This window comes from Schistocerca gregaria, chromosome 7 (genome assembly GCF_023897955.1).
Source record: "Schistocerca gregaria isolate iqSchGreg1 chromosome 7, iqSchGreg1.2, whole genome shotgun sequence".
Classification (NCBI taxonomy): domain Eukaryota; kingdom Metazoa; phylum Arthropoda; class Insecta; order Orthoptera; family Acrididae; genus Schistocerca; species Schistocerca gregaria.
The window spans coordinates 79443148-79515236 of record NC_064926.1 but is presented as its reverse complement, the minus strand read 5'-3'; the positions used below and the strand labels follow the sequence as shown (position 1 = coordinate 79515236).

Sequence of the window (72089 nt, the reverse complement as noted above, 5' to 3'; positions counted from 1 at the left end):
TTTCACACACATTTCCTCCTCAACCAAGAAGGAAGTATCCCGGATGGGACGGGAATCGGTAGACGTTAATGTATATCTACAGGCAAACAAGCGAATACATTTTCAGAAACACTGGATGACTTATTCAAGAGAAAGAGCTTCAGAATCTGAGCAAGTCAAAAACACGTTGGTCCACATCTGGCCTTTATGGAAGCAATTATTCGGCTTGGTACTGATCGCCAGAGTTGTTCGGATGCCGTCATAAGGGATACCGTGGCAAATTCTGTCCAACTGGCGCGTTAGATGGTCAAAATCTCGAGCTGATAGGAGCGCCCTGTCCATAATGCTCCAAACGTTCTCAACTGGGAAGAGATCCTCCAACCTTGCTGGCGAAGGTAGGGTTTGGCAAGCATGAAGGGAAGCAACAGATCTCTCGCAGTGTGCGGGCGGGTATTACCGTGCTGAAATGTAAGGCTAGGATGGCTTGCCACGAAAGGTAACAAAATGGTGCGAAGAATACAGTTGACGCACCGCTGTGCTGTGAGGATGCTACGGATAATAACGAGGAGGGGGGAGTGACGGGGGGGGGTGGGAGGGGGGGGGGGGTCACGCCAAACTATCACTCGTGGTTGTCGTGCCGCATGGCGGGCAACAGCCAGGTTGGTATCTCAGAGCTAGACTGGGCGTCTCCAGAAACATCTTCGCTAGTCATTGATGTGTGACTCATCAATGAAGACTCCACTCGATAAAATTCCTGGCCGAAGGCGTGTCGAGACGCCCCAGGCGGCGGTGGGATATCGACCTGAGTGTCACCCACCATACGGCCCGACAACCAGGGTGCCACTTCCTTTAATGGCAGACCCCCTTGGCTGTCATCCGCGGCTCTCTTACAGTACATCAGTATGCCAACAATATTCTACGGCTTATTTTATTGCCCTTGATGACGAACCATATTGGGTTAACATGTCAGCAAGAGAAATCCCGCTTGCTGGATGTCTTCGTGATTGTCAGATAATGCTTTGGCCAGCCAGATCTCTCCCCAGTCGAGAACGTGTAGCTGTAAAACGCGCCAGTTATACAGAAGAAAAATTCGGAGTAGGTATTAAAATCCATGGAGAAGAAATAAAAACGTTGAGGTTCGCCGATGACATTGTAATTCTGTCAGAGACAGCAAGGGACTTGGAAGAGCAGTTGAACGGAATGGGTAGTGTCTTGAAAGGAGGATATAAGATGAACATAAACAAAAGCAAAACGAGAATAATGGAATGTAGTCGAATTAAGTCAGGTGATGCTGAGGGAATTAGATTAGGAAATGAGACACTTACAGCAATAAAGGAGTTTTGCTATTTGGGTAGCAAAATAACTGATGATGGTCGAAGTACAGAAGATATAAAATGTACACTGGCAATGGCAAGGAAAGCGTTTCTGAAGAAGAGAAATTTGTTAACATCGAGTATAGATTTAAGTGTCAGGAAGTCGTTTCTGATAGTATTTGTATGGAGTGTAGCCATGTATGGAAGTGAAACATGGACAATAAATAGTTTGGACAGGAAGAGAATAGAAGCTTTCGAAATGTGGTGCTACAGAAGAATGCTGAAGATTAGATGGGTAGATCACATAACTAATGAGGAGGTATTGAATAGACTTGGGGAGAAGAGGAGTTTGTGGCACAACTTGACAAGAAGAAGGGACCGGTTGGTAGGGCATGTTCTGAGGCATCAAGGGATCACAAATTTAGCGTTGGAGGGCAGAGTGAAGGGTAAAAATCGTAGAGGGAGACCAAGATATGAATACAGTAAGCAGATTCAGAAGGATGTAGGTTGCAGTAGGTTCTGGGAGATGAAGAAACTTGCACAGGATAGGGTAGCATGGAGAGCTGCATCAAACCAGTCTCAGAACTGAAGACCATAACAGCGACAATGACACATACAGATTTTGGCACTATATCCCTCTGAAGGATATCCAACAGCTCTGTTGGTCAATGCTAACCAGAATAATTGCTTACCCAGGACCCACAGATGGGCCATCGCTTTATTGACTTGCACAATTTACAGAAAAGAAGCGAGGGCAAATTTTGATACTGAGGTATCAACAATCACGAGACAGATGTGTGCTGATCTCTTTTCTCCTCCTGTATTGTTCGCCAAGACAGACTACGAAGCAGCAGTCGCTCCACATGACAGTGATTCCACGGTGTTTTATATTTAAGCATTGGACGAAGAATGATGGGAAGGAGAACGACGACCTGCTTTATCTTCAAACTTTGAAACAGCCGTTAGTGGAAGATGTGGAAGAATTCTCGTGTATAGGAAGTTAGATTCCCACAGGGTGGCCGAAGTCGCGTACTTGCAAGAGGTGGTGTAATCAGCACCTGAAAGAATTTGAAAGGAGTCTCATTGTGGGTGTTCATTTGACTGGCTGGTCAAATCAAGCAATATCCAGGTTTGTGGGGCATTCAGAATTACTCTCCCACTCACAGGCTGCCATTAGACACCAAACAGTTGCGTTCGGTGTGGTGCCATGACTGGGAAGCTGATGATTGGCATTGAATTGTGTTGAGCGATGAATTGTGCTTCTGCACCGCCCTGAATGGTGAGGTGGTGACTTGGAGAGAGAAGGCCTATTTTTCCAGCGTCAGTGGAGAAGGCACGGCGGTGTTACTTCTGGTATCACGGTATGGGGAAACATTGGATATGGCTTCTGTCAAGGCTGGTATTAATTGCGGGAATTCTGACGTCACAGTGTTACATCACGGACTTCCTCCATCCTCACGTGTCACCTATCATATTGCAAAGTTGAGGTAATATTTTTCAACAAGACAATGGTTGTCCGTACATAGCACTTGCCTCTTGGCAGGTCTGCATGATGTTGAGGTACTTCGTTAATCTGCAAGATCACCAGGTCTGTCCTCAATAGAACATGTATAAGACTATCTTAGACGTTAACTCTGTCGCAGTGGCAGTTTTGATGATATCAAGGACCAGTTAACCAAATCATTGCATGAGTCCAGTCCAGAGGTGTGCAACGTCATATTGAAAGGTAGGCCCATATAGCCAAGTGATTTATAAATATGATACCACTTTTTGTTATCATCCTGTGAAGTTTCGTTTTCTTTCAACGTCCACTTCTGGGTGTTTCACTTTTTTGGCAGGCAAGATGGAAGTATTTGAAAAATAAGTCGGCGGCCAAAGCGCGAAATAAAGACATAGTAAAGAGAATAGGTGGGGAAAAAGTCTATGGAAGTCCCTTACCAGAAGATGGGATAGGTTATTACGCTATCTACTACGATATCCAGCAGTAAGTTAACTTGGAGTTGGAAGGAGTACAACACGGGAAAAATAGTAGCCGGAGGCAGAGAGTTGTGTATACAGAACGTACTGTGGAGGTAATATGTAGAGATTAGAAAATGGAGCACAGCATCAAACTAGACGAACAGCTGGAGACTTAATAATTGCTTTAAGTCAAAGAGGTTGTTAGTAAAATACAAATTAGGGGAACGATTCCAACAGAAATGAGATTTATCTTATTCTCAGGCATCTTGTAAATAAATTGCATAAAACATTGACTGACAGGGAGAGGGGAGAAATCAGTCACAACCTTATCTCGGAAACCATACTGATATCCATCTCAACTGAATTATGGAAAATACGAAACGCTTGGATCAGGATTTTCCCAGAGCGGGTTTTGAACCAAGTCCCTTCTGAATACTAGTTTAATGTCTTAAAACTGTGTCATGTTTTCGGTCTGCAGGCTCAGATACAGTGCTGACAATGACAAAACCTGCAGAGACACTGACGCATGAAGACGTTCATCGTTGTGAAAACCGCATATGTTTTCTTACTTGCTGCGTTAAGGCAGCCACGTTTTTTGCGCAGTATTCTCTGCGATACGCTATCTACGGCGGCTTCAGAAGTCTAGACCATTCCACTATCATACAGTGCTCGTAGGTGGGAAGTCTTATCTCAGCACTGCAGAGACAAAGGTTCTCACGAGCATTGTTTCGTGCATGACTACACAGTTTGCATAGAATTCTATGGAAGACGGGGAAGGCAGGTTCAGACTTTGCCGTCTAATGTTCGAGACGGATGCCGTTGCATCACGTGGCGTTGAGAACTCTGACTCAGAGCCTGTTTTCTCAGTGCCTCGTTTCAGCTATCGCTCCCAGCTGCTCACGCCGCCGCTGAATCAGACAAATAACCAGCGAGCAGAGGGGCTCCGAGCGAACTGTCCATTGCTGACAAGCACGCGCGTGGCAGGAATGAGGTAGCGTGTGGATTGAGTGGTCTAGACGGGGTAGTACGCCCTGCTCTAAAAACGTTTTCATTAATGCAACTACTTGCAAATTGTAATCATGACTGACTTGAAAAGGTTCGAGCTACGTAAATATATCAAATCGTCTTTCGTACTCATTGCACTGATACCATCGAATTAATGTCGGCCTGATTCCCCGTTCGTGCACATGGTATCAGGTACTGCTCTATCAATAATTTATTACTACTGGCACTGTATATGCAACTAACGAAATGTGTTTTTCTTTACGATAGACTTTTCGTTTTATCCGGATAAAACATCGCCAACGGTAGGATTTTCTCGCATTTCTTGTCTTTAATGTGGATGAGATATCTGTGTCCAAGTTTCGGTGGAATTTTCCCCTTTGGCAATGGAGATGTAAATTACAGAATGGCAGTGTGAGACCATAACCGGTGAACAATGATACACAACGAGGTCAACAGCCTACAGGTAACGCTATATTTTTCGGAGAGCCAATAATGCAGTTCACGGGCTAGTATGGGGCGAAAGGGAACAAGGAGAACTGTTTTGCTGCTCCCCGCTCACCTCTCGCAAGCATTCGTCTCAGCAGCTCACTTTTCTCTCAAGTGCGTACGCAGAACCTGTGACAGAAGGGTAGAGGGGGGTTGGGGGAGGGGGAAAACTCACTCACTTTCGTCAAGGGGGGAGGGATGGACTGAAGGGAGCACAATTTCTGACAAAATAAAACAAAAAGCTATTGAATAATACCATTTATTAACTACAAAATAGGGCCTGCAAATGTTGAAAATACTGTTTTTTTAGTCGTTTCCTCCTAAATTCTCCAAAGTCAGATTTTCTTGTGGTGTTTCCCCTTTTGTCTTTCCTCACTCAACTAACTGTGGTTCGGCGGTTCTGCCAGTGGGCTCACGAACCGAATCGGATTTGTTACTGGTAACACGTACGGTCAGTCTGTGAATCGATGCCTTTATGTGACTGGAAATGCCTCTGCAGCCGCTCAGGTGGTAAAGTTATCCACGCGATGTAGCATCTGAAAATTATCCTGTGTTCAAGGTGGTTATGTTGTGGTTTTCAATCCGAAAAAATATTTTGATGCAGCCCTCCGCGCTAGTTTATCCTGAGCAAGCGTATTCTTTTCAAATGGCTCTGAGCACTATGGGACTTAACTGCTGTGGTCATCAGTCCCCTAGAACTTAGAACTACTTGAATCTAACTAACCTAAGGACATCACACACATCTATGCCCGAGGCAGGATTCGAACCTGCGACGTAGCGGTCGCGCGGCTCCAGACTGGAGCTCCTAGAACCGCTCGGTCACTAAGTGTGGCGCAAGTCTCTTCATCTCTATATAGCTACTGCAACCTACAACCATTTGAACCTGCTTACTATAGTAAACCATCGACTCCGTCAATACACACACACACACACACACACACACACACACACACACACACACACACGTACTTCCTTCCATTACCAAAATGAAGTTTCGTTAGGTATTTTTTTTATTGGTTATTCGCTGTAGTCAACTAATCTTCTACGTACGTCTGTAACACCACATCTCAAAAGCTTTTCCTCTTGTCAGAAATTTTTGTTGTGTACGTTTCACTTCCGTGAAATACTACGCTTTAGGCAAATGCCGATTGAAAAGGCATTCTATAATTTAAATTTGTATTGGATGTCAGTAAATTTCTCATTTCCAAAAACACTTTTCTTGCCATTGTCATTCCACATTTTATGTCCGCTGTATTTCGACAATCATCAACTGTAGCCAAATAACAAAAGGAAATTTATTGACATAGTATACAAAATAAGTTTTAGAAAGCTTTTTCTGGAGGCATTTGTCTGAAAACCGTCTCGGACAGGATCACAATATCGTAGGCAAACCTGATACTTTTTACTTCCCCTTCCTGAACTTTAATTTTCTTTTCAAATTTCTCCTTGGTTTTCTTTCTTGCTGGCCCAGCATACCGATTGAATAACGTCGAAGATAGGTGGTAAATACCTCTCTCTCTCTCTCTCTCTCTCTCTCTCTCCCATTCTCAACTACTGCTAGCTTTTCATGTCTTCGGTCCTTATTACTGCACTCTGGCTTTGTACAAGGTTTAAACAACCTTGCACCCCCTGCCTGTACTTTATCCCTGCTACCTTTAGCATTTCAAAGTGTGTATTCCAGTCAAAATTGTCAGAAGCTTTCTCTAAAACTGAAAACACTCTAAATATATCTTCTAAGATAAGTTGAAGAATCACTGTCGCCTCTAATGACATATAGTTATGTTTGTTATTCTTGCCGGAATGTTTTGGTTAATATTTTAAGCAGTTTTATTTTATAACTTTTAGTAACACGAAACCTCTTTCTGGTTTCACAGTAGTATTTTCAGTTAGGAGTTAAAAAGTCGATTAAAACATATGCATTACAAAACTACTTTTTAAGTGTAGATCGCATGGGCGAACGTCCAAAAATGTGAACTCGTGCACTGACCTTCGCCAAGGGCACAGGCTTCGGCGGCAACAGCTGGTTATCTCGCCTTTGTTCACCTTGTGCCAGCCCCCTGGCAACCGCTCCAGGGACACGTAGCGCTGTGAGCCGAGAAACCACGCCGACATACATAAACTATACTTGTCAAAAGCATTTGCTTGTACAGGATTAAAATTATTATTGCTCGCTATGCAGATTTGTTGTCTTTCTTCTGTGCCATCACCTTAACGCTTGCTAACTGGACGTTATTGCCTTTAGTTTGTCGGTGAAGTGGCCTACCAGTTAATCAGTTATTCAGCAGATTACATACATGGTAAACGTTGTGAGATGGAACGTGTTGTTTGTGCACACATTTCACGAGAAATAAGGAACAGACACATTACGTGGATATTCCCTGCATATGAAACTGTTAAGAAGTTAGATCAAATGTAATTTAGAAATATTATAATTACATAAAATATTAAATGTAGAAGATGGGACTATACAACGCTACTACAGAAAAAACGCGATTCGAGTAAGATCAACGAAGAAGTCACATCAAAGAAAACTTCAATCATAGGAAGAAGGAAGAGCGCAACATGGGCATAGTTAACGTGACACAGACCTGTCTTTAAATGCCCAAGGTGCAGTAGCTGGTGGCGATAAGTTAGCGGGAAACTAGTTTCTCTAGAACCTTGCCAAGTACGGCTGTGTGGAGGCCCCTACTTATTTCCGCTGCGTTCCGAAGCTTATTAGATGATTCAAGAGACTGAAGTATTTGAGCTTTCTAATTCAAAGTCTATAAGAAAATCGACGCTGTACGTGATTTTCCTTTCCTTTGTTTTGATTTCAGTGTACGTATAAAAAAGTGACACAACAATTAGATTTTACCTCTGTGAATCGTGTCCAGAGGTGAATCATTGAGCAAAGGATCTCACTGACTGGAAATCTCAGATCCTGCAATATATATTCCTTACATAAATAAAATAAAAATAAAAATGCAAACCACATTACGTCGTAGAACGGAGATCGTAAATACTCGTGCCTTTGTTATGTATAGAAACTAATCGGACACATATTAAAACAGGCAGCGGCAAACTGAAGAGTGGAAATGTAAAAAACCTTCTATGTGCCACATCTGACATCTACATCTACTATACTCGGCTATCACTGTGAAATGCATGGCAGAGGTTACGTCCCACTGTACCAGTTATTAGGGCTTTCTCGTTACATTCGCGTATGGAGCCCGTTAAAAATGATTGTTTAAATGCGCCTGTGCGTGCTGTAATTAATCTAATATCATCCTGGTGATCCCTGTGGGAACGATAAGGGGAAGGGGGGGGGGGGGGGGGGGCGGCTGTGGCATATCCCAACAGTCATCCTGTTCTTAATGTCGGTAGACGTTATCGGGACTGTTTCCGTGTACTTTCAAGAAACTGGCAGTTCCGTTCTTTCAACATCTCAATCACACGCAAGTCAAACCAAACTGTGATCATTCCCGCTGCCTTCTCTGTTTACGTTCACTATCCCCTCCGAGTCCATTCCAACGTTGACTCACTGATGTTATATTCATAGGATGCTATGTTATTCGTTTTGTGATGCGCAAAATTTTACATTTCTGAACATTTAAATAAGTTGCCAATCATTTTACCACTTTGAAATCTTATCAAGGTCTGACTGAATATTTGTATAGCTTCGTTCAGACTGCACTTCGCTGTAGGAAACTGCATCATCTGCGAAAAGCCAAAGGTTACTATTAATATTGTCAGCAGGATCTTTACAATGCAGCTTGAACAGCAAGGGACCCGATACACTTTCCTGCAGTACTCCCGAAGTTATTTCTGCATCTTTCGATGACTTTCCATCCAAGATAACATGTTGCGCCCTCACTACCAAGAAATTATCAGTCCAGTCACATATTTCTTCTGATACCCCATACGACCATACTTTTGTCAGAAGAATGTACATTACGATTTGTATCCTAAAATTCAGGAGATATTCTGATACCATGGAATTGTGCTGCTCACTGCAAAACCAAAAAACTAATAAGACAAATTGGAAAATAAATACTTTATTATGAACGTTCTAAGTGCCATGCCAGGATACTAACTAGTTCTAGGTGCCAAAAAGCAAATTTTTGCAAGTTAGTACTTGCAAAGAACAAAACAGCCACTGTTAATATGCTATTTACACCTAAAGTAGTAGAGAAGTTTGTTATTTGGGCAATAAGATAACTGATGATGGCCGAAGCAGAGAGGATACAAAATGTAGACTGGCAATGGCAAGAGAAATATTTCTGAAGAAGAGAGATTTGTTAATATAGAATACGTCGGAAAGTGTACCCACGTATGGAAGTGAAACATCGACGATAAACGGTTTAGACAGTAAGACAATAGAAGCTTTTGAGATGTGGTGCCACAGAAGATTGCTGAAGATTAGGTGGGTATATTATGTATCTAATTGGGGGTGGGGGGTGGGGTATGGAGAAAAGAAATTTGAGGCACAGTCTGAGTAGAAGAAGAGAATCACCAATTTAGAACAAAAGGAGATGGGGGGCGGGGGGGGGGGGGGGGAGAGGAGCAAACGCAGAGGGAGACCAATAGATGAATACAATAAGCTGATTGGATGGATGTAGGTTGTAGTAGTTATCTTAAAATAAGAGTTACTTAAACTGCAATTTCTGGTTCGCAACGAATGATCCCAAGCTAGAAGAAAATTCGAGAAACAGACAAATTTAGACACAATGCATAGCTGTAAGGACTACTGTAGATGTTTAGACGCTTATTATGATGCATTTGCCACGCTCCTATAGAGATGCCTGTTTTAAGTATACAAAGTTGTCTTGTGCTACATTTTAAAGTGGTATGTACATTTTGGGGTAGCTAAAAACAAAACAGGCTGTAGATACACCTTAGCTTACCTAGAATTTTGAAAAAAAGTGAGTTAATGTAGTGATTAAGGTAATTAACTCGAATTCGAAAACAACGTGGTACAAATCTACATCTAGATTTCTGCTTTCCTTGATTTTCCTAGGCGAATGGCGGTTCATTAATTCGTAATTTTCCTTTTCTTCGAGTTTTACTTCATATCATTATACTACTGAAAAATTAAAATTTGTTACTAAGACTATTTTTTCTGGGCTTTATGCACGACTGCCTTCAGCATGCGAATGATCTTCGTGTCTAAACGTTAAAGGATTTTTCCGATTGAGCCCACCAAGTACTGAGAAACTTCCTCAACTTACTAATGGGTTTCAATGTTTAGACAGTAACTCCGTACTTTTTGCGTCGTAAGATGCATGAATAATAAATCTTCATTAGTGGCTAAAAATTACGAAATTTTAGACGTGATTTTACTATCCATCTCACTAAGAAACGCCTAGTTACATATTCATTGTAATGTTCAGATCTACGTGCTTTCCTCGTTGTAAATAGTGGGAAAGTAAATAATAGGGTCAGTAGGTCAATAAATATTTTTGCAACACTAATCTTTCGATCCTATTTTTGAAGCACGGAGTTTACAGTTTAGCACTATCCGTGAGGAAATGCAGTCGTCCATTCACACGTAATTTTTTTTATTTATTTGTGAATCTCTAAGTAAAATGTTGCTTTCTGTGGCTTCACTTCTATTGATCTTAGTGTGTAATGAAGTCTAATAGTGATATTGTTGCACCTTATGACCTCCTATAAGTACCTGCGTGATGCTTGCCGTACAACACCCAGCAACAGGAAAAAAGCAAGTTTTCCCGAGTAATGCATGTGTGACTTGAGATGAATAGTAGGTGTAGCCTTTGGGCGTTGATTTGGTACAATAATTGCTTGGTTTCAGTTAGTTTTTTACTTGACAGTTAAATAAAACAAACACAGTTTTTATAACACAACCTTTGCTTTCATATTAGCTCAAAAACTTTGAAAAGTCAAAACGTGTGTTCTTTATAACATTATTTTTGCGGAAGCAGTTGCGTTTCCGAAAAAATTTCGTACGCAAGAAATGATCGAGTATGTATGATTTAGCTTATTTGAGTCGATATGAGTTGTGGTTGCGATTTTCGGTTTTTCACTTGAGAAATAGAACTCACAGCATTCAAAACTTCCACTTAGCGCAGTTGATAACACATGATGATCTCCCGCCGAGCTCCGGACCACTATTTACAATGATAGTAGACGCTTTGACACCTAACGTGGCACACGTAGAGCAGTTTCATACCATGTATTCATTGCGGCTTTGTCTGGAATAGTGAGGCCTGCTGAGAGAAGCACTGCTTTGTTGCCGTTACAAGAGGAAGTGGCAGGCTAACAGGATGTTGGTCAATCGGGGCCGCCGAGGATGGCGTATGCTGTGACCTGCTAAACAAGTTACGGTCTGTAGAGGGGAAAGCTCGCCACGCGCCTGCTCAGAGTTCTGTGCAGCTTGTCGGATCTTCTCTTATTTGATGCCCCGCACACCTTATCAGAACGACGAAGAAGCCAAAAAGCTGATATAAGGCTACGTGAGTTACGAGATCATATCATGTATCAGCACTCGTAATAATAATTTATCACAGCTTTTTTCAACAAAAAACTGATTCCAGTTATTGAAAAAAAAAACAAAGACCAAATTTCACAAAAGCTGTAAAAGAATCTGTATCACCCTGCATCTCGTAAAATAAGAATAGCTTTAATTCAAAATGAAGATTAATGCTTACATGTATTCTAATCTACAAGACAAACAGCGTTGAACTACCAACTTTTTTTATTGTTCATTTCGTTCTCCACACTGCTGAGAGGCGTACTGGTAGCTGCCGTTTTGCTGCTGTTCAGCCTAATGGTATTTAAAAAAAGTCACACTGTTATGTGGAGTGGAGAAGAATAAAGTAGTGGGTTCAAAATACATCTAGTGGACACCTTTAGATGTTTCGTTTTTTATACAGGGTGTTACAAAAAGGTACGGCCAAACTTTCTGGAAACATTCCTCACACACAAATAAAGAAAAGATGTTATGTGGACATGTGTCCGGAAACGTTTAGTTTCCATGTTAGAGCTCCTTTTAGTTTCGTCAGTATGTACTGTACTTCCTCGATTCACCGCCAATTGGCCCAATTGAAGGAAGGTAAAGTTGACTTAGGTGCTTGTGTTGACATGCGACTCATTGCTCTACAGTGCTAGCATCAAGCACATCAGGACGTAGCATCAACAGGTTAGTGTTCATCACGAACGTGGTTTTGCAGTCAGTGCAATGTTTACAAATGCGGAGTTGGCAGATGCCCATTTGATGTATGGATTAGCGCGGTACGTTTTTATCGAGACAATTTCCAGAACGAAGGTGTCCCGACAGGAAAACGTTCGAAGCAATTGATCGGCGTCTTAGGGAGCACGGAACATTCCAGCCTATGACTTGCGACTGGGGAAGACCTAGAACGACGAGGACATCTGCAGTGGAGGAGGCAATTCTTCGTGCAGTTGACGATAACCCTAATGCCAGAGTCAGAGAAGTTGCTGCTGTACAAGGTAACATTGACCACATCACTGTATGGAGAGCGCAAGGGAGAACCAGTTTCCATGTACAGCGTGCGCAGGCGCTATCAGCAGCTGATTCGCCTCCACGGGTACACTTCTGGGAATGGTTCATCCAACAATGTGTCAATCCTCATTTCAGTGCAAATGTTCTCTTTACGGATGAGGCTTCATTCCAACGTGATCAAATTGTAAATTTTCACAATCAACATGTGTGGGCTGACGAGAATCCGCACACAATTGTGCAATCACGTTATCAACGCAGATTTTCTGTGAACGTTTGGGCAGGCATTGTTGGTGATGTCTTGTGATTGGGCCCCATGTTCTTCCATCTACGCTCAATGGAGCATCATAATTTCATACGGGATACTCTACCTGTGCTGCTAGAACATGTGCCTTTACAAGTACGACACAACGTGTGGTTTATGCACGATGGAGCTCCTGACATTTCAGTCGAAATGTTCGTACGCTTCTCAACAACAGATTCGGTGACCGATGGATTGGTAGAGGCGGATCAATTCCATGGCCTCCACGCTCTCGTGACCTCAACCCTCTTGACTTTCATTTATGGGGGCATTTGAAAGCTCTTGTCTACGCAACCCCGGTACCAAATGTAGAGACTCTTCGTGCTCTAATTGTGGAAGGCTGTGATACAATACGCCATTCTCCAGGGCTGCATCATCGCATCAGGTATCCCATCCGAGGGTGGATGCATGTATCCTCGCTAACGGAGGACATTTTGAACATTTTCTGTAACAGAGTGTTTGAAGTCACGTTGGTACGTTCTGTTGCTGTGTGTTTCCATTCCATGATTAATGTGATTTGAAGAGAAGTAATAAAATGAGCTCTAACATGGAAAGTAAGCGTTTCCGGACACGTGTCCGCATAACATATTTTCTTTCTTTGTGTGTGAGGAATGTTTCCTGAACGTTTGGCCGTTCCTTTTTGTAATACCCTGTATGCGATGTATGTTCGTTATATTGATTAAGGAAAGCAGTGGTTGGGAAGGGAGTGAGACAGGGCTGTAGTCTCCCCCCGATGTTATTCAATCTGTATATTGAGCAAGCAGTAAAGGAAACAAAAGAAAAATTCGGAGTAGGTATTAAAATCCATGGAGAAGAAATAAAAACTTTGAGGTTCGACGATGACTTTGTAAATCTGTCAGAGACAGCAAAGAACTTGGAAGAGCAGTTGAATGGAATGGACAGTGTCTTGAAAGGAGGATATAAGACGAACATCAACAAAAGCAAAACAAGGATAATGGAATGTAGTCGAATTAAGTCGGGTGATGCTGAGGGAATTAGATTAGGAAATGAGACACTTAAAGTAGTAAAGGAGTTTTGCTATTTGGGGAGCAAAATAACTGATGATGGTCGAAGTAGAGAGGATATAAAATGTAGACTGGCTATGGGAAGGAAAGTGTTTCTGAAGAAGAGAAATTTGTTAACATCGAGTATAGATTTAAGTGTCAGGAAATCATTTCTGAAAGTATTTGTATGGATTGTAGCCATGTATGGAAGTGAAACATTGACGATAAATAGTTTGGACAAGAAGAGAATAGAAGCTTTCGCAATGTGGTGCTACAGAAGAATGCTGAAGATTAGATGGGTAGATCACATAACTAATGAGGAAGTATTGAATAAGATTCTGGAGAAGAGAAGTTTGTGGCACAACTTGACCAGAAGAAGGGATCGGTTGGTAGGACATGTTCTGAGGCATCAAGGGATCACCAATTTAGTAATGGAGGGCAGCGTGGAGGGTAAAAATCGTAGAGGGAGACCAAGAGATGAATACACTAAACAAATTCAGACGGATGTAGGTTGCAGTAGGTACTGGAAGGTGAAGAAGCTTGCACAGGATAGAGTAGCATAGAGAGCTGCATCAAACCAGTCTCAGTACTGAAGACCACAACAACAACAACATTCATTAAAATACTAGTCGGAGGATTGTCCATTATCTAATGTAGGTAATCGGAAAATATCTTGCCGTTTTACCTTTCATAACGAAAAGTGCTTAAATATGGCATGAACACAGACATTAGGCTACGCTACAAATGTCTGTTACCATAACCTTTATTTCGCATTTACATTCGTTGGCTACGCCAACTTACAACCTTCCAACCTACTCTAATGTCGGCCTACGCTAGAGACCAATCTGTAATCGCAGCCAAGAGATCGGGGGGGGGGGGGGGGGGGCGGTGGGGGATTACCACGCACTGGCCAATTATGGTGTGGCTGGCGCTATGGCGTTCTGACGATGCTGCCTGTTGGAAGTCCGTGGAGTTCAAGTAGTACAGGAATGGTAAGAAGGGTGGATTGAGGGATGAGGGGCAATGCAGCTGAATAGCTATGTCTGGGAGCGGCGGGGATCATGCTGGGCAGGATCACAAGGGCGAGGGAGAGAGTAACGGAAACGCAAATTGTGCTCGTCTAGCAGGCTTCCCAAGAAAGACGTCAAGTATCTCTCGGGGACCTGTTTGAATATTTTGTTTTCAGGGTGGAATCTAAGAACATTTTCAGCCCTGTTACACGTACCACTCCTGCAGGGAGTGTACAGTTACATTACGGTAAGAACGGGTGGCAAACACGTATATATATCTTACGCTGCCCTCATCCACCCATTTGTGGGAGGAAACTTAATATATCGTTTTTACTATTTGTCAACGTAAATCCTTAAATTATTTAATGGCCATTCACTAAAATTAAATCGGAAATGAGACGATAACATGGAAGTGAAGGGACTAGCCCATTTTAATATAGATTAATTTAAGCAGAGTGAATTGATTAAGTGCAGTTTGTTTGTCCTTCTGAAGATGACGGGTTTAAATCCGTCCAAACCGTGGTCAAGATCACCGCTTATTTGCAACTGGTAGGCTGCCTTTTACTCATGCTGATTTAAGTAGAATAAATAAAATGTTTCTTTGATTTAATCGAACAGTGAGAGCAAGGACAACTAAAGACAATGACATATTTGGGTGTCCAAATACACGTCATTTCAGGAGGACACAGTCTTAGGTTGAGGTGTGAGAGTACAGGCCACCAAAGTAGTGACTTGTAAAAAATATAAAAAGTATAAGGTACTGTACTAAATATTAGCGAAAACAAATTTAGAGCAACATTTAAAAATGAACGGGTCCAATTCTGAAACACACTAAATTTAGAATGTTAGAGAACGAAACAAAATCGTGATGATGGCGACAACACAAAAAAATGTGTTTGCATAAAGGTTGACCCACAACTCCCACAAAAGACATACTTAATTGATACCAAAGCCGTTCATTTGTCACCCCGAGAAATTTCACTGTGCCGTCATATCCTCAAAGGTTTTCCTAATAACGTATGTCTAAGTTATAGGAACTAAAATTTTCTTTTATTTGTCTGTTTGTGCACCTGCAATTTTGTCTTCAGTGTCACCGGTAGAAACGGTTTACAGAAAGAAGGTAACAGTGAGACCCAGTAAACCATTTTCATTATGAACACATATCGATTGCATGCGCCGAAAGCTCATTAATGTTTGGTCAGAAACCACGGCTCTGTACCATTGCTTTCATGGATCACTTGCGTATTGCAATCCGTCTCTGAATCTTCTTATCAGATCTGTCATTTGTGTAAGAACACTATTTGGGCTGCATGGCCCGCTTTTGCTATTATTTTAACTGACGTGTAAATAGCGGGATATTCTATCGTTGACGTCGGAACTTCGTCTTTCTGATGGTTTAGCCAAAACCACAAAAATAATTGTTGGCAAAAACAGAATCTAGTCGCTCTCAGATTTATAGTTCAGTTTGACATTTCTGTCGTAGTTTAATAATCTTTTACTCAATGTCGTGAAAGTCTGTTATAGAAAATATGTTATCAGATTTAACAATTAGCAGTTGATACTGATACTTAAAAAACTCAAAATACAAATGCGGCAGCTTTCAGTTAACGAGTGAGTTTTGTGCGGCGATGACAACCACGACGCGTATTCTGAAAACTCACACTGCTGGAGCAGAAAGGAATCGGCCAAGATTATTAGATGCCTCATAGTTCGGAGCTCAAAACAACGCACCAAGGTGGTGGCATTTTATAGTGCACTATAGAAGCAACGAAGTTAGACTAGTGAACTTCTTATAGCATTCCAATGTAAGCGCAAAGTTATCGTTCGTATTCGCTGTGCCAATCATTATTACCTCGGTGAACACAACTGTTTGAGACAAGCTAAGGAAAAATATCCAGGAAGGGATTTTAAACTGTAAATTCTTTTATCTGATAAATCCTTCACCATTTCTTATCACACACATTAAAAACTACTAGTTAAAGTATGAAATATCAGTTTCCTCTCTCGTACGCATGTTCCAGTTTCAGGATGATAATGACTTTTTTCTACAGACGACATAAATTACAGACTCAGTTCCTGCAAACATAATACAGTATAAGAATGACCATTCTACCTCAGTGACCGAAGACAGGCACGCTCTTGTTTAGACAAGTACAAGAGTCCGAGTAAGACAAGAATTACTGTTTTACGTCTAGTGATTTCCCTATTGACATATACGTTAATGCTTAATCTTCTCAACTTGAAAAGAATGAGACCAGCCTGTTTTGTTGAAAACAGAAAGGTCGGCGGAAAAGTGCTAACCCTTAAAATAGCAAGGTTTAGTTTTATGACACTATCCGTTGTATATACAAACAAGAACTTTTTCCATATGTACTACCAGAAAGACCTCTCTGCTATGTACACGAAAAAACCCGCATTATCAGGAAGGAGTTGTGCGAGATAAACGAAAGTTGTAGGCATGTTTCTACATTTGAAAGATTACGTCTATGCAAACTTCGCGCAAGAGAGGCGCTAGTAAGTTTGCTTTGAATACAAGCCGCAACGGTTGTGAGCGTTAGTTACTTTTGAGACTGGACATTGTGAGATGATGTAAGTCAAGAATGCCTTTAAGACGAAAAAGACGCCATTATCAACACCTTACTAAGACTGAACGAGGTCGTGTAAATCAAATGGCTCTAAGCACTATGGGACTTAACATATGAGATCATCAGTCCCCTAGACTTGGAACTACTTAAACCTAACTAACGTAAGGACATCACACACATCCATGCTCGAGGCAGGATTCGAACCTCCGACCGTAGTAGCAGCGCGGTTCCGGACTGAAGCCCCTAGAACCGCTCGGTCACAGCGGCCGGCCGAGTTCGTATAATAGGGCTATATGAAGCTAGATGTTCCTTATGCGATACTGCAGAAAGACCTGGCAAGAATGTAGCGAATGTACTTGACTGTTGTCAGGTGTGGTTACAAGAATGTACGGTCGCAAGAACGCCGAAATCCGGACGGCCACATGACACTGTAGAGAGGCAGGACCATCGTGTTTGCCGTATGGCTCTTGCGCATCGTACTGCATTTGCTGCATTTGAAGGAGCACTTTCAGCAGCAGCTGGCACCACTGTGACACAACGAACTGCTGCAAATCGGTTACTTCGAGGACAGCATCGAGAAAGACGCCATGCAACGTGCACGCCACTGACCCCAAATCGCTGCCATTTGCGACTTCAGTGATGTCAGGCGACAGCTGTTGGAGGCCATGGTGGAGGTCTGTTGTGTTTTCTGATGAAAGCTGGTTGTACCTCGGTGCCTGTGATGGCTGTGTTTTGGTTAGAAGGAGGGCCTTTGAGGGCCTGTAACCAGCCTGTGTGTGTGCTTCACACACTGGACCTATACCTGGAGCTATGGTATGGGTGCAATTTCGTTTGACAGTAGGAACACTCTCATGGTATCCCACGCACCATGACTGCAAATTTGTGCATCAGTCGACTTGTTGTGGTGCACTTCCTCAACAGCCATCCAGGGGTGTTTTCCAACAAGATAACGCTCGCACACATACCGCTGTTGCATCCCATCATGCACTGCAGGGTGTCAACACGTTGCCTTGGCCTGCTCGATCATCAAATCTGTCTCCAGTCGAGCTCATATGGGATATCATCGGACGACAACTCCAGCGTCATCCACAAACGGCATTAACCGCCTCAATAATGACCTACCAAGATCAACAAACATGGAACTCCATTGTACAAACTGACAGCCAGCATCTGTGCAACGCAATGCATGCTCGTTTCTGCGCTTGCATTCGACATTTTGGCGGTTACACCGGTTATTAACGCACCAGCATTTCACCTTTGCAGTGGCTTATTTCTTTGCTTACGTGAACCTGTGAACTTGCAACGTTAATCGCTTAAATATGTTACCTAGACAAATGTATTCCCGAAATTTCATTTCATTAATTATTATTTGTTGTCGCTGGTTTTTTTTCGTCAGTGTATTTTGTTCCGTCTTTGTTCTTGTCTTTGAATTTAACCAGACATACAACACGCAACAAATCAAAACACACTTTTGTGAGATAGCACTTTCGTCAAGCGTCTCACTTCTTTTTTACAATACCAATGATAGAATCAAAACACACGCTTGTGAGATAGCACTTTCTTCAGTAGCCTCACTTTTTTTAAAAAATACCAATGACATAATGCGTTGGGAGGCACAATATAGTTTCTTTTTTGGGTTAAAAACTGAATGTAGATGTAGACGCGCATCGCCATTTCAGCGAATCAGACCACACGGAATGATTTATTCATACATACAGTTTAGATGTGTTTCATCATCAGAATAATCACTGTTCAAAGTGCCGTCAATGTGAACAAGAGGTGACCGAGACGTGTAACCAATGGCACCCCATACCGTCACTCCGGGTGATACGCCAGTATGGCGATGACAAATACACGCTTCCAATGTGCGTTCACCGCGATGTCGGCAAACACGGATACGACCATCATGATGCTGTAAACAAAACCTGGATTCTTCCGAAAAAATGACGTTTTGCCATTCGTGCACCCAGGTTCGTCGTTGAGTACACCATGGCAGGCGCTCCTGTCTGTGATGCAGCGTCAAGGGTAATCGCAGCCATGGTCTCCGAGCCGATAGTCCATGCTGCTGCAAACGTCGTCGAACTGTTCGTGAAGATGGTTGTTGTCTTGCAAACGTGTCCCCATCTGTTGACTCAGGGATCGAGACGTGGCTGCACGATCCGTTACAGCCGTGCGGATAAGATGCCTGTCATCTCGGCTGCTAGTGGTACGAGGCCGTTGGGATCCAGCACGGCGTTCCGTATTACCCTCCTAAACTCACCGATTCCATATTCTGCTATCAGTCATTGGATCTTGACCAACGCGAGCAGCAATGTCGCGATTCGATAAACCGCAATCGCGATAGGCTACAATCCGGCCTTTATTAAAGTCGGAAACGTTATGGTACGCATTTCTCCTCCTTACACAAAACATCACAACAACGTTCCACCAGGCAACCCCGGTCAACTGCTGTTTGTGTATGAGAAATCGATTGGAAACTTTCCTCATGTCAGCACGTTGTAGGTGTCGCCATCAGCGCCAACCTTGTGTGAATGCTCTGAAAAGCTAATCATTTGCATATCACAGCATCTTCTTCCTGTTGGTTAAATTTCGCGTCTATAGCACGTCATCATCGTGGTGTAGCAATTTTAATGGGCAGTTGTGTATTTACGATCTAAATGTGTCGCTATTTGTATCTTATCTACTGCACGACTGCTTTCTGGATAAATTACACAAACAAAATCGTGACTGGAAACAGCAAATGTTCTGACGTTGTTCTGAAACGACTGCTCTTTTTTTTTTTATTTCGCTGAGAAATTTGGTCTGCAGCGAGTCCATTGGCTTATGCAAACCAACTATGCTGACTGCTATATCTATACAGACAGCGACATGTCCGAGTATTCAGCAACATTAAAATAATAATCGTCTTTGGGATGTTGAAGCTTTTTGTGCTTCAGAAACTAATCAATAGTGTATTGCACAAGACGAAATTGCCATTTAATTTCTCAAGGGGAAAACTGTCAAACTTACTACTTAAACATCTACAAGATAACCAGGTTATCGTACGACGCGAATGACATTTAAGAGTTGGTTGCATTTCTAACTTCATGGCGTTAGCGCGAGAAGAAAAACTGTATAATTTGCAGTATTATTCAGTTCCAAGTGTGAAATGCTAAGCCACATATGTTAATTATATTTATATCTCAGTAATGTACGCACACTACCACTAGGTGTGTCATCAAACTCTTCTTGAAGTACAGACTTCGATGGAGTTGTTATTTCTCACGCTAGTAGGGATACCAGCTGTCACGAACGTAGCCAGCATTACGGTGGCTTCGAGAAGCCTCATTTCCCCTTTGCTTGGCTGCGACTAGGTCTGTTGTTGCATAATACGGAGTGAATTCCGAGCCAGCTTGTGCAAGAATTCCAATGTGCGCTTCAGGATGGACGTAACAGTCCGCTGACGTGATCAACCCCAGCTGCGTAGTGTCGCGTCAACTTGTATCTGTGTGCGATTCGCTGACCATTGGAGCACCAGGTCAAAGTAGAAAAATCACGTCCCGTCGTCGAGATGGCATTCATATCAATTTCATATTGTTTTGTAATATTAGTTAATGTTGGTTAATGGCTTACTTCTTGTATCTAGTGGCCTACATCTGGTATCTCGTTACAGGTGAAAGCATTTGTTCGAATCGGCTTTTTCGAAGTGGTCATCTATATGTCTTTTGTTAGAATACATACATCAGAATACAGTGCTGACATAAAATTCTGACGGCTTATCGCTCATGAGCATTCATTCAAAGCTGTAGTAGGTTTCAAATACTCATGTTATTCACTTTCAACTATAGCAAAAGGCCAACCGAATCCCTCACTGTTAAGAACTGTGGTCTCCTGCCGCGCCTCAGCATCACGTCCCTCCTTCTTTACTTCTCCATACGTTCCATGTCCTTTCCCAGGATAATTTCTACCGCTTCCCCTTTGCAGGCCATAGAATCATTCCTGAGCTCTACCCACTCAACCAGCTACGAGGGGAATTCAAAATGTAAGTTAGACATTACTATTATAGGCCAAGTGACTTTACTGACTGCTGCACTGCATTTCAAAGTGACACAGCTATATGACACCTTTCCTCAACAGTCACCAAGCCTCTATGAATAACGATCGGAAGGCTTCAGCAATCGTTCAGTTCTTCGATGATGGAAATCCGCCCCTTGGTCACAGATTCATTCGAGAACGGCTGGTTGAACGTCCTCATTGCTGGAATATCTCTTTCCCCCATATGTTTTTTTCAGTCCGCCGAAAAGACCCAGGCTTGGACTTGCCGCTCAGCATCGCACATGTGTATCCGACCTCGATCAACTTGTTGGCATATTTTTCACGGACCTTGCTTGATACAAATTCAGTACAGCAGGATGCAACATCGCTTTTGGACCAGATACCAGAATTTCAAAGTAAATCAGTGAGTCATTTAGACGTTTTACGCACAGAATCGTTCCGTCTCGAGTACGGCCGTAAGGGCGAGCCCACTTGTTCCCAAGGATGTTTGCATAGGCTGCAAAAGTTTTGCTGGGAAGCCCTTACATATCCTCCGTGCATTTCAGATCCCTCCCCATTCGATTTCCATACTTTTGGAGCCCTGAAGAAACAAACTGATGGCCGTCGATTTGCTTTGGACCAAGAGGTGCATGTCTGGGCAGAACAGTCACGGTTCCGAAGGCAATCGAAGACATTTGACCGTGATGGCATTGACCATCTTGTCTCACTAAAGGATAATGTATTAACAGTTATGACGACTACTTTTGAAATAAACAGTCTACTTAATTTGTATCCATCTGTCTCGGGAAGACGACGTTTCAATCCCGCGTCCGGCCATCTTGATTTAGGTTTTCCGTGATTTTCCTAAATCGCTCCAGGCAAATGCCGCGATGGTTCCTCTGAAAGAGCACGGCCGACTTCCTTCCTCGTCCTTCCCTAATCCGATGAGACCGATGACCTCGCTGTTTGGTCTCTTCCCCCAAATAACCCAACCCAATCATCTGTCTCGCTTCCATTTCACTGGTTCTTACATTTTATCTCTTCAGGGGTCACATTTCTGTTCCTATTTTCTTATTAGTTTCAGGGACGATTTATTGGTGTTACTTTTACTCGCTTTCGACTTCAGAGCTACATACATTCACTTACGGGCGCCTTGAATGGAGGACAAGAGTATAAAATCCGCAAACTATAATGATGCCTCACACACAGAGATACAATCCCGGGCTGCATATACTAACTTTCCTTGGAAAACACTCTAACTACAAAACGATGGACTACTCTCAGACAAATGGTCTATACCGGGAAATATTGAACCACCTCAGCTTTAATGTATTTTTTTCTGTCATATAAACCCGGTATGTTTGGCGGTTCGCCATCAGTTTTATAGTACATTTTGAATAGTACTATATATAGTGCACTGAGTATGTATGACACAGCACAGATTTACGGATGTCGATTTATTGTTGTCTTCCGTCAAAGGGCCTGAATATGGAGTTGTCTTGTTACGAAAATAATTGAGTTTGAAACGAAGTTGAAACGCTTGGGAAAACAAATTGTCTTTCAGCTGTTCTTTTTTCTATCTTGTTTTGGGTAGAGTTCACAGTTCAGAAACTGAAATGATCTAACATTATAGCCTGTTTTAAGTTCAGAACCGTGCGGCCTTAGCAGTACATGTGTTAATGTTCTCTCTTACCAATACGCTCCTGGTACTGATCCATGACACTAGAACAATACTTTAAATTTGTACGTAAAATGCTTCGAACTCCATCCGTCTGGGGCTCCATCATGCATAAAAACCACATGTTTCTTGTTCGTCTTAACCGTCTGCTATTACATCACAACACTTTTAAACCTACTACTGTACACCTATAAGGGGTGCTAACCACCTCGACATGGGCGCATCTGGAGAAATCTTCTGCACTTGGATGGGTGAGGACTCGGCAAGCTCCACTGATTCACGAGACGGGGAAGGCAGCGGTCTACTTCTGGTCGGTTGCAGATTAAATCAGTAACAGTGCGGCAGGGTGGGTTGGTCAGTGACAATGTGAGGGGGTCTTTCAGTGTCTAATTTTACCCTAAGACTGCGAGAAGGTTCTGTGAGCCCTATCATCATAGAGATAGATTGTAAATTAAGCACTATGCTCGAGGTGTTAAAAACATGTAGAGCGCTGTCTGGTATAATTTGATGATATATGTGTTCGAGAATTAACAATGAATGGACGCACTGCACAGTCATCTATCTACATTCACAATGATACTCGCAAACTGGAGAAGGGTGGTTTAGCTATGATACTGAAATTGGGAAACATGCTGTCGCATCATTGGTCAGTGTTGAAATTACTCTAAAATTGCTAAAATTGCTAGCGCTATCAACTGTGATACTTATGATTATTTCAGTACATCATTGGTGTCTTTTCCACCCGATTCGTCCACTGGAACGCCGTTGGTTAGCACATAATGATTGACAGACAACGCTTGTTTGAGTTGTAGAAAGAGATTTGTGGAGGGGCAGCACCTTTTGGGGATGGCTAGCACGGAAACAGTGATCATGTAAATGAGTACAATATGAGGAAATGGAAGGTATGAATTTGATGTGAAATACTGTGATAGCAAAGGGAAAAGTATGTCAAGTCATAACAATGGATCAGATATTTCTGTTTCCAGGGTCAGAGTCATCAGCAGGGTGTATTACTGATACTTCACTCATTGCATTGTCAGATGTCGTCCAATTGAGACAACAATCGTAATATTTAATTGTAAGTATAGTGATCAAATATGTATGTGGCCGGTTTCCTAGGACGATTCTGTGTAGGGGTGCATGGCATGCAGCTGCGGTATCCTATGGCAGCAATAATTCACGTTTTCCGCTAACAGCAGGTGCTGTCTGAATGGAAAGGCCTGTTGGGATGCAGGAATGTGGCTGACTTAACCATGTCATCCTCTAGACGGCCGAATAGCAAACAAATACTTAGTATGTATTGGACAGTCTTCGTGATTGCATGGAAAAACTTGAGAAGATTGAATATGGACATGTGTTTGCGCTGGAGCATTATTCCCTCCCATGTAAATTGTCTGGTTGACTGCTTCTGCACATTTAATTTGGTTGAGAGAACATAGATTAGGGTGTGCACTTCTAGCAGGTGAAAGACAGGTGGAACACATGTTTGTTGGTTCTCTAGACGTGAGAAACACCTTAGTTGACTTTGTAAATTATAAGTATGGTTTGGAATCTGTTATATCACTGACATCAGTATTCACGAATGGAAATATCAGTTTCCTCTATTTTATCCGAGTTTTCACGTAAAGATGTTTACAGATGGGATAAGTTTAGTCAGTGGTTTACAGCATGCTGAACCTCGCAAAAGTTTTTGGTTTCTAGAGAAATAATTTCCAGTCTATATCTTTGGAATTATACCGTGCGAGCGATACTACTGCTGTGCTTGATATCGAGAAGTATCGCGTAAATGGTATAATATTCAGGCAAACAATGTGATAATACTCGTGTTCTTGGAATCCCAGCGTCTGGAGATTGGTGTAGAAAGCAAGCAAACAAACAGGTTGGGGCCATTGTGCTGAGGCGGAACGATCCAGCCTTTGTACAACAGTCTTCGCAGTATATGTAGCAGTGTCTTGTGCTCGCTAGCTATATGCAGGATGCACAAGTGATGATTTTGTATGGCGCAGGACACGAATTGCGTGTTTACTACATTGATACAATATGTGGTGATATATAGCTGGGTTGGAGATCGGTTTCACTCTGAAATATTCAAGCTTCCATCGTCAGTGACAGAGCAGTGTAATTGAGCAAGTGTCTTCCCATATTTAACGATCTGTAGACCACTTTTCCAAGGTCTAATTGTCACTGCAATATGGCGACTTGTACAAAATAGCTTTGCTACTAAAAGTCTCGTCTGCAGGGAAAAAAAGGTAGGCAGTGCTCCCATGCCAGCAGCATCAATAATTTGATGGGATTAAGAGCCGATCAGAATGCTCTATTCATTCACAAGACATCCTTTGTGCTGGCACATAGGAGCCTCTATGGACAGGTTCTAGCAAGATGGGGGCGAAGTATCTGCGGTGGGATGCTATCCCTCATTCGCCATTGGCATTGGGACATCTGCAAGAGCTGTAGGACACCAAAAATTCCAGCCATTTTGCTCTTCTGCAGGACAGTGTTTCGATTTCTGTTTGCGTAATTGTTCTGATTTTCCCGTCTATGCTTAGACAGTGTTTTCTTTCCAAACAACAAGAATGCTTTTATGATTAACGGTGTTTTCCAAAGCGCGCACATGCATGATGGGGGCTTTTAGTGGCGAGAACGCTTACCATTTTTGAGGTGTATGTTGAAAGCAGGACGTCACAGTTTCCAGGAAGGATAGCACGGGATGGACGGAGTGCCACGTTGGGACCATCAGGTGGAATTCATTTGGCGTTATTCTGGGCTGTTTTCGTAAACAGATCCTGTTAGGACAATAATTTCCATGCAGACAAGCTGAGACATCATGAAAGCTCCTACAAAAGCGACCGTTACCTACTTCTGTGACACTTTACTATTTCCGAGAGGTGGGCTTGGCTGTTATTTACAAAGACATGTGACATCAGTATAACACTGAGAACCTTTTAGCTGTGCCTGCGAGGCTGAGCTGCTATGCAAACATCTCTCTTGGCTCTAGACCCACAGCTATACGTCAGCCACGGTGGTTAGGTGAACACGTGCGCATCCTGAGGGAGACTTGACTCTTATTTACATGGACATGTGACATTAGTATAAAACTCGAGGAATTCTAACTGTATACCTGAAAATAGAGGCGACTTTCACCTGCTGACTGAGGGCGGCAGTGACGTGAGAGCAATGGCTTGTGCCCGAGCATTAATCTCTCCAGTGTTGGCTTGCATCTAGCTGGCCCTGCAAAGTGCATGTGCGGTGTTGGGGTCATCAGTATGTGTGTTCGTTGGAACCACTGTAGGGAACAAATTGCTGATACATCTTGATCTAATTTCTTAATGATAGTACGAAAACGTTTTTAACATGCAATGAGTGTTTGTGCTGTGCATTATTTTCGGCTGTTTAATCGTTGTGAGGTGGTGGCAGAGCATTATACATCATTATTTTTTTACAATTTCACGAGTAGTGGACGTGTCTGTTGCATTATTTTGTGAACTGGTCTGTGCAATGCATTATTTCGACACTGTACAGATAGTGAGCGTTTCTACAGAGCGTTTTCCATGCATTATTACGGTGATCTACGAGTAGTTTGTAGGCCTGTAGGCTGTACTATGCATTATTTCGGTAATTTACGAGTTGTTTGCGTGCTTGTACATTAGTGTACTGCATTATTTCGATAATTTATGAGCAGTTTGCATGTCTGTAGGCTGTGTATTGTGACCCCAAGCGTGTCAGAGTGAGTGTTTTGTGTCCTTGTAATAAATAAACTATGTGAAATCCACCCCTACATAAATTGTTCAAAAAAAAAAATACACTCCTTCCTCCATCCTTTTCCTGCCAATTCCAAGGAAGAGGTGGCGGTTGGATGACAGGTTAGTGGAGGTAGCTCAAGTGACCTTTTTTCCTGCCATTTTCTTAGGTTAGTAGAGGTAGCCCAAGTGTCCTTCTTTCTCTGCCAAAATTGGAACTTCCAGCCATTTTATTGGGGAGGGGAGGGGACGGTTTTAGGTTAGTGGAGGTAGCCCAATTGACATTTTTACCGCCAAAATCTGAACTTTCCGCCATGACGTCATTGCGATGCTGCCATATCTATCGCCGCAATCTTGAATAAATTTGGCAACAATTCAACGTGTGGTGGTGCTCTCTTTTCCCCACTTACCATGAATATCAAGAATCCGGTAAAACATCAGATCTCCAACGCCGGTATGGCCGAAAAAAGATCCTGCAAGAATGGGACCAATGACAACTGAAGACAATCATTCAACTTTACAGAAGAGCAACCTTCCACAAACTGCTGCAGATGTCAATGCTGGGCTATCAACAGGTGTCAGCAGGCGACCACTCAATGAAACATCATCGATATGGGCTTTTGGAGCCGAAGGGCCACTTGTGTACCCTTGATGACTCTATGACACTAAGCCTCACACCTCGCCTGGGCCCATCAATACCAACATTGACAGGAAACATGTTGCCTGGTTCGACTAGTCTCATTTCAAATTGTATTGAGCAGATGGATGTGTATGGAGAGAACCTCGTGAATCCATGGACTCTGCATGCCAGCAGGGGACTGTTCAAAGTGGTGGAGGCTCCGTAATGGTATGTGGCTTGTGCAGGTGGAGTGATATGGAACGCCTGATATGTCTAGACACAATCCTTTCAGGTGACATGTACGTAAGCATCCTGTCTGATCACCTGCATCCCTTCATGTCCACTATGCATTCCTACAGACTTGGGCAACAACGCGATACTCCACATGTCCAGAATTGCTACAGAGTGACTCCAGGAACACTTGTCTGAGTGTAAACATTTCCGCTGGCCACCAAACTCCTCAGAAATGAACATTATTGAGCTGTCTGGGATGCCTTGCAACCTACTCTTCAGAAGAGATCTCCATCCCCTCGTACTCTTTACAGAATTATGGACAGCTCTGCAGAACTGATGGTGTCAATTCCCTCCAACACTACTTCAGTCATCAGTCGAGTCCATGCCATGCCGTGTTGCGGCACTTCTACCTACTCACGGAGGCCCTACACGATATTAGGCAGGTGTACAAGTTTCTTTGGCTCTTCAGTGCATAACTATCCTGGCTTCCTTAGTATAAACTGTACACCATTTATACAAACAATGGAGTAAACGTTAAATGCAGAGCTTTTGGGGAGGGTCATGTTATAACAATATGTGATACATTTTTAAATGTTGACATGTGATAAAGAACGAAATTGCTTCGCTTAAAATTGGCCAAGAGCCGACTTTTTAATTATAGAGTTTGTAAATAAAGTAACTTTAACAGTGAAAGCCGACAGCTATAATTTGAAATAAATTTTCTGTTATTACTGTTTCTCAGCCCTCACTTTAGGGCTACAGTGTACTTTCTGGCTCAATATTATGTAAAAATCAACATCTATTTCTTTCAGGCACTGTTTATAATGTATATGTTTTACAGATTTTTTGTTGATATCAGGTAATACAAAACACATTCTAAACAAATTAGAAGTATTTTGAATATTTTTGAACCTGCTTAGGGTTATTAAAAAATTACGAAGAAATTGATGCAATTTTTTCCAAAATGGTTCCTCATATTGAGGTACCATTTAATCTAATGTTATACATTTAAAGGAGACCAAATTTTTACCAAATATGCATGACATGACGGCTAAGATACTAGACAAACTGTGCCTCAGAACATACGTGAAGCATAGTTTTCATTCTGCAGCATTTCTTCATCTTCAAGCTTCCTTTTGGCATTCCTTTTAGCCCTTCTTGCTTCTTTGGGAACTTGAAGAGTGAATCTTTCAGCTTCATGCACCCATTGTCTGTCACACACAAGCAATTGATCTTCCATATTAGCGCCACATTTTGTGCCTAAAATTCTCAGGACATCCAACCTTCCTGTCACTCCATTTTTGAAACATATCACTGCATCTACTACACCAACGTTTATTGTATTTAGTCCTACAAAAACATTCTTGAGTCAACTTTTTCATATGTAATGGTTGAAACTTCCATTTATATTTTGAGTGCTCCCATAAAGACATTTACTAAGCAAAACAGGGTCACCCAGGTCTTTAAAAATTGGTTTTATTTAATTCATAACTGGCTCAGGAAGAGAATACGTATGATGGTATATTTGACCACTTTCCTTTGATTTTTGGTAACCACACCAAGAATCTGCTCCTTTAGGGCAAAGTTCGTGAACAGGGTGGTCATCTGTGGACAACTTATGAAAGTAGGTGCCTGTTTTAAATTGCAACTATCTGGGCCACTCATCAAAAGTGTGACAAACATGTTTACACTGTGGTTCTGAAGGACAACAAGCATTCAGTAACACGTGAACAAGCTGCTTCAGTGAAACAAAAGTAGATACTAGCAAAGATAATCATTTACAGACACTAGAAACATGGACTGTTACCAACCTATACAATGTATCATACGTATAATAGCTGGAAACAAAAAGTTCACAGTTATTTTCGAAATAATACTGGTTTCTGTAACAGAAATAAAGGGGGAATGGTGGCATACATGACCACAACTTTAAAATTTGGTATATATAGGTCATTTTTCATTTGAAACCCTGTAATGTATATATCAATGTAACCAGGAAAGACTATAGAATTTAATAAAGTCATTAAAAATTCCGATTTTTCTACATTTTGTAAGTACACTGCATTCTTAATACAAAAATACCTGCTCACTTTAAAAACTTCACCTTTGAAATACTAGTAAGAATTTGATTGTATCGAGGTCACTACATCCGTGCCGACAGCGTAAACAAAACACATAAAAAAAAGTATGACTTTCGTCATAGTGGAGATACAAACAGTGACGACAGGTTTTTTTAAAAGGTTTTACTTATCGACACAACATGTTCATCTTCAAATCATGATGAAAAGCAACGGAATACTCCAATATTACATGTAAGTAACCATATTGTCAATTTTTAACACTGAAGTATACCCTTCTTCTCGTCAAGACCTGGAAATGAGCAGTGTCGACTGAAACCGTTTATTTCTAGGAGACATCTTGTGTTTTTTCGAGTACATAAATATCTTGTGCAAAGGGACATCTATGGCGTGTCCAGTAACAATGCTTTCATTACTAGTAGAGATGGCTGAGTCTGGGAGAGAGATAACACAGGCGACACGTTTTGTGAGGCCGTAACAGCGCTGATTGCGACGTGCGAGGGACGTCTACAGTCTCCTGAACCGTGCTTTGTTCCGATATATGGTAACGGCCGCTGCGTCGTTTATGTACTGTGTTACAAGGGAGATTACGCTCCTTCGCAAATAATGCTATCCCCAAAAAGATAAGGAATAGTTAGTGTTAACTTCTTGTGCGTTACGGTCGTCAGAGACGAACATAAGCTCGAACTGAGTGAGGAAAACTGGCGTGGTCGCCTTTGAGCAGCTAGCTAGTCATCTGATTCAAGACATTTAGGGATGCCGCAGTATCTTAGAACACTGCATCATCTGCATGAAAAATTGTCTTATTTGGTGTGATATGTTGGAGCACCATTGAATCCAAGCCCGAACTGACAATCTCATTATACGAGGAGCGTTCAATAAGTAATGCAACACATTTTTTCTGAAAGGAGGTTAGTTTTATTCTCCAGCAGGTGTGGCCGAGCGGTTCTAGGCGCTTCAGTCTGGAACCGCGCGACCGCCACGGTCGCAGGTTCGAATCCTGCCTCGGACATGGACGTGTGTGACGTCGTTAGGTTTAAGTAGTTCTAAGTTCTAGGGGACTGACGACTTCAGATGTTAAGTCCCATAGTGCTCAGAGTCATTTGAACCATTTATTTTATTCAGAATTCCAATACACTATATTATTCCCCACTTTCCTGGCTAAAAGCCCTATTTTTCAACATGATCTCCGTTCAACGTGCCCTCCTTACGCCACTTTACTGGGGAAAGCAATTTCACACACACGGGTCTTTCGTTGCTCTTTATGGGCTTCTGTTAGACGGCGGGAAATCCAGTGGCCGTACACCTCCGAATAACGTAACTGGTGGACGAGAGTGTCAGCACTACGAACAGAGACGTCCAGTTGTGCAGCGAGGTGTCTGATTGTAATCAGTCGATCACCTCGAATGAGAGTGTCCGCACGTTCCAACATTGTAGGAGTCACAGCTGTGCGCGGCTGGACAGCACGCTGGAGATCGGACAGGTTTGCGCGCCGTGGTTGCGACGTCACATATGCCTCGAACAACGACTCACCGTCCTTTTGATCACTGCCAGGTCTCCATAGTCATTTTGCAAGCGCCTATGAACACCTGCGCTGCTCTGGTTATCTGCCAAAAGAAACACAGTGACAGCTCTCCGCTTGGAAAGCACCACTGTTATGGACGTCGTTTTGAAGGCTACGATAGTGCCGCCACCTATCTGAGCTTCATGAAATGAGCTGAAGCGGGAATATTCACGATGTCCCATAACAAATTCTACATTTTTTCAACTGAAATGGCGGACAACAAAGAGTGTTGCATTACTTGTTGAAACCCCTCGTACATATAGACACAGATTTTGCATTAAGGTCAATTTGCTCAATAATTCGTGACAGTTAACATAATTTCATTTTTGTATAAATTTTCAGTTTTATAACTGTGTATATTCTCCCCACACACTAAGTGTCCAAATAAGAATTTTGCGTACATAAATGCATATCAAATGCACATACAAATATGTTGTTGTTGTGGTCTTCAGTCCTGAGACTGGTTTGATGCAGCTCTCCATGCTACTCTATCCTGTACAAGCTTCTTCATCTCCCAGTACCTACTGCAGCCTACATCCTTCTGAATCTGCTTAGTGTATTCATCTCTTGGTCTCCCTCTACGATTTTTACCCTCCACGCTGCCCTCCAGTACTACATTGGTGATCCCTTGATGCCTCAGAACATGTCCTACCAACCGATCCCTTCTTACAGTCCAGTTGTGCCACATACTCCTCTTCTCCCCAATTCAATTCAATACCTCCTCATTAGTTATGTGATCTACCCATCTAATGTTCAGCATTCTTCTGTAGCACCACATCTCAAAAGCTCCTATTCCCTTCTTGTCTAAACTATTTATTGTCCATGTTTCACTTCCATACCTGACTACACTCCATACAAATACTTTCAGAAACGACTTCCTGACACTTAAATCTATACTTAAATCTATACTCGATGTTAACAAATTTCTCTTTTTCAGAAACGCTTTCCTTGCCATTGCCAGTCTACATTTTATATCCTCTCTACTTCGTCATCAGTTATTTTGCTCCCCAAATAGCAAAACTCCTTTACTACTTTAAGTGTCTCATTTCCTAATCTGATTCCCTCAGCGTCACCCGACTTAATTCGACTACATTCCGTTACCCTTGTTTCGCTTTTGTTGATGTTCATCTTATATCCTCCTTTCAAGACACTGTCCATTCAGTTCAACTGCTCTTCCAAGTCCTTCGCTATCTCTGACAGAATTACAATGTCATCGGTGAACCTCAAAGTTTTTTTCTCCATGGATTTTAATACCTACTCCGAAATTTTCTTTTGTTTTCTTTACTGATTGCTCAATATACAGATTGAATAGCATCGGGGAGAGGCTACAACCCTGTCTCTCTCCCTTCCCAACCACTGCTTCCCTTTCATGTCCCTCGATTCTTGTAATTGCGATCTGCTTTCTGTACAAATTCTAAATAGCCTTTAGCTCCCTGTATTTTACCCCTGCCACCTTTAGAATTTGAAAGAGAGTATTCCAGTCAACAATGTCAAAATCTTTCTCTAAGTCTACACTGCTAGAAACGTAGGTTTACCATTCTTTAATCTTTCTTCTAAGATAAGTCGCCGGCTCCGTATTGCCTCATGTTTTCCAACATTTCTACGGAATGCAAACTGATCTTCCCTGAGGTCCGCTTCTACCAGTTTTTCCATTCGTCTGTAAAGAATTCGCATTAGTATTTTGCAGCTGTGACTTATTAAACTGATAGTTCGGTAATTTTCACATCTGTCAACCCTTGCTTTCTTTGGGATTGGAATTATTATATTCTTCTTGAAGTCTGCGGGAATTTCGCCTGTCTCATAAATCTTGCTCACCAGATGGTGGAGTTTTGTCATGACTGGCTCTCCCAAGGCCGTCAGTAGTTCTAATGGAATGTTGTCTACTCCGGGGGCCTTGTTTCGGCTAAGGTCTTTCAGTGCTCTCTCAAACTCTTCACGCAGTATCGTATCTCCCATTTCATCTTCATCGACCTCCTCTTCCGTTTCCATAATATTGTCCTCAAGAACATCGCCCCTGTATAGACACTCTATATACTCCTTCCACCTTCCTGCTTTCCCTTCTTTGCTTAGAACTGGGTTTTCATCTGAGCTTTTGATATTCATGCAAGTGGTTCTCCTTTCTCCAAAAGTCTCTTTAATTTTCCTGTAGTCAGTATCTGTCTTACCCCTTGTGAGATAAGCCTCTACATCCTTACATTTGTCCTCTAGCCATCCCTGCATAGCCGTTTTGCACTTCCTGTCGATCTCATTTTTGAGACGTTTGTATTCCTTTTTGCCTCACTTACTGCATTTTTGTATTTTCTCCTTTCATCAATTAAATTCAGTATCTCTTCTGTTACCCAAGGATTTCTACTAGCCCTCGTCTTTTTACCTACTTGATCCTCTGCTGCCTTCACTATTTCATTCCTCAAAGCTACCATTTCACCTTCTACTGTATTTCTTTCCCCCATTCCTGTCAATTGTTCCCTTACGCTCTCCCCGAAACTCTGTACAACCTCTGGTTTAGTCAGTTTATCCAGGTCTCATCTCCTTAAATTCCCACCTTTTTGCAGTTTCTTCAGTTCTAATCTACAGTTCATAACCAATAGATTGTGGTCAGAGTCCACATCTGCCGCTGGAAATGTCTTACAATTTAACAGCTGGTTCCTAAATCTCTGTGTTACCATTATAAAATCGATCTGAAACCTTCTAGTATCTCCAGGGTTCTTCCATGTATACAACCTTCTTTTAAGATTCTTGAACCAAGTGTTAGCTATGGTTAAGTTATGCTCGGTACAAAATTCTACCAGGCGGCTTCCTCTTGCATTTCTTAGCCCCCATTCCATATTCACCTACTACGTTTCCTTCTCTTCCTTTTCATGCTGTCGAATTCCAGTCACCCATGACTATTAAATTTTCGTCTCCCTTCACTATCTGAATAATTTCTTTTATCTCATCATACATTTCATCACTTTCATCATCATTTGCAGAGCTAGTTGGCATACAAACTTTTACTACTGTGGTGAGCGTGGGCTTCGTGTCTATCTTGGCCACAATACTGCGTTGACAATGCTGTTTGTAGTAGCTTACCCGCACTCCTATTTTTTTGTTCATTATTAAACCTACCCCTGCATTACCCCCAATTGATTTTGTAAGGATGTAGGTTGCAGTAGGTACTGGGAGATGAAGAAGCTTGCACAGGATAGATTAGCATGGAGAGCTGCATCAAACCAGTCTCAGGACTGAAGACCACAACAACAACAACAACAACAACCCTGTATTCACCTGACCAAAAGTCTTGTTCCTCCTGCCACCGAACTTCACTAATTCGCACTATATCTAACTTTAACCTATCCATTTCCCTTTTTAAATTTTCTAACCTGCCTGCCCGATTAAGGGATCTGACATTCAACGTTCCAATCCGCAGAACGCCAGTTTTCTTTCTCATACAAATATGATATCACAAATAACGAAAAAAGAAATATAATAAAGATTCTTTCGCCTATATGTCTGTTGCATTTTTCTATTATATGACAGTTATGTCAAATGTGACCAAGGAATGTCACTGCCTAAGAACTGATAGCGGTAACATACACCTGTGTACCGTGTGGTAGGACGGATTTCATTTCCTAACATGTTGACATGGACATGGTTGTAATTGCGTTCTAGATATCCACATGGTTGTTTGCTTTCTAAATGAACATCAGGTTTAATATCACAAAGAATTTATAACGGATACATATGTTATCGATATAGAGATACATAACATAAGTAGACCTACAGTTTGTTGAGTAAGCGCATTGTCTGCCTAAGAACTGATAGCGGTGACATACACCTGTGTACCGTGTGGTAGGACGGATTTCATTTCCTAACATGTTGACATGGACATGGTTGTAATTGCGTTCTAGATATCCACATGGTTGTTTGCTTTCTAATTGAACATCAGGTTTAATATCACAAAGAATTTATAACGGATACATATGTTATCGATATAGAGATACATAACATAAGTAGACCTACAGTTTGTTGAGTAAGCGCATTGTCGGCATTACACACAGCTGGTAAAATATATCGCCTGAGTTCTTTCGCACCCCAATAATGGGAACCTTTATCCTTCATGCAATGTCCGTCAAGTATTAGTTTACTTTGAATTCTTGACCCAGATACACAAGAAGAGATATGAGTGCAGCTTATGCGTCGCGTTTTGAGGCTGTTTTTCTCTATTTCCACTCTAAAGGTCCGAAAACGAGTCACGCCATGACGTCTAAATATATGTGGAAATAAAAATCATTTGTGTAAAAGTGGGTAACACGCTGTGTATTGGTTAATGACGTGGATGACTTTGAAGAACTTGGCTTAACCGGGAAAGTGACTGGGAAGAATGATTCTTAATCATTTTTCGGGAAAGCCATTCTTAACATTGCGGCAAGAGCAAGCATAATTCACTTTGAAACAGCTGTCAACGCAAATTGGACGCATTTGGAGGTCTCTTCCAAGTGAATATGCGGAGAACTTGGTTTCAAGCATGTTTTGAAGATGCCAAGCAATTATCGACGGTGCAGGTGACATTACGTATCATTAATTGTAACTGCATTTTTTTTGTTAAATTATGATGTATGTCATATTTATGTTTGTTGTCATATACATTTTTCTACTGATGAATCCGACCATGATCTTACTTAGCAGACTGTATTTCTACTGTTATGTATACAATTGTCATGTTGTAGATATCGATGTACATACAATTGTTCGAATCCTCTGTATCAGATGCCACTGCCGATAAGTTATACCTCAATACCATTTAAGTTGTAAGTGCAGGTCATGGTGTTTAGAAGTTGTCCAAAAACAAAGAATTTATGCTCGTTATTCCCGAATAAGAATGAGCGACCTCACTATGTTATTGTCTCTATGCTTTTATGTTGATATCAGTCAGCCAGTAATGCAGCGACAACAAGGTACCGCTGCGTCTCCTTTTCGAAGAGATGTTTAAAAATAGTTGATATGTCTTCTCTTTTTAAAACGCTGCTGAAGGTTGCTGCTGACAAATTTGGTCAATGTCCTTCTGTCGACATATGTCACAACCACATCTACTTCGCATCGCATTTGGAAGTGGATGATAGAGACTACATGTTTGTCGTACCAAACATTGAGATCCCTTCTGTTTACAGCTGGAGATTGGGGAAAATGACTAATTTTATGCTTTTCTGGGATCTGTTATTCCTTTAATATTATTCCATTGTGAGTGGGGGCAATACGTAGTGGGCTCAAGGACACTAGTAGATTCCAGGCCGTAAACGAGTTCCTAGATTTTTTTGAGCGCCTTTCCACTAGATCTTCGACACGTGGTTTGTGGCAAGAGACTTCTCGAAACTGGCCAATTCTTTTGCATAAAAATTGGCAATTTTAGAGTCCTGTCGCCTCTGTATAAATTTCTGCGGACGCCCTTGTTCATAACCGATTGTTGAATGTCACAAAGCTGTTTTTATCTGTGTTAGTATATTCTGTCTGGAGGTCAGTGGCTGCGTTTGCGAGTGGGACATCGGTCAGAAGAAGAGTAAGCATGAGGAGAATTTTATTTAGTTAGTTAACTGTTGACGTAAAAGTTTTCTAACTATCGTGTCTCATCATAATGTAAAAAACTGAGAAAATTTTTACATCATGGAGCTGTACGATACTGAGAAGAAGACTGGCTCTGGACGCGGTAGCCTACGCAGTTATACACTACTGGCCACTAAAATTGCTACGCCAAAATGATAAACGGGTATTCGTTGGACAAATATATTATACCAGAACTGACATGTGATTACATTTTCACGCAGTTTGGGTGCATAGATCCTGAGAAATCGGTACCTAGAACAATCACCTCTGGCCGTAATAACGGCCTTGATACGCCTGGGCATTGAGCCAGAGCTTGGGTGGCGTGTACAGGTACAGCTGCCCATGCAGCTTCAACACGATACCACAGTTCATCAAGAGTAGTAACTAGCGTATTGTGACGAGCCAGTTGCTCGGCCACCATTGACCAGAGGTTTTCAATTGGTGAGAGATCTGGAGAATGTGCTGGCAGGACAGCGGTCTAACATGTTCTGTATCCAGAAAGGCCCGTATAGGACCTGCAACATATGGTCGTGCATTATCCTGCTTAAATGTAAGGTTTCGCAGGGATCGAATGAAGGGTAGAGCCACGGGTCGTAACACATCCGAAATGTAACGTCCACTGTTCAAAGTGCCGTCAATGCGAACAAGAGATGACCGAGACGTGTAACCAATGGCACCGCATACCATCACGTCGGGTGATACGTCAGTATGGCGATGACGAATACATGCTTCCAATGTGCGTTCACCGCGATGTCGCCAAACAAGGATGCGACCATCATGATGCTGTACACAGAACCTGGATTCATCCGAAAAAATGAAGTTTTTCCATTCGTGCCCCCAGGTTCGTCGTTGAGTAAACCATCGCAGGCGCACCTGTCTGTGATGCAGCGTCAAGGGTAACCGGAGCCATGGTCTCCGAGCTGATAGTCCACGCTGCTGCAAACGTCGTCGAATTGTTCGTGCTGTTGACTCAGGGATCGAGACGTAGCTGCACGATCCGTTACAGCCATGCGGATAAGATGTCTGTCATCTCGACTGCTAGTGATACGAGGCCGTTGGGATCCAGCACGGCTTTCCGTATTACCCTCCTGAACTCACCGATTCCATATTCTGCTAACAGTCATTGGATCACGCCCAACGCGAGCAACAATGTCGCGTTACGATAAACCGCAATCGCGATAGGCTACAATCCGACCTTTAACAAAGTCGGAAACGTGATGGTACGCATTTCTCCTCCTTACACGAGGCATTACAGCAACGTTTCACCGGGCAACGCCGGTCAACTGCTGTTTGTGTATGAGAAATCGGTTGGAAACTGTCCGCAAGTCAGCACGTTGAAGGTGTCGTCACCGGCGCCAACCTTGTGTGAATGCTCTGCAAAGCTAATCATTTGCATATCACAACATCTTCTTGCTGTCGGTTAAATTTCGCGTCTGTAGCACGTCATCTTCGTGGTGTAGCAATTTTAATGGCCAGTAGTGTAGTTACTCGTTTACATTCTCCCCCAAACGGGGTGCGATCTGGCAACGGTAAAATTTTCGCTCTTCAGTCGTTGATTAAGATAATTAAAAATACATTCACATGAATAAAAAAGATACTCTTTAACATGATGATACGTTGAAGTGTATGACCTTGAATCTGAATGGGTAATTATGATGTTATGGGATACCAACAACGTTTCCTATAGGAAGGATTCTGATATCGGTGGAATTGGAGAGTAACTGATGTATGAGAGCATGTGGGATGTGTATTGGAAAGGTTTAGAGAGGGTATGTAGGCGTAGGAGGGGGATAAGCTTGCGATTCTGCAGCGAAAGCGTACGCTGAAGCCTTCATATAGAGAAGGAACAGGCACGGAACGTTATAATTGGTAGGATGGGTAAATCTCAGGAATGAGTTCATTGTCTGAGAGGGGGGGTGGTTAAAATTAGCCTGGGAGAGGACATGGGGTGTGCTGAGATGTAAGGAATGTGGAACATGGCAGAGGCGCGGCAGTAGGGAAGGGATCTCAAGGACAAGGAGTACAATGGGATGTTGGGATTCAGTTTCGCGAGAGAGAAAGGATTGGTGGGGGAATTTCATGTGTTTGAGGAGGTCGAAAGCAGTTTTATCAGACAGCGACATGTAGGATTTCTTCTAGGCATTTTGGCTGGGAAGCCGTGACTTGCAATGACGGTACACCTGTGTGCCGCTGAAAACCACTGAAAAATAAAGGATACATCAACCAGTGTACTGTTTTGGTGTTCCTACACTGCTAGAGAAATTATCGTCAGTGCCACGGCCAAGAATAAGCTTCTCTTCTTACCCATCATTCTCTTCAAGATATCGTCTACTTCCCAGGTACCGGCAAAAAAGGGCTATGAGTAAGCGACAATTCGAACATATAACAAGGAAAAATGAGACAGTATCTTGTACACAGCTGCTATGTTACCAAGACAATCTGATTCATTCGCAAAGCTACTCCCGTGTGCCTATTGCACTAGCCGGCACGAAAAACGCATACGTGATAAATGATGTGTAATTATCTGTTTAATCAAGGTGTAACATTTTATCGTATATTTTTGGACGGAGCATGTTTTGCGAGCAAACAATTAAGCGTTGATTGTTTAGTTCACTAACTTCAATTTTTTTCTGCGCAACCTGAAAAACACTTCACTGGGTCTGATGCAATAAGGGTTTCCAGCCCTTGTAGCACGTTTTCTGTACGTTGTATTGTTCCCCATTCAATCACACGTGTTAAGCCCTGAAGATGCTGCAAAACCTTTGTTTTAATGTCTTCATTTTTTCAATTCTCAATACAGAAGTAATTTTAAGTAATGAATTTTTCATTTTAGTAGTAATTCTTCTTTTTTGATTCATCTGCCTAGTTGATTAAGGTCCAAAACAATCTCTGAAAAGGAAATGTAATTTTTTATTAAAAAAATTTCAATTTCTAAAATATTGATGTTCGGAATAAAGTTACTCTTTGTTGCATTGTACACATAATGTCTTCAGCTGAGAGTGGTTTTTGCAGACATAGTTGTTGTATCCTAAACAAGTGACTGACACTTTTTTGTCATGATGTCTTGAGCAAAAGTTACATATTTGGCTCCTTTTAGGCCCACATGAGCTTGATGGTTGGAACTGCCTGTCCAAACGAAATGCTGAATTAATTAATATTTCAAACTTGTTGGTGGAGCTGGTGCAGTAGCACGTTGTTTCATCTGCTTTTCAGTTAAGAGTTGGAGACAGTTCTTTCATAAATGACTTCGTGACATCTTTGTATTAGGATTGGAGTACTGCCATATACGTAACTGTTAAAAATAGCAATATTCATTACAGCCCAGATCAAGAGCATCCACGCCCCTGTTTGTAGAATTGTAAATTAGAATAATATCAGAGTTACCTCTCTGCTGATCAATGCGCTTATCACGGTGCATCGATGATAGCATGACTATTGATTTACTTTTGTTCGTGACAGTAGAGCATATTGTTAAGCCCTTTGTGAAACCAAATTTTGTATGTCCCACTTCATATGATTTATTGGTCAAGAATTCTGCCAGAATTTCACGTTTCTGTTTCCGAAGTGTACTAACTTATGTCTGGCAAATTATTTGTAATTCTTTAGCCAGTTCTACAGAGGTAAACCAGTTATCTCCACTACGTTTCTGTTTGTCTTAGCAATAGGTTGAACCAGCTTCAGAACAGATTGTGCTAGGATGCTTAGTTTTGATGGGTTTGGCGTTGTCGCCTTCCTTGAATAAATAAAAGCATTTAGCAGATAGTGGGATTTTGCACAAAACACACAATTTTCAGCCCATATTTTTGGGGTTTGTTTTGCTTTGCAGATACACTCTAAAAGAACAGCGTCCACGAAAACCTACTAGCATTTCATCAACTGTTGCAAATTGTGAACAGCTATAATTTGCTGCGGTGTTGGATATAAACTTGTTAAACAATTCAAAAGTAGCTGCCAACTTGTCATCTGATTGTTTTCTCTGTTCCCTTGTTGCTCGGTTATCAAATCTGATAACAGACAGAAGAAAAATAAACCGTTCCTTGGACATTGTTGCTCTAAATATTGGTCTTACTGTTAGCTCCGTAGCAAAAAGCTAGTCTGCATTCTCATGATTAGATTTACAATCACCTGCGAGATAAATCAATCAGAAAAAAGATCGTATTTCTTCTAGAGGCACATGATCAACATAAGAAGCAGTCACGCCATAATTTGCACTTACTTCAAAAATTTGTGCGCTCGTTTAATCTACTGTAGTGTTAAGCATATCATCTGTAATAAGCAGAGACCATGCTTCAAATGGCGTAGAAGGCTTACACTGCCAGTGCAGGGCCAATCAATCCCGGTAATTGAACAATAATATTAGATTTTCTTGTTTTAGAAGTACTGGGCAGGTTTAGTGACTATTTGAAACTGTTTTTCCCATAGTAGTAACTACCAGGATCCTTTTCAGAGATTTCGTCTCCTGAGACATCCAAATCAGAAATTGTTGTCACTATATTGTGAGCACTGTGTACACTTTCACAACCACTTACATCGGAATCATGTTGCTGGCTTCGTTCTTCTTCTGCAGATTCATTTTCTACATTGTCTAAATAGTCCATAACCTCTTCCGCCGTCATAGCATGTCCGTCGATGCGAATAGATTCACTACTCATTGTTAGATCACACACGCAACTCAGAAAAAACAATGCAATATTCAGAAATAATGTGCACGTAAGTACTATCGTGGGGTCTTCAGTGGCCCCAAAATCCAATTACTCTGTAACAATGTCACGACTAGTACTAACTTTTCCATGAAAACGATTGACTTCTAAAAGGATACGTACAAACTTTGGCGCAAGACCGGCGTCATTCCAGAGATAAATAGGATAATTTTTATGCTGGGGTCAAAAATGACTCCACGATAGTAACTGGGGGTTAATATGGTGCACCATTTAGCTGCATCTAGGTAGCATTATAAAAGTCGGTTAATTTAAAACTAGGACTCCAACCTGGACACCTGCCTTTCACAAGCAGTGCGCTACACGAAAACACTCCAAGCGCCAGCATGGAGGTTGCGGAGAGAGATTTCTGCTTGAGACACTATAGGTAAGTGCTAGACTACAAATACAAAGGTCTGGGGGGGGGGGAGGTCGATCGAATCACTTATTTCATTCCTGGCGGTATTTGTTATTGTGAAAAGTGCCAAGTTGCACTGTGGTTCGGAGTTCACGTTAAATTTTATGTCCGCAGATAACTGGCTGGTTTGTCATGGTCGGAGATAGGCAAGGGCATGCTCCTACCGAAAGAGCCATGCTTAGTATTGTTATAACCAACTTCGTATTAGAGTAGCATCTGTTACATTTAAATCAAACATTTAAGTATGTACCACACTCGCACGAAATATTAGTAAAATCAGTGACCATTAGGTGCGACGTAGCCCATTGGTATGACACTGGACTCGTATTCAGGAGTACAGTGGTTTCAATCCCCGTCCCACTATTCAGATTTCTAGTAGAGTCGACAAAAGATGATCCCCGACAGCGCTGTTGCCAGACCTCAAATGTGAAGTGCAAACAGCTGCAAAGCTGCAACGACACTGAGGTGTTGCCGCAGTGATACTACAGAATCGCGTTATGTAATTGTTTGAGGTGTCCGCACGAAGCAATCGCGCCAAGCCCATTGCATCTGTCAGGGATTTTCTTTCGTCGGCTCTACTATAGATTTCCATTATTTTCCGAAATCGCTTAAAGCGAATGCAGGGATGTTCCTTTGAAGGGCCATTTATTCTCCCCTTCTACCTCGTATGCTTTCTCTAATGACCTCATCGTCCACGAAATGCTAATCTCTACTCTACCTGTTTTCGACTTCATCAGAGCAGAGGTAAATTTTAGAACCGAAGGAGGAGTTGGACAAGGAGAGTCTATACCCCCAATCTCAGCAATCCAGGATGAAGTTTTCTGACGCTTCAGTTGGGAAAACAATAAGGTATTAGGGTTAATGGAGCACATCTGAACCACCTTCGTTTTCAGAACGAACCTTTCACTCTAAAAGTGGAGTATGCGCTGCTTTGAAATATCCTGACAGGTTAAACCTGAGTGCTCAACCAGGATACGAACCCGGGTCCTTGAGTTCTGCGTGCAAAACTCTTGCCGAATGAGCTATTCGGAAATGATTCAAGATTCGCCTCACATCTTAACATCTCTCTCTACATTCCAACCTTCACAGGAGGTTCTCCTTGCGAGAATAACACTTCTGGAAGTAGGGACATTGCGGAGAAATGGCTTAGCCACAGCCTAGTGGATTGCATCCATATTCACTCTGGATAACTGAGTTGGTAAAAACGCTGCCCAAGAAAGGCAAGGTTCTGGGTTCGAGCCCCAGTCCGTCACACAGTTTTAATCTAAGAAGTTGTCTCAACCGTTGTTTCTTCTCTAGCACAAAAAAACTTCAACAACTAAGAGCTTGTGTGAATGAGAGCCTGAAAATCAATTATAACAAGACTAAATAATCAACACATCGAGAAGAAAATAGTACAAATTCATAATAAAATCATAGACTCGTTGACGAGATTTTGTACTTAGGTAGTTGAGACATTGAAATTTAATGCAGGAACCAGTAAAAAGCTGAAGGTTTGTCGGCGAGCAGTAGACTCATGCATATTGGGAATTACTAAGCTAAGCAGGAAACAAAGTGGAGTGAACGGCGTAAGTATGACACTGAAGAAAATGAAATGGAGGTAACAAGGAAAATACCGGGCGAACAGAGGAGTTCCAGTGGTGGAGTCCAAGAAAAGTCTAGAAGGAGATCTAGCGGAAAATAGGTAGCTGACAATAGAACACACGCAAGAGCAACGTCGATGCATATCGCTTATACTATATTGCATGGAAAAGCCTAGAGAAAGCCGTGTCCAATACGTTCAACAGATCGTATATTCCCCAAAGAGTAGGGGAAGTCAGTCTCGTGCAGGGGTGTTACAAGAGACGGGGGTTCCAAGAGACGAGCTTGATTTGTAAGACGTGAACGCAGAAGTTCTTCTAGGAAGCCTGCGACTCCTATTTACTCGCTACTTTCGTGGTAAGATAAAGTGACAGTTCCGTGTCTTTCTACGTCGTTACTCGGCGTGTCTCTCAAGAAATTTTGTCGCGTTGACGGTAAAGCTCACAAGCGCACCTAACCTCCAGATTTTCGTCAGAAGCGCTGCTTGACTTGTGCACAGCAAGCAATTGTAGTCAGCTGCGAAGATTGGCAGAGCTGCAGGGGTTACATCTGGGAGCCCAAAGCAGCTCTGAAATTATTTTTATTCGGCGGGTATTTGCCAGCACTCGCTGTAATGGCATCTCTACTAATATGGCACGTTTTGTAAACAATGGTTTCGGATTGGAGGTAGAACGGTAAAGATGAATTAAGCAATTCCTTACACTGTATTCCGACCATATTGTAAACCGATTTTACTCCTTTAAGAAGAAGTGCATGGGGTTGATCTTTTAGAAAGATACGTCCAGACAACTTGAATGTAAGTCAATCAAGTTTCCACCCCCTTGTCACTAACTTTAAAAAATATATATACACGGTACGTAGACAATAACGAAACTCTCAAAAAAAATTTGAAAAGCAATTCACTTTAATATAAGTTTTCGTATTGATTACTACCTTACTTGCAAGACAAGAAAGAACTAGAAAAAGGGGATATTATCTTAGGGAAAGTACACGATTGTCAGTAAGAAACTCACTGTCTTTGGTCAGGAAGAAACAGTAAATTTCTCAAACTGAATGATTCTTCAAGGTTAGTTAATTATTCTGTAAATCGTATTCACGATAGAAAACACTATGTGGACCGTGTCAACAGAACACAACTAAACATAATACATCTAAAGAATATTTATATGGCTGCTTGCTGGACATTTACAGGTCTTTGCTTTTAAAAATGACTCATTATTTCTGTTTCAAGAATTCCTTTATGATAAAGGAGTTTTTGAGGAGAAACATTTTTAATTTGATTTGAAAACACATCTGTTACCCGACACATTTTATTTCCGTGGAGCTTCATAGCTTCGTATTTCACCCCTTTCTATGCAAAAACTATGATTATTTGTTAAAAACTAATGCAGATAATTTTTACTTTCAGTGTTCTACTTGTGAATATCTCTGTTACTCTCAAACTCATGGGCATCCGCAGAAACTTATGCAGGGGGGAATGGGGAGGGAGGGGGAACAATACTCAAAATTTCAATTTTTGATATAAATGAGTTGGCAGTTGCTAGACATGTTATGCCGCCGGAACTAAATGTTATAAGTAATACAAAAACTTATTGTATCCTAGGGAAATGAAGATTACCCACTCCATAATTTGTTGCAGGTATTATTACTTTGATACTTAAATGGTAAGTATCATTGAAATGATTATGGATGTGACATATTTTTGAAGTTATCGATTTGAAATTATATCCTTATAATTATGTATGAATGATTAGTAGGTAACTTAAAAGATAAAGCACTAAACTCTACACTGCAGATTAAGTGGGGGAAGATCTTCGTTGGTGCTGTGCCCAAAGCAGTCAAACAACTAGAAAACCTGGACATTGCTCTTTAATTTTTTGTTGCATTTGCTTTATCGGTTGTTTGTATTTTTGATATAAATTTACCAGAGCTGTGTATCTGCGATTGTCGAAAGTATCGAATGCTAAATAAATCTACTATGTGCTGGTTCATGGCTGTGAAACCTAAGCATTGTGGAGAACAAAGAAATGCACGAGAAAACCGCTGCTCGAAGTGACAGATCTGTTGGAGGTAACAGGAAGTACAAAATTATCGTGAAATTGAGTGTACACTTGCAACAGCATTGATTTTAAAGAAGAATAAACTTATGAAACATTTTTACAGACTTGTGAAGATGACCTTATAATTCATTACATTTGGGTTCAGTCTCTGCTGCAGAAGGATTTTTTTTTTATGTGTGCTGAACATGGCATTCAGACATTTGCCAGCAGACACCGAACGAAGCCATACTCAATTCTCGCCTACATCTTTTATCACACACTTATTGCTTCTGACGAGAATTTGAAAGCAGTGTCCTACTAGGATACTAAATATTCTGTACAACTTTCAATCACAAAATGCAACGAAAATTTTTGACACACTTGTAATGTTTTATGAGAGAGCTGATGTGCTTTCGTGCATTGCCCTCGGTGCTATTTTCAGTTCCCGCGCGTGACCAAAACGTATCTGCTTTCCTGTGTGCCAGGTGGAAGTGTGAAATCGCAAAAACGCAGCATACGCCTTGAAACTTAGCTGACCAATATGTAGTGAGGCAGAGCGCTATGTTCAGACGTTTTTACACGGTAGATAATTTAAAGCAAGACTGACAACGAGAATATACCATCATAACTGGCCGAATATCTCGCAAAATAAAAGTCGAAAATAAGTTGCGCGAAAGTAATATTGTTCGTCAGTCTGGGATCTGGATCATGTAGGGTTGATAGAGGAAATCGATAAGATCCAAACAAGAGCAGCACGGTTCGTTACAGATTCATGTAGAAAGGTAAAGCGTCACGGAGATGCTCAGCCTACTGCGGTGGCAGACGAGGTGTAAGCACCACGGTATATTCTGCTATTGTTAGTTCCCTGCAAGAGTCGACCAATATTTTGCTTCCTGCCACGTATACCAGGCGAAAAGACCGTGAAGGTAAGAGAGATTGGAGCCCACACGGAGACTACCAGCAATCATTCTTCCCGCGAAACATACGCGACTGGAACAGGAAAATGGGGAATTGACAGTGGTACACAAAATGACTTCCACCACGTATCTTGGGGAGTATGAATATTGATGGGTCACCCTCCTTCACGTGGAAAATGGCTATACAACTAACTTATGCCCATCTTTCCTCATCACAGCGTAATGCTGTAGTTTATAAGTCAGATAATGCAAGACAAGGGTTGATAAACATTGTGTAATACCGCTCGATTTTTTCTTGGTTACTATGTTTAATTGATGTACGTTTGAAAACGCATTATTTATATTGACACTGTATTTGTCAGTCTTCTGAACTTCAAAAAGATAATTAAAATATCCGGGGATAACGTGGAGATTACAATTTTTTTGTGAAATCAGATCAGCACCGGTACTCAAAATTTCACATGAAAAAGTTACTGTTACAAAGTGATATCTACGTCCAGCTTTTCCGCGAAGAGTAAGTAGTATGTACAGACCTATCTGTGTTTTATTGAATATTCTTACCCGATATAACTGCGGAATAGTTGTCTGCGATGTGTATATTTATAAAAAAAGTTGCAAGAATAATGGTGCCAAACAATTAACTTCTGGCAGATACGAAAATATTTCGTGAACAATTTATCTTCACGTCATTCATGTTTCTGCGAACAAGAAGCTATCCAACTACTGTGTTGTAACGGTGCGGATTAGACTTATACCTCATATAATTGTCCGACATTAGCAATACAGGCATTTTCCATTTACAGTCGCTCCCATCAGCCACCTCGCCGAGGTCAGCGCGAATAGCTGTAAGCTTCCCTGTGTAACCTCAAAGCTGTACCTATTATGCTTTGAATTAGTTGTTGTTGAATCCTAGGTGCTGTATGGCCATGATCGAAGAAACTAGGAATCACGACGATTCATCAACAACTATGACATCCGGTCGTGAAAGCCTTCATTGTATGAGCTTGAATTAGTTTCTACAACTATGTGTCAATGACACGTCATACAAATTTATGTTGTAATTGAGAATGAGGAGCACATGATGAGTATTTGCTAACGGCAGTAACTTAAAACTGTGGACTTCTGGCAATTGCAAATGGTATAATAGTACAAGATCAGTAAATATTGATAAAAAGTGTACCCCTTTTGTCAAGAAGTAAGAGGAAATGATTTTTCTTCTTGAAATAAAACTTGGCATGGAACAACAACATTTAGCTATCAGTGAACAGCGAGTATGAAACTTGTGAAGCGGAAGTATGCTAGAAAACGTGTGCCTAAAAAGCGAATACTGTGGAGAGTCATGTGTCTGTTCTTCATGCTAAAGAAAGTACGTTATATAAATGAACACTACAAAAAATATAAGTTATATTTATTAATACAAAAAGCGGAGGAAACACACTGGATTTATTACAAATCCAACATTTCGCCTACGTTTAATATTTCCGAATCATTAGTGCTATAAAGTAACGATTCACTCTGCTGAAATTACAATAACGTCATTTCTTCACAAAAATGAAACTATTATCTATATAACATGCAAACAAGACAACATTAAATTTGCTCTTTGTTAAATCTGGCCAGATGTTTGCACTGTTACCAGGTTGTTAACAGTTACCCCGAAAGCCAATTGCCAAAAAAGATTGGAAATAGGAAAATCCTAGATTAAGAGCACAAATCAAATGACAAAGAACGAATAAAAAAAGAGTAGTATTTAACTCTGGAACAAATTTCCCAAATTTAAATGTCATCACAAAAAACTGAGAATTTCAGCGCATAATTTGGATTATTCGGACCACAACGCGTGCTCTATTATAACTAGTAATTTGGTAACACGGGTACCTTTTTGCTTCGAGACAAGGAAATACAAGCTTAATGTAAACTGCTACTGTAAAAATGAGGCTACTATGTCGGTATGTTGTGCCATGCTTTTATGAAATTAGTAAAACGTAATTTCGAATCACCGTAGAATAACCTGAATATTCCAGAATAATTTTTTGTTAAGTGCTGTCTGTTACTACGCATTTAGTTCGTTGACAGTTGACCGCAATTCGCCTCGTCATTTTCATTGCCAACATAATACGTACGGAGTGACGTTAGACGTTAGGGTAATCTTGTAGTCCGCGTTAGGAACATCTGTATATCAATGTTGGTATGAGATACTGACGTCATTGCGGGAGTAGGGACGAAAGCGTCACGTGAGTACGATTCGACCAATGGGAGACGTCTTGCTCGCCTATACAAGGAGGAACAGCAGCTCAGCAGCCATTACACTGCAAGAGCAGTTCGCTGTGATCGTTCGATAGTGTTATTGGGAGAGCAGTTCCTTATCGGAAGGCAGTCTTATAATACTGTCAGGTAAGCTAAGGTTGCGTAGGAAACTCTGTTGCTAGTGGTACATTATTTGAATGTGTTGAAATTTACATTTTAAAGCGTATATATTGATCTGGTTTTCAACGCTTTGCTCTTCGAATGTCACATGCGCCATCTTGGCATAATAGTTACGGAACTGATATCTTTTTCCAGAAACATGCAGATCTTCGTTAAAACATTGACTGGGAAGACAATCACGTTGGAGGTTGAAGCCTCTGATACTATTGAAAATGTGAAAGCCAAAATTCAAGACAAAGAAGGGATTCCTCCTGACCAGCAGAGACTGATTTTCGCTGGGAAACAATTGGAAGATGGCAGGACATTGTCAGACTACAACATCCAGAAAGGTAAGTTTCGTGTTTGTGTTTTTTCTTTATTACCATTTTGCGTAATCTGCAGCGTACGCGTTACTTTTCCGACTTTTAGGCAGATCGTTATTTGTCACTTCTTACTATTGGGCTGGGTGTGTTCTAAACCAGTTTACTCTAATATTGTTTGAATTTTTAGTAGTATGGGTGTGGCGGGTATATATAAATTTTTGCAATAAATTCTTACTGCACTTAGTGTTTCGGTATTAATGCTTTTCGGGGGGGGGGGGGGGGGGGGGACGAGAAGGACTTAACATTTACGCCGCTTGAGTTACGTACTTCGTGCGTGGAAATGACTGGACAGTGTGACAGAGCTTCTCTGGCTTTTTAACATACCTGTATGTGCTTGTAAATGTTGGCGATATTGTCCAAAGTATGTTGTGCGGTCAGTAAAGAATACTGAAAAGCTTCGTACTGCGTGTTGCTTAGTCATGTAGAGCGCTGTATTGGTGAAACGCTGTTAAGTATCTTTTGTAGTCTCGGAAACTTTAGTCTGGGTAAAATTTTGCTTAACGGAAGCAGCGGCACAGAGTACTGATTACTGGCAACGAACGGCCATGAACGAAAATTAGTGCTGCTCGTTACCTATACTGTTTCGTAAAGTTTCCGGATGTGTTCTACAACGTGATACAGACGACAGTGCAATAATTTAATTGTAAAAGTGGCTCGGTTTTATTGTTTTGCAGTTGACAACCAGTGCAGTAATTTCTGAAATTTACATTTATTTAATGTGGGCCGCATATGACAGTAATTGTTTTGGCTTGCATTGTGGCACAGGTTCGTGCAATGGTAATTGAAGCTATAGGTAAAGACACTGGTGCCAGTTTGAGAGATCTACACAGGACATAACGTGACGACTTCTGAATATTGCTTTGGTTGGTACAAAGATAACTGTGAATGTTATTAATTTGCAGTTCTTTGTGTACTCACCAATGTAATCATCCCTTCAACACTGACCTTCCGTTAAAAGTTGAGTTTTGGAAACCCATTTGCATTTGTCAGCATGATGCAGACTGGTTAGTTTGTTACTCATATTTTCTGCTTTCACATTGGATGGCTTTGCCAACTTGCTACCAAATTGTCAGATTGTAACATATCTAAAGAGATCATGCTGCGCTAAAGATCAGTCTTTACACCACAACCAATATTTCAGCGTGTCTAATAACTAAGCCCTGTTTTGTCTGAAATTAGTCAGTATAGAGCTTTCCAGGACTTCCACTTTTATTTGCAGTGGAAATCTGCCAAAGTTGGATGTACAACAGAATACTGTTAAACTGTTTTTATGTGCTCTACTAACAGAGTAGGGTAGCAGTATGTTTTCCCATTGTCAGCACTCATATCTTTGTGTTATCTTCAGTTGTTTGAGTTATCAACAAATGAGAACAACATAAGTTGATGGGTGACAACATTGGTTTGTAGTGTTACCAATTTGGCTCAACTGGCAGTTAGTTTGGAAATAGAGCATTGTTTTCTCTGTTAAAGGTTATGAGGGCAGAGGAATTGGGCAGCTCTTTCTCATATGAGCTTTTGCAGATTACAAATGAACAAAGTTGTATCTTGGGATTTTGGTTGGAGGAAAAATTTGAATTCTGCTTGAAACTTTTCAGTTTGCATATGTTATAAAGCTAAGATTACCACATATGACCACTGGCTTTGTAATACAGTTAATTCACTGTAAACGGGTTTAATTTCTGGTTGCATTTAATGAATGTTGCCCAATGCAAATGCACTTAAGGGTCATTGCAAAATTTGAAAGAAATAGTGTGTATCGTAGGACTTCACTTCCTTTCAAGGACCAAATGAAATAATTTAGAAAACTGGCTCTGAGTGGTGCTATTGTCAGCATTTGCAAAAATGATTCAGAGGTGTTAAAATGCAAGTACAGCCAACTGAATACTTCATATGGTTGAAATGTAATTTTGGTAGGAAATATTGAGTATCTGTAGTTTCTCTTCACTGCACACCATTTATGGTGGGTTCTTTGTAGATATGTTACTATGTTGGCATTATATAGATGGGCTTTCCTTTGTGTTGAATTTTGGATTTGACCAAGGAGTAAAATTTCTTTCAACACCTGAACAGATGATCATGGCTATTTCAAAATGTGTTCATGAATGATGGGTGTGGAAGGTGTTGAGGATTTCTAAACCTTTGTCCTCAGTTAACTTCTTTCAAATTGATTTCAACAATCTAAATGTTCAGGCTTAGGTCATTAATGTTGGCAGCAATACCAGCCTCAAACAAAATAGTGCTTGTGGCAAAAGATAATATTCAGAATTTTTTGTGGAAGCTCTTTAAAGCTTATCTAGAAGCCTATCTGTATATATTGTTAACAGTATAGCAGTTCTGTGTGATCATTGTAATGGAGAGGGTGTGCTGTATGGACACTTCACGTCAAGTTTGAAACTGGATTACAAAATTTACTCGTGCACTGAAAAATGTTATCAGTAATTATTACTATCTAGTATTCAGAGGGCTGAAAAGTGCAGAAATGAATATTCAAAATGTTAGATTTTTAAGTGTAACTTTCCACCATGCTCTCCAATCACAAAATTGGTTGCATATTGACCAGACTGGTCAGGATATGCATATGATTAGTGTTTAAAATTACATACTAATGAGCAAGGGTGACAGGAATAATTCCGAATATCTTAAGTTAATACTTCATGTTACTGGTGTTTGTAGATAGCTCGAAGCATTGCCAGCCACACTTGGAAAATGAAATGCTTGGCTTGATTTCATTTTTTCATTGTCCATTGCAAATATTTACTCTAGTTTTTGATTCACTTAGTGCACTGGTTTTGTGTGTAATGGAAACACGGTACCCTGCACCATTTTTGAGAAACTGCCCTCTGCAAAGATCAGCAACATACTTGAAACTTCTTTTGTGACAAGCTGTTATTTTGGCAGTTGGTAGACTCTTTCATAAAACATACCCATCAGAAATGTCAGGTTGAGTGCCCCTGTATGGTGTAAACAGTGCTGTATAATAGACCACAAGAAAATATTGATGTTCAGTCTTTCGTGGTAGCATGTCTACATAAAATTTAACATTCATTGAGATTGTAGTACCCAGAACTTTCCATAGGGGTGGAAGTGATGCATGTGTGGAAAGTTGAATTAGGCAGCTCCTTGTAGTAAAATTGGATATTGTAATACCCAAATCCTCCAAAAATAAGCTAAAATATACCTACTCAAAAAGCAGGTAAGTCATTTGCTTTCCTTGGAGGCAAATAAAATTTAAGTGTACACCAGATGTGGCTTTAATTAAATGAAATATCAGCAGTAATTGAGATTAATACCAAAGACTAAATTTTATTGGCAAAGACACTTCGAAAATGTAACGATCTACTAAAGAGAGTGCCTACACTACACTTGTTTGTCCTTTTAGAATACTGCCGCAGTGTGGAATCCTTAGCAGATACAGCTGCCAGAGTGAATTGAAAAAGTTCAAAGAAGGCCAGCACGTTTTATACTATCGTGAAATACAGGGAATGGGTCACTGAAATTATGTAGTATTTGGGCTAGACTTCTTTTAAAAAAAGGTTTTTTGTTGCAACGGAATCTTTGACAAAATTCCATTCACTTTCTCCTCCAGATGCAAAAATATTGTCTCGTTACAATAAATTAAGAAAAGTCTGAGCTCGTGCAGACAGATGTACCTTCTTTCTGCATGCTATGAGGATAGTGGATTAATACAGAATTATGCAGGTCATTTGAACCCTCTGCCAGGCACTAGTAGGTGATTTGCAGTGTGTCAATGTAACTCAATTCAACTGGAACTTCTAACGGAAGGTGGAACGGGCTAGTGTCAGTTTTTAGCTGCACTACTTCTTTGACTCAATAGTCAAGGTGTCCCATGGTTTACCTCCGTCTGTTAAAATTATTTATTCAAATCTCTGCCTCCTTTATAACTGAATTCCAAATTTGCCACAGTTGAACCATCCCCTAGGAAAAATATTTTAAGTTTCTATAGTTTGTCACTTGACACTCGGTTAATGAATTTGGCAACTGAAAGTTCGGTCTGTACTAATGCTGCCATATTTGCAGTTCACTCTACACATGCTGGGCACATAAAGAGCTATGTTATCTTTAATGGACCATAAACTTGAATCTCACAGGCTGTCAAATTCTGGTCTGTTGGTCCTTGCAGCATACTCCCAAACATGCTGCCCTACTGTATGGCAGGAAGGCAGTCCACTTTGCCCACCTTGGCATTTTCACAAGATACCCTTCATGGGTGGTATCTTCAGCATTTGCAGTACCTCTTGCTGTAACTGTTCTCTTTGAACATGGGTCTTGAATGCTGCAATTAGTCTGAAATGTGAGTACTAATGTACTCAGGACCACTTTTGCATATTAAATGTGGTGCAAACTGTTGGCATTAAAGTGTGGGTGAGTGTTTCTCCTGTACACAAGACAGAAGCTGATCTGCCTTCTGTTAAACTAAACCATGCACAAATTGTAGCTAGCTTGCCAACCAACAGATTTGCACTTAAGATGGGGGATAACAACCTCAGGACATAATAAAAATAGCTGTCACCATCCTATAAAGAGAATGGTCCTGAACATGTTCAGTGCACTGAGCAAAAATGACATATGGTCAGAATTGCAATAGTGTGTGTGTGTGTGTGTGTGTGTGTGTGTGTGTGTGTGTGTGTGTGTGTGTGTGTGTGTGTGTGTGTAGGACGAACCGCTTGCTACTACTCTGGGGCAGAAAGTTAGGTGTGCTATAGACACGAACTGTTATAGCCTGCCTCAAAGATAATTGCCATTAAAGAAAACTATTAATGTTGCTGTGTTTACTGAGTAAAAGTGGCATGAAGGAGCTCAAAGTTGAACATGGACATATAATGAAATGAGTGCTAGTATTTTTGCCTTATTTGTGTTGAGTGTCAGTTGTAAGGGAACAGCTGAGATAAAAATGAACTGAAGGACCATAGGGAGGTGCATACTTATTGGTGGGGGGGGGGGGGGGGGGGTTGGAAGTGACAAGACTTCAGCTATCAAAAGCAAAGGATTCTTGTAAGGAGATATGAACAGCAGCTTGCATATGGTGTTGTTGGCTCTGTGCACCACCAGACCTGCAGTCCTGATGCTGACCAGAGCTGCTACAGGTTGCTAAACTTCTTTCCAAGCATGCATCACTTTACCTGTCGGGTAGGTTCAGTGCTGTAGTTGTACAATGTAACACAATGCTAGGCCCTTTAGTTGGTAGTTTTAAACTGCTCATGACAATGATGCTGTTGAAATCTAGAGTGCAGTTTGTTAAGCCAAAATTTTGGTCAAATGGTGTTAGGAAAAAAACATTGATGTTAGTGGTGTTATTAACCTATTATAGAACCATGCAGCCTTTTTAAGTACCCAGGTTGCTTGCCAAAAGGAAATGTGGTAAAGCAGTTAATAAATGTGAGCAAATGTTGCATATGTAAATTGTCCTTTACATGAAGTGTGTGTGCTTCGCCAGTCGCATGTCAATCTTTGATTTACTTTCCCCCAAATTGCTGTAAAGCAATTAAATCAAAGATTCCACGGCCAATGAAGTGTGTAAGAATGTTATTCTAACTGAATTGGAATGTAAAATGGTAAACTTAATTGCTTTGGTTGAATATTGCAAGTGATTGTGCTTTAAATTTCTTACAGAGTCAACCCTGCATCTTGTGCTGAGGTTGCGAGGAGGCATGCAGATCTTCGTGAAGACGCTGACTGGCAAGACTATTACACTTGAAGTGGAGGCATCGGACACAATTGAGAATGTAAAAGCCAAAATTCAGGATAAGGAGGGCATTCCACCAGACCAACAGAGGCTGATCTTTGCTGGAAAGCAGCTGGAAGATGGCCGAACATTGTCAGACTACAATATTCAAAAAGAGTCCACACTACATCTTGTCCTTAGGCTGAGGGGTGGCATGCAGATTTTTGTCAAAACACTCACTGGCAAGACTATAACATTGGAAGTTGAAGCATCTGATACTATTGAAAATGTCAAGGCAAAAATTCAAGATAAGGAGGGCATTCCACCAGACCAACAGAGGCTGATCTTTGCTGGAAAGCAACTGGAAGATGGTCGCACACTGTCTGATTACAATATTCAGAAGGAATCCACTCTTCACTTAGTACTAAGACTGAGGGGTGGCATGCAGATCTTTGTTAAAACATTAACTGGCAAAACAATCACATTGGAAGTAGAGGCATCTGATACAATCGAAAATGTAAAAGCAAAAATTCAGGATAAAGAAGGTATCCCACCTGATCAGCAACGTTTGATTTTTGCTGGAAAACAACTCGAAGATGGGAGAACTCTTTCAGATTACAATATCCAGAAAGAATCCACATTGCATCTGGTACTGAGATTGAGAGGTGGTATGCAGATCTTTGTGAAGACTCTCACAGGGAAGACAATAACCTTGGAAGTTGAAGCCTCTGACACTATTGAGAATGTAAAGGCAAAGATTCAAGACAAAGAAGGAATCCCACCTGATCAACAGAGACTGATATTTGCAGGAAAGCAATTGGAGGATGGTCGTACCTTGTCAGATTACAACATTCAGAAGGAATCTACTCTGCATTTGGTGCTTAGGTTGCGTGGTGGTATGCAGATTTTTGTGAAGACCCTGACTGGTAAAACAATTACTTTGGAAGTGGAAGCATCAGACACCATTGAAAACGTGAAAGCAAAGATCCAGGATAAGGAAGGCATTCCACCAGACCAACAGAGGTTGATCTTCGCAGGAAAGCAGCTGGAAGATGGTCGCACATTGTCTGATTACAACATACAGAAAGAATCCACACTGCATCTGGTGCTAAGACTTCGTGGTGGTATGCAAATTTTTGTGAAGACTCTCACTGGTAAAACCATCACACTGGAAGTAGAGGCATCAGATACAATTGAAAATGTGAAGGCAAAGATTCAAGATAAGGAAGGTATTCCACCAGACCAGCAGAGACTGATTTTTGCTGGAAAACAACTTGAAGATGGCCGTACATTGTCTGATTATAACATCCAAAAAGAGTCTACCCTTCATCTTGTTCTCAGGCTTAGGGGAGGAATGCAGATCTTTGTAAAAACACTGACAGGGAAGACAATCACTTTGGAGGTAGAAGCTTCTGACACCATTGAAAATGTTAAAGCAAAGATACAAGATAAAGAAGGCATCCCACCAGACCAACAGCGTTTGATTTTTGCCGGCAAACAGCTGGAAGATGGAAGAACATTGTCAGACTACAATATCCAAAAGGAATCTACCCTACATCTAGTGCTGAGGCTCAGAGGAGGTATGCAGATCTTTGTGAAGACCTTGACAGGCAAGACTATAACTCTGGATGTTGAAGCTTCAGATACAATTGAGAATGTTAAGGCAAAGATTCAGGATAAGGAAGGAATACCACCTGACCAACAGAGGCTTATCTTTGCTGGGAAGCAACTTGAAGATGGTAGAACTCTTTCAGATTACAATATACAGAAAGAATCCACACTACATCTGGTGCTGAGGCTACGAGGAGGTATGCAAATTTTTGTGAAGACCCTGACCGGTAAAACAATTACGTTGGAAGTGGAGGCATCAGACACAATTGAAAATGTGAAGGCAAAGATTCAAGATAAGGAAGGCATCCCTCCGGACCAGCAGCGTCTGATCTTTGCTGGTAAGCAGCTGGAAGATGGGCGAACCCTGTCTGACTACAACATTCAGAAGGAATCTACTCTGCATCTGGTGCTGAGGCTGCGTGGTGGTATGCAAATTTTTGTGAAGACTCTCACTGGTAAAACCATTACACTCGAAGTAGAAGCATCAGACACGATTGAAAATGTGAAAGCAAAGATCCAGGATAAGGAAGGCATTCCACCAGACCAACAGAGATTGATCTTTGCAGGCAAACAGCTGGAAGATGGAAGAACATTGTCAGACTACAATATCCAAAAGGAATCTACACTACATCTAGTGCTGAGGCTTCGAGGAGGTATGCAAATTTTTGTGAAGACCCTGACTGGTAAAACAATTACTTTGGAAGTGGAGGCATCAGACACAATTGAAAATGTGAAGGCAAAGATTCAAGATAAAGAAGGCATCCCTCCAGACCAGCAGCGTCTGATCTTCGCTGGTAAGCAACTGGAAGATGGGCGAACCCTGTCTGACTATAACATCCAGAAGGAATCTACTCTGCATCTTGTGTTGCGGCTGCGTGGTGGTATGCAGATTTTTGTGAAGACTCTTACTGGCAAGACCATTACGTTGGAGGTGGAAGCTTCTGACACCATAGAGAATGTGAAAGCTAAGATCCAAGATAAGGAAGGCATCCCCCCAGATCAGCAGCGACTTATCTTCGCAGGCAAACAATTGGAAGATGGACGCACACTTTCAGACTACAATATTCAAAAAGAATCCACCCTTCACTTGGTACTTCGTTTGAGAGGTGGATATTGATAAATGGAAAGTGTTCTCAAATTTAAAGTTGACTGCAAGAAATGTTTTATGCCAAAAGTATTAAATTTCATAAATTTTGAATTTTTTTTACTGTAATGGTTGCTGAACTGAATTTCTAATAAACCTGTATTTAAATTGTTTGGTACATATTGTTTTCTTTAACCTGTTGCCACTCGTTGGTGTCAAAATTGTGTACAATCAGTGAGGATAAGTTTGTATTTGAAAACCTTTATGACAAATTAAGAAATACATATGCCTACTTGCTACATGGTCTTGCTTTTGTTGTGATTCTAGTGTATTATTGAGAACAAGGCAAGTGCACACCATCTTCAAATAAATGGCATGTATGAAGCATTTTGAAAAATTTCTTGTGCATCCTTTAGCACAGGTTCAGACATCTAGAGTGCAGTATCAGTGACAGACAAGGAAAAACTTGATTTGGCTGCAGCAAATACTCGACTGCAAATTAAAAGGGACACCTTTGTTTTACTTAAGCTGAGAATGTTAATTTTGTTCCCCATGTCACTTTTAAAATTACAGGATGTAAGAATAAATGCATGCAGACAAAATTAATGTAGGAAAGTTGAACTTTGCTGCTGTTCCATTGGTTTAGGTGAGACAGCTGAAGTACTAAGTTGTTAATTTTATTAGTAAGTGTATAAAATAAATTCTAATGTAATGTGTTACTTCGAACAAGACTACCCTTTGATAGAATGTATAGAGAAGCTATACATCCTAAAAGATGATTGGTTTAACACGATAATTGTATTAAATTGCTGGATCTGTTGTGTGTTATGCAGGATGTTGGAAATAATTCAAGTTATTGCTCAAATTCAACAGTAATGGACTCTTGCACAACTGATGTGAGTGTAATAACCATCAACAAAGTGACCTGTTACGAGAGAGAGAGAGAGAGAGAGAGAGAGAGAGAGAGAGAGAGAGAGAGAGAGAGAGAGAGAGAGAGAGAGAGAGAGAGAGAGAGAGAGAGAGAGAGAGAGAGAGAGAGAGAGAGAGAGAGAGAGGGGGGGGGGGGGGGGGGGGGGAAGATACAGTAATCTGTATTTAAGTGACAAGTCAAGCCACTGCCACCACTTCCAAAGCTTCAATCAGAATATGCAGCATTAAAGAATCTTCAGATTGTGAGCCCAAGACAAAAATATCTTTGGAAGGTAGTTTTGTAGACATAAATGGAGGCAAATACGCTCTTAGCACGTAAAGCTGTTTACACATGGGAAATGTCATTACAACATATAAATTGCCAATTATTTTCTCATTGTGTAATGTGGTTTCAAAAACAGCAGAGATTGTTTAATGTGTGTAAAGAAGTACTGATATTGTATAACTTGTGAAGGCAGGCTGTTATCTAACAAATTGAAGATGGGAATGATTGATTAAAAATGTGCAAAGACTAGGAAAATTTTTAATGACAATTTCAGGTACCCAGAAACTGCAACAAAGTTCCACTGAGACAGATGTAGAATCTAGGATGACCTGTGCAGCAGTAATGAAAATGCAACCCACCATGTGGATGGAATACAAATACTGTCAACATGTTGGACAGACACTAGGCAGCTGGTGGCCACATGCTCTCTTTGGTGTTCTGTGCATTGTTTGTGTTTCTTGATTGAGTTGATGCCTGGGTACAGGAAATTTGGTAGAATATACTGATCAATGTTTTGAATCTATTGTTTTATTTTTATTAATGCAGAACTAATAGCCTGTATTAGGCAAAAGTGGAGTGTGTGGCTGCAAGTGAGAATTGTTGGGCCTCTACATTTGCAGCATCTACTGGTGGCCTTTGGCACTCAATGTGATGCACTGAGAGCAATAGTGGAGTAACCCCAACATTCCTCGGAGATAATCAAGGTAGTAAGAACTGGATTTAGCAAACATATCCTGTTCTTTACCTGATCAAGGTTCGTTACAGCTTTAAGCAGTATTGCAGGTATCTTTTAAGTGGATTATACAACCAACTTACATCTTGACCTTTGAAATTCCAGATTTTTATGTGGTCTAGTCCACTTTTGCATTACACTTAATGTGGCTTTTAGCAGATAGTCAGTTCCATTAGCTGTAGAGGCATCTTTCACAAAAGGATTTAATTTACTTTTGGATTCAAACGTATCTCAGATTGTGTACTTTGCAGAGTATGAAAACAGACATAAAAGAAAGTAAAGTAATATACATGAAACAAATGGAATGAGCAGGTACAATGAGGAATTGAATGCAACATACTCATTGGAGTAGCTACAAAATAGAATGAAAACAGTTACTGTTCTTTATATACTATTTTAGATTTATAGGAGCTATAGTTCGTTTACATCACTTAACAGCTTTAAGAAACAATGTCATGAAGTAGTGCAACAATGGTTTCCACAAACTGTTATTGCATATCATAATCTTCACTATTAAGATCTGACATGGACAACATTTGGAGGCTCTGCAACAACTGACCTCAGGTTCTTATAAAAATCATGGTGAACTGTTGGAATGAAATCCAGTAGACTCAGTAAATCTTTCTTCTTCGGTTCACTCATTGCATTATGTTCTGGATACAGCTGTTCTAACTCCATGTTCTCTTGGACACATTTAATAAAGTCTGTGTAAACTGTTTCATTGGAATATTTAAAAAGTATATCAAAAGGCAGCTTTTCCACAAATCATAGCAACTGAATCCTGAATCACTCTACTTTGGTTTGATCAACCAATATTTTGTGGCAAGTAATATTCCTTTGAAGTGCTTTTTGTTGAAAAAGGGTCATCTTTACCCATTGAACTAATGTGCAAGGTTTTTTCTTCCTAGTGGCCTCAATCTCATTCCAATGTTCTGGACCATAAACATTGTAAAAATACTACTTTTGTTTTTCAGTTGATTGAAAATCTCGATCACAAGGTAAATACTAATGATCACTGACTGAAAGTTTGTGATCAATTTCATTTACTATGTAAATAGGATTGGAAACTATGTACTGGCACATAAGTGAGAGTTTAATAGTCCTATTTTGACCTCCACACTGATCAGAGTGCATAATTAACCGGTAAGGAAATGGTTCACGTAGTACAACAAATGTGAACCAATCTCCTGAGGACATCTAGGTACTATTGTTTCATTCCAAAGGAACGTGAATATCATTCCCTACGTCATGAATACCGAGGCAATAGGCCTACATTTGTCTTTTGTGATAGCATACCCCCGTTGACAATAAAAGTGTAGGCAAAGTTTTGATCAGGGCAATGTTATAGCTGTAACATTATCATTTGATTTAGTAAGCAAAGTATCGTTCTGCAAGCCTTTACGTGCACAATCAGCTTTCCTCAAATGTTCGTCTTTGAGAGATGAGCGAACTGTCGTTTGGTAAGGCCATTATTTTGATCTGGAAAGAATCACATTTCGTACACGAATCCGAAATTGGTGGATGGGAAGATAAATTAAACTGTTCATTGAAGGTTTTGCGAAATATATTTTTGGATACACTGTTTCTCTGCAGTACAATGAATACATAATACTGATACTTAAACCAGGTGCCAAATACTTGCTACTCAATTTGTGTATGGCACAGTGACTTTCATACACTGGAAATTTGTCAACAAAACACTTAAGCTATATTATGCAGATTCACATCGCCCTCGTCAGTCAAGTGGAGCAGTTGTGCTAACACCTTTCTGCTTCAATATTATGTCTGTTTGTCCTGCACTTTCTGCCAATGTGATGAATTCTTCTCAGGTTATGAGCCGATTGGTGGTGTCTTTGTCGCAATATTTCGATGAGTTTCGTACCCATCGTCTTCGCTGATGATGGGTACTAAACTGGTCAAAACGATGTGACAAGACGCCGCCACCAATCTGCTGATAACCTGAGAAGAATTCATTGGAATATGCTGTTAGAGACTGCAATCGCATACTGCCAATGTGTTCTGAAAAAATAGTTTGCACACTTGCACATCATTACCATGAATATCGAGCAAAAAGTATTGCCTGGTATTTTCCTGTCGAGAAAGGAATGAAACATGGATACTGTTAAATAGAAAGGCCGATTGCAATGCACTTATTTGTAGGAGGCGTTGCTTCATACAAGAACATGGTCCCATTTGGCATTCTTATTGAGTTGTAATCTTTTCCCTTACCTTGTACATATTCTTTCCCTTTGGCTTATCTCTTATTTCTTACATTCAGTTTCCAATCTGTCTCGTTCCTCAAATGCTTTTTGCTTTTCATACTGTCCCACATTATTAGGGGATGATGAGGATGCAGATGGTACTGGTATTGAGGACATTTCCAAACTGTTGTTAACATCGATCCTCCAATTGAAACATCTCTGTGAAGTTCAATGTCAAACGTATAGGAATCAATATTTTCGTATTATCGCTACACAATACGATAGCACACACAAACAATAACATACCTTGTAATTGTTCCTCTGTAGTTTTAGGTTGTGTGTTTCGATCCATCATTGTAACGTCAATAACTGTCACCCAACCAACACACTACGCCTGCTCTATACGATTCCATGATGTGAAGCAATGCGGAGTGTCGCAAATACTGCGATAGTGACTACTGCACAAGGCAACATTGTCGCATCACACTGGGCATGGAGAATGCTGGAGGTGGTTCAGGGAAGTGGTGTCGGTGCAGCAGTGGACTAATGAATCACAGTCCACTCCATGAAAATGTGACAAAGGCTCAGTGCAAGAAGTAGTAATTGGCCCCTTGTCTATGTTTACCACACAGGATTTAAATATGTGGTTTTGTAAGGGTTTTATACTTCACATAAGCATAATTTCATGCAGATCGTGTAACATGGCAACAAAGGTGGGTTAGTCCACTCTCGCTCTGTGCTTCATATGTCTTTTAGTTCAGATACTTTTCCAGAGTATCTACGGTGAAGATAGGTAAGCTTCTGTCCCTTATGTGGAAAATAACATCTGCCATCTGGTTTCCTTCTTATACTGTTTTCGAAAATATTAGAATCAAGCATGACAGTTACCTGAATGACTTCTTAAATGTATAGTTTGGCTTGTGACATAGCAGAAATACAATATTGACTACAACAGAGCTTACATATTTGTAGACGTTATGGCCTTTTGAAATGGCTGACTAAAAAAATTATTGCCGAACAAAGGACTAGGTATGAGGGAAGTAGTCAATGAGAGAAACTGTCTAGCAATCAAGACTGTGGTCTGGGCCGGGACTGAAACTTGGAACTTTGCTGCTGATGGGCATATAGTGTACTGACTGATCCAGGAATTACTCATCCTTACAGTCTTACTTCTGCAAGTACCCCTCAACTTCCAAACTTCACAGTTCTGCTGTATACCTTGCTAAACATAAATTTCTATCAGAGTGGAATTGTGTGATATCTATTTGAAAAACAGTAAAAGTGTAATTTTAAAAAGTGTTATATACTATGCAGTGAAATATTACCTAGAGAATTCAGATTAGGGGATAGTAATATTAAAAAAAAATTACTAAGTGTGTCAGTTTTGCTGAATTCAGTATCTCATTCACCACAAGTGCTATCTGGCTCTGTTTTTGAGACGGGCAGAAGGGAAGAGACAGATATGTAATACAGTCATGGTAGTATGATTGTGGTCGTAAAGTCAACTGCAAGTGCTAAATGAACAGTCCATAATTATCTTCAGTTTTATTAAGTTAAATGAACAATTCATAATTATTAGTCTTAGTTACCTAGCTTGTTTCAAATACAGGGTGTACATAGTGTCAGGGAACACTCAATTATTTATTGCACAAGAACTAAACATTGTACTGATCTTATTCATATTGCATTTTGAAGAGAAAATCGGAAAGATTTTTTACAAACATTCAATATGTGAACCGTGAGTGACCCGGCAGACGTCAATACGGTAACTGAATTCTTGCCATACCTGTCCCAGCATGGCATTGTCGACTGCTACATCACGTGGTAGGGGCGGTACATACAACAGATCTTGAATGTGACCCACAGAAAAGTCACACGGACAGAGCTGGTGATTGGGGAGGCCATTTCATGAAACAGCTTGCTTCGCACCTGAACCCACTGTTTTTGTAACTAGCACTGACTAGCGCAAATTATCAAACTATGCTGTGGCAGAATACATGGGGAAAAAAAGCCTTTCAGGGTTTCTCTTCAAAATGACATATCTGTACAATGTTTGGTTCCAGTGCAATAAATAATTGAAAGTGTTCCCAGGCTTTATATACACCCTGTATGTACATCTGCGAGAGTACAATATCATGGGTATAACTGACTGAGATGGTGCATTTATTGAGACTAGGTCTCCACATTTGGAGGGATGGAGACTCGTACTCTGTTAGGGTATTCTGATGTAGAACTCCTGATGTTCCTTAAGGTAAATGCTGAAATGGTTCCTTCATCGAGGCCACACCTGTCCTGTGCACTCATAAGTCCGCCTCCGTAGCGTAGCGGTAGTGTTACCACCTACCATGCAAGGGGTCGTCCGGGTTCGATTCATCATTTTCATCATCACTGACTCACCAGTCACTGATGTGGCGTCATCTATAAAGGACTTGCAATACGACAGCTGAGCTCCCCCAAATGGGGCCTCTCGGCCAACAATGCCATTGAATCATTTCCATTTTCCATAAGACAAGTGTATTTGTATGTCTACACAGGGTGTCCCAGGAGGAATGGTCATATTTCAAGAATGACAAGAAAGTTCAAAGCAAAAGAAGGTCTAGTAACTACGAGCTCTAAAGTGCATACTGTAAGGGTTATGAGCAATTCATCCTTGATGCTGTGATACAGATCTTTGCTACTGCAAACACTTTGATTTACACATGGCAGGAGGTAGTACGGATCAAAACGAGTAATTACTCTAGTACACCTGCATTCTAAAATGCATATGTAAAAGAATTATGAGCACTTGCTCAGTAGAGATGTTTCACAGTAGTGGAGGTGAAGAATTGCTCATAGCTCTTAACATACACAATTTACAGCCGTTGTTTACTAGACTAATTGCTCTAAATGCTTATTCCTGTCTTCCTTGAATATTGACCATTCCTCCTGGGACACCCTGTACGCTACTTATGTCTTCCTTCAACTGAACGGACGAATCCTATATTATTGTAAAACCTTTCTTAGCCTTAAGATTACTGTCAATGATATATGCTAGAGATACAGGCAATGTGTCTAGAGCCCCTTGTCAGCCAGTAACTCTTTTTAAGTCAACCTCATTGTGAATACCAAGTTGCAATTGTGTACAAGTTCAGCTACATGTGTTTGTGCTGTGCATATAAAGATGGAAAAAGAAGCTTCTAATTACACAATGACAGGCAACTGCAGCTTTAGAACTTAGTTCATTAAAATGTATTAACGAAGATATAAATGTGTTATGCCAATTGAAGATGAAACCAAGCCCAAACCATATTGTCACATAAATAACGTTATTAAATGGGGCTGGTTGCCGTACTTTTCAAGTAATTCATTCTCGTTTAGTTTTTCATTTAATAAGATATGTTGTTGTTGTGGTCTTCAGTCCCGAGACTGGTTTGATACAGCTCTCCATGCTACTCTATCCTGTGCAAGCTTCTTCATCTCCAAGTATCTACTGCAACCTACATCCTTCTGAATCTGCTTAGTGTATTCATCTCTTGGTCTCCCTCTATGATTTTTACCCGCCACGCTTCCCTCCAATACTAAATTGGTGATCCCTTGATGCCTCAGAGCATGTCCTACCAACCGATCCCTTCATGTGGTCAAGTTGTGCCACAAACTTCTCTTCTCCCCAATCCTCTTCAATACTTCCTCATTAGTTATGTGATCTACCCATCTAATCTTCAGCATTCTTCTGTAGCACCACATTTCGAAAGCTTCTATTCTCTTCTTGTCTAAACTATTTATCGTCCATGTTTCACTTCCATACATGGCTACACCCCATACAAATACTTTCAGAAACGACTTCCTGACACTTAAATCTATACTCGATGTTAACAAATTTCTCTTCTTCAGAAACGCTTTCCTTGCCATTGCCAGTCTACATTTTATATGTTAGGAAATCATAAATGAGCACTATGTTTCTGTTTATACTTTATCAGAATTTATGTTAATACGTAAGTGCTTGGCCACTGCTAAACTTCTGCATCTTGTGAAAGAACCTCTCTTAAATTGACTCCTTACGTGGATAGTTTTAGATTAGATAACTTTTGTACTAAAACACAATCTCTCTGCTTTTCATTATTTTGTAGTGGATCAAAATGGTCAAGTGGAGTTAAGTGACATGACTATTTCATAGACCTTTTCATTTTTGTGTGTGTGTGTAATCAAAGATATCTTTCACAGTTGGTCACTACAAATGACGTACTGCCCAACATGAAACTATCTCATCTGTGCAGCAGTTTTCCTTATTTATCACTCCAATAAGTTTTAAGTGTAACATAATTATACAAAAAGATTTTATCCACTTGAATTTTTCTATCATGTCGCCATTATGTGTGGTGCTACTGATGGCAAGCATTTGTTAACTTTTTACGAAGTTGGGAAGAACTGGTGTGAATGATACTTTATGAAATCTACATAAAGATCTCATTGTTAAATTGGAATTGCTGTGTCACTGATATGCCAGGTGATCAAAAAGTCAGTATAAATTTGAAAACTGAATAAATCATGGAATAATGTAGATCGAGAGATAAAAATTGACACACATGCTTGGAATGACATGGGGTTTTATTAGAACCAAAAAATACAAAAGTTCAAAAAATGTCCGACAGATGGCGCTTCATCTGATCAGAATAACAATAATTAGTATAAAAAAGTAAGACAAAGCAAAGATGATGTTCTTTACAGGCAATGCTCTATATGTCCACCATCATCCCTAATAGCTGTAGTCGAGGAATAATGTTGTGAACAGCACTGTAAAGCATGTCCGGAGTTATGGTGAGGCATTGGTGTCGAATGTTGTCTTTCAGCATCCCTAGAGATGTCAGTCGATCACGATACACTTGCGACTTCAGGTAACCCCAAAGCCACTAATCGCACGGACTGAGGTTTGGGGATCTGGGGGCCAAGCATGATGAAATTGGTGGCTGAGCACACGATCATCACCAAACGACGCGCGCATGCGATCTTTCACACTTTTTTGTTTGTTTGTTTGTTTCTTCTAATAAAACCTCGTGTCATTCCAAGCATGTGTGTCAATTTTTACCCCTCTATCTACATTATTCCGTGGTTTATTAAGTTTTCAAATTTATACTGACTTTTTGATCACCCGGTAGATAAATTATCTCAGTTATTTCTTTCAAGCATTGTTTTGATATCTATTCTATCGGTTAAGGAAAGACAAACCTACATTATAGCATTTGTGGAGTTAGACAAAACTTTCGTCAATGTTGACTGGAATAGTTTGTTTGATAGCAGGGGTAAAATACAGGGAGAGAAAGGTTTACAACTTGTACAGCAGTTGGGGGCCATGAAAAGGAGGCAGTGGTTGAGAAGGCTGTGAGACAGGGTTGTAGCCTGTCCCCCAGTGTATCCAATCTATACACTGAACAAGCTGTAAAGGAATGCAAATGAAAATTTGGAGTAAGAGTTAAAGTTCAGGGAAAAGAAATAAAAAGTCTGACAGCAAAGAACTTGGAAGACCAGTTGAACGGAATGGACAATGTCTTTGTCATGAAAGGAGGATGCAAGATGAACATCAACAAAAGCAAATCGAGGATAATGGAATGTAGTCCAATTAAATTGGGTGATGCTGAGGGAATTAGATTAAGAAACGAGACATTTAAAGTAGGCTTTGTTATTTGGGTTTTAAAATAAATGATGATGGCCGAGGTAGAGGGGACATAAAATGTAGTCTGGCAGTGACAGGAAAAGTGTTTCTGAAGAAGAGAGATTTGTTAACACTGAATAGAAATTTAAATGTTAGGAAGTCCTTTATGAAGGTACTAGGGCTATTCGGGGAGTAATTTCCGATTGGTCGCGAAATAGAAATCACTGTGAAAATCAAAAATGTTTTATTTTCAGCCTTTAGCTACACCTTCCAGCTACTTGTCTTCATAATCGCTGCTCCGACTTACTACTCTTTGTCATCGAAGACAGCTGCCTGTGTTTTCTGGCAATACTCTACACTGGTCTACAGCTTGATGACTGTGCCAAAATTTTGTCTTTGAAGCCAGCACTTCATGAGAGCAGAGATGAAACTCAGGGGCAGCTAATCACGGGTTGTATTGTGGATAATCCAATACTTCCCATCGAAAACATTGCAGGAGCATCTTCATTGCTCCTGCAGAGTGTGGCCGAGAATTGTCATGGACAGTTGTGTTATGTGGGCTGTGTAACATCAGGAAAAATTTCTCAAGTTCCCCATACTTGGCGGGAAGCACCATTTCCTAGGCATCTTTATGTGGTCAGTGTACACTGACAACTGAAAAGAGCAACATGACGCGATCAACAGGCATACTAGAGACACTGACCGACACATCTGTGCAAAGCTTGATGGGATTTTCACAGCGGCTTCCACTTTGCAACTGATCAGTACTTAATTTCCGAATAGCCCTTGTATTTGTCTGGAGTGTAGCCATGTATGAAATGAAACATAGACGATAAAAAGTTAAGACAAGAAGAGAATAGAAACTTTTGAAATGTGGGGCTACAGAAGAATTCTGAAGGTTTAGATGCATAGATCATGAAACTAGTGAGATGGCACTGAATAGAATTGGGGAGAAAAGAAATGGAAGTGTGGAAGAGAGAGAGAAAGGGGGGGGGGGGGGGTAAAATTGTAGATGGAGACCAAAAAGATTAATACAGTAAGCAGATTCAGAAGTATGTAGGTTGCAGTAGTTATTCAGAAATGAAGAGCCTTGCACAGGATAGAGCAGCATGGAGAGCTGCATCAAACCATGCTTCAGACTGAAGCTAACACCAACACCTGTTTGGGTGGCCTGCTCTCAAAATTAATTCTGCTTTGTGTATGCTGTTCTGCAGCCTCAACAAATTGTTTGAAATCCATGATGTTGTAATAATAATCTACTAGAGCTGCCCTTTTTAATATATACATACATCCTAAAAAGTTTTGCATCGCCCCCGTTCCCAGAGCTGAAGATAGATGTTGGCTGTGGATATTGTATCACAGACACAGTCCCTTTGACTGTTCAAAGATGTCACTAAACTCGCCAAAAGATGTAAACAACAATGCACAAGCTGTGCCAGGCGGAGGGTGTTGGACAGCCAATCAATTCCAGTCATTCCACCAGGAAGGAGATACACGGCTCATGTTGTTTGTAGTTCAGCCATGCCTGCATGGTCAATACCGCAGTTCGATCACGTCCATATTGTTACTTTGTGCCAGGAAGAGCTCCAACAAGGGAAGCGTCCAGTTGTCTTGGAGTGAACCAAAGCAATGTTGTTCAAACATGGAGGAGATACAGAGAGAAAGGAACTGTCGATGACATGCCTTGCTCAGGCTGCCCAAGGGCTACTACTTCACTGGAGGAACCCTGACAGCAACACCACCATCTTGAACAACGCTGTTCGTGCAGCCACAGGACGTCGTGTTACGACTCAAACTGTTTGCAATAGACTGCCTGCTGTGCAACTTCACTCCTGATGTCAATGGCGAGGTCTATCTTTGCAACTACAACACCATGCAGCATGGTACAGGTAGGCCCAACAACATGCTGAATGCACCACTGAGGATTGGCATCACGTTCTCTTCATCAATGAGTGTTGCATATACCTTCAACCAGCCAAAAGTCGGAGACATGTTTGGAGGCAACCCGGTCAGGCTTAATGCCTTAGTCACATGGGCCAGCAAGTGTGGTGAGGTTCCCTGCTATTTTGGGGAGGTATTATGTGGGACTGATGTACACCTCTGGTGGTCATTGAACGCACTGTAACGGCTGTATGATATGTGACTGCCATCCTCTGACCGATAATACAATGATATCGGCAGTCTATTGGCAAGGCATTCATCTTCATGGATGACAATTCACATCCCAATTGTGCACATCTTGTGAATGACTTCCTTCAGGATAACAATTTCGCTCGACTAGAGTGGCCTGCATGTTCTCCAGACATGAACCCTTTCAGACATGCTTGGGATAGATTGGAAAGGGCTGTTTATGGACAATGTGTCTCACCAACCATTCTGAGGGATCTGTGCTGAATTGCCGTTGAGGAGTGGGACAATCTGGACCAACAGTACCTTGATGAACTTGTGCATGGTATGCCATGATGAATACAGGCATGCATCAATGCAAGAGGACGTACTACTGGGTACTAGAAGTACTGGTGTGTACAGCAATTTGGACCACCACCTCTGTAGGTCTCGCTGTATGGTGGTACGACATGCAATATGTGGTTTTTGTGAGCAATAAATAGGGCGGAAATGATGTTTATGTTGATGTCTTTTCCAGTTCTCTGTGCAGGTTCCGAACTCTCAGAACCGAGGTGATGCAAAACTATTTTTGATGTGTGTATTTTATTTACAGGTTGATGCCTATTCTCAAGTGATGCGCTATAAGATCATAAATGTTATTTGTCAAAAGTGGAGAATGAGCCCTCACTTGAAACTGGTAGCAGTAAGTATAAAATTGCATAGGTTTATTATTACAACAATATGCATTTCATACAATCTATCAGAATGCTCATACTGCAGTGTTCATCTGTTTGACAGTGTGTAGCTGGTAGTACTGAATGTGAATTTGACTGAAATATATTTCTAATACTTGTAGCACAATTGAAATGATTGCCAGAACAATGAACATGGTTATACAATGTTCAGTGAGTAATTAACTTTTGATACTTGCATATTGTCAGTGTGTAGGTAGTGAATATTCCCAGAGAACTTAACCAGCTTTTTCTTAGGTTGTGCTACACCTGGTTCTGTAAACAGTGATTAGAGAGGGTTAGGTTACACAAGGAAGAGAGAATTATTGTCACAAAAGATCATCCATGTGAAGAAAACAAGTATTCTGAAAATGTCTTCCTTATTCTGTCAAAACATTATAATATCAACCTATGTACTTGTGGTGGTGACACTGGTAGTAGTAGTAGAAGTGGCAGTGTGCTTGTCATGGTCTTCAGGCTGAAGCCTGATATGATGCAGCTCTCCATGCAGGTCTATATTGAGCAAGTCTCATCATAACTATTGCAACATACATTCTTTAGAACCTGTTTGTTGTATTCTTCCCTTGGTCTCTTTCTATTGCTTTAAAAACCCTTCGCCTCCACATGTTTGTTTGGCCCCTCCACAGATATCCTTCTGATGTGAACATCTATCTGCAACATGAGAGGCAAGTGTGCCACCCCACTTTGACGAGGTCCATGGGTCATCGAGAGAATTATTTGGTTGCAGTGGTATTTTTCAAAAATTTTTTTTGCATCTATAAATGCTGAGTCCTGTTTATAGTACATCATAACTTGTCATAACAACTTAATAACAAATGTTGCTGCTTGCCTTAAGGTTAACTTAACTTTTCGTTCTCTGAATCTAGATATTCAGATAATTTGTAGAAAGAGCAGCTAATGTATATTTTTAATTTTCTTTTGAACTGGTAGGGATTCCTAATTTTTCGCCATATGTTAGAGATGAGATTGTTGAATATCTCACCACAGGGGTACATAACTCCATTCTGAACCCTGCGCAGTGAGGCTTAGTCTATATGAAAAATATTTTTGTGTCTTATATTGTGAGAATGTGTACCACAGTTCAGTTGAAACTGATTTTCACTACCAAGAACAAAAACCATTACGGACTAAATGTACTGCTGAAGTGAGTGTAAGAATTTTTAGATTCTTGAAAACACTTCTGTAAGCTGTAGCATTATTCACTTTGACCAATATTCTTACCACTCACTTTTGCTGAACACACTTTATTTACTTCAGGTGCGCTGTCCCACAAGATCTACATCTATGTCTATACTCTGCAAACCACTGTGAAGTGCATGGTAGAAAGTACTTCCCACAGTATCAATTAGTAGGGCTTTTTCCCATTCTATTCATTCTTGGAGTATGGAGCATGGGAAAAAAAGATAATCCTTAAGACAACAGGGAGTGAAAATATGCAAAATAAGCATAGGGGAGCTCATGACTGCTGAATCACTGGTTATAAATCTCAGAGTGCTGTCAGAGCTGCATCAAAGTATGAACACCTTAGAACTGAAATCAGGTGGGATGGGATGCCACGCCAAAGAATGCCATTGATCAGACTAGGTTCTTGTATTTTTTGCCATTGAGACCGATAAGAGACTCTTTCATCACATGTAAACACCCCTTCATCGGAATAACTGTATCACCTGTCTGAAGGATGCCCTGTTGACAAACAAGATGCATCAACACAACTTGGATTTTATACTCTGACATTTTCATGTACCATCTTGAAGTGTGTGTGTGACCTATCAGCCTAGACAATCCTTTACCTGGCTGCCTGCTAAACTCAACCATTTTACATGGTATGTCTATGTACACATGAGGGGCAGTGACTTCAGTATCCTATATTAGGAGGTTGGTTTAATGGAGTGGCTACTCACCTGTTTCTGTTGCCATCAAAACTGAAGTGGTTTGATGCAAAGTGGCTCATTTATTCATTATTAGAATCTACAACATACGGTGGTGGTACCAGCAGTGATATCATTGACACAGTAGCACATCAAAAATCCAGTGCCTGAATGGCATCAGACATTT

The 72089-nt window shown here is 40.9% G+C and overlaps 1 protein-coding gene across 4 annotated transcripts; it reads left to right on the top strand.

The window, feature by feature from the left end:
• The first annotated feature begins 48507 nt into the window (after positions 1–48507).
• On the top strand, positions 48508–57599 carry LOC126281291 (polyubiquitin-A). Of its 4 annotated transcripts, none has more exons than XM_049980117.1 (4): positions 48530–48648; positions 48817–49010; positions 54675–56389; positions 56618–57599. In XM_049980117.1, exons 2-4 carry the CDS (start codon positions 48821–48823, stop codon positions 57452–57454), a joined length of 2742 nt encoding a protein of 913 aa, XP_049836074.1. In that variant the 5' UTR covers positions 48530–48648; positions 48817–48820; the 3' UTR covers positions 57455–57599. The 4 variants fall into 4 exon arrangements, with proteins under 4 accessions (XP_049836071.1, XP_049836074.1, XP_049836075.1 ...); XM_049980118.1 differs by having other exon boundaries at positions 54675–56534; positions 56991–57599; XM_049980115.1 differs by having other exon boundaries at positions 54675–56762; positions 56991–57599.
• The last annotated feature ends 14490 nt before the right edge of the window (positions 57600–72089 follow it).

Bases quoted from the DNA above. Each gene is read 5' to 3' on its own strand.
- LOC126281291 (XM_049980114.1), top strand. From the start codon at position 48,821: ATGCAGATCTTCGTTAAAACATTGACTGGGAAGACAATCACGTTGGAG. The intron at 49,011-54,674 runs GTAAGTTTCGTG...AATTTCTTACAG, and splicing joins AGACTACAACATCCAGAAAG to AGTCAACCCTGCATCTTGTG.